At 41.0% G+C, this 72089-nt stretch overlaps 1 protein-coding gene and 1 pseudogene across 15 annotated transcripts; one reads left to right on the forward strand and one right to left on the reverse strand.

Moving 5' to 3' along the window:
* The first annotated feature begins 11326 nt into the window (after positions 1-11326).
* Znf235 (zinc finger protein 235) lies at positions 11327-41768 on the forward strand. Of its 15 annotated transcripts, none has more exons than XM_074057532.1 (5): positions 11327-11399; positions 12616-12678; positions 15232-15376; positions 16313-16408; positions 32580-41758. In XM_074057532.1, exons 2-5 carry the CDS (start codon positions 12664-12666, stop codon positions 34535-34537), a joined length of 2214 nt encoding a protein of 737 aa, XP_073913633.1. In that variant the 5' UTR covers positions 11327-11399; positions 12616-12663; the 3' UTR covers positions 34538-41758. The 15 variants fall into 15 exon arrangements, with proteins under 15 accessions (XP_073913633.1, XP_073913630.1, XP_073913639.1 ...); XM_074057529.1 differs by having other exon boundaries at positions 11337-11446; positions 32580-41740; XM_074057530.1 differs by having other exon boundaries at positions 11360-11446; positions 12407-12678; positions 32580-41742.
* A 28855-nt stretch (positions 41769-70623) lies between these two features.
* LOC109692368 (vomeronasal type-2 receptor 116-like) lies at positions 70624-71603 on the reverse strand (annotated as a pseudogene).
* Positions 71604-72089: the final 486 nt, after the last annotated feature.

The raw sequence follows: 72089 nt of genomic DNA on the forward strand, positions 1-72089 counted from the left end.
TGTCCATGGTCTGTCGCTGTTTTTCTTCTCTCAGGGACACCCTCCTTCAGGCTCCAGCCTTGGCCCTCCCAAACCCTTCCAAACCATACCACCTATTTACAGATGAAACTTCTGGAATAGCCAAAAGGGTCCTTACCCAACTATCAGGCCCTATTCACTGACCAATCGCTTACCTCTCCAGGCAGCTGGATCCCACTGTCAGGGGCTGGCAGCCATGCCTCTGAGCTCTTGCAGCGGCAGCCACCCTCACCAGGGAGGCTCTTAAGCTATCCCAACTACAGCCAATAACTGTATATTCCCCACACAGACTCACTGACCTCCTCACCCATTCCTCTCTCTCTCTCATTGGAGCTTCCCACCTACAGACATTTCACCTCCTATTCATTGACAATCCTGATATAACTCTCATTACTTGCTCCCCACTCAACACCACTACACTGCTTCCCACCTCCCCACCAATAGCCTCTAACCCAACCCATTCCTGTCCTGAAACAGTGGAGAGTCTCATGACCCCCAGGCAAGATCTTACCAACTCTCCCTTACCTTCTCCTGACCTCACTATGTTTGTTGACGGGAGCTCCATCCTAGATGATCAGGGAGGCTGCCGAGCCGCCTATTCCATAGTCACCATCGACCCTCCTTGGTACTGACAGTAACTTTCCTCCCTCTGGGAACAACATCTCAAAAGGCTGAACTCACGGCTTTAACCCAGGCACTCACCATTGCCAAAGATAAAACTGCTAATATATATACTGACTCTAAATATGCCTTCCTTATAGCACACTCTCATGCAGCCATCTGGAAGGAGAGGGGCTTCTTGACCACACGGGGAACCCCAGTGGTCAATGGACCTCTCATTGCCAAACTATTACAAGCTCTACAGCTCCCAAAGGGGGTCGCCATCATCCATTGCAGGGGACACCAGACCTCCAATGACCCAGTGGCACGAGGAAACGCCTTTGCGGACCTAACGGCCCAAAAGACAGCTGAACAGTCAATTCCCCCACCTATCCTTTTCCTCTCTTCTAGCTTTACTCCAAACTATGAGCCAGAATAACAAACTGCTCTCCTCAAAGAAGGGGGAATTATGTTCCCCAATGGGTGGATCTTCAAAGACAACCGTCTGATCCTCCCCTTGGGCCAGACAACAGAGGTCATCACTGCCATCCACAACTCACTACACATAGGCCCCAAGGCCCTTCTCTCCTTCCTGGAACCCTTGTTTCACCCCAGGGGCCTCCAATCCACCATCCGTCGGGTCCAGGAGGCCTGCTCCATTTGCTCTCAAGCAAACGCCCACGGCGGATTCCATCTCCACCAATCTCTCCACCAACTCTGTGGTAGCCAGCCCAGTGAAGATTGGCAGATCGATTTCACTCATATGCCTAAACACAAAAAACTCTGATACCTTCTTACTTTTATTGATACTTTCACAGGGTGGATCGAAGCTATTCCTATGGCCACAGAAGGGGCTACAATCATAGCAGACACTCTCATCCATCACATCATTCCCCATTTTGGTCTTCCACAAAGTCTCCAGTCAGACAACGGCCCTGCCTTCATCTCCAAGGTCACTCAAATAGTCTGTAAACACCTGGCCATCACATGGAGACTCCACACCCCATACCACCCCCAATCCTCAAGTAAGGTTGAGCGGGCCAAAGGCCTGATCAAACAACAGCTCACCAAGTTGTACCTGGAGCTCCGGCTCTCCTAGGTTGACCTGCTGCCCCTGGCCCTCACTTGCCTCCGAGCGGCCTCTAGGCAGCCAACTGGCCTAAGCCCCTTTGAGCTGTTGTACGGCCGCCCCTTTCTCCTTTCCCACACTTTCCATCAAGCACACCTCCCTTAATAAGATACCTACCTTACCTCACTCTCCTCTGCTCCTTGCTCTGAGCCCACGCAGATCGCTATCTACCCCAATCAGATACTGTTCTGCCAGACTATGGCCCCCTGTCTCCAGGTGACAGCGTTCTTCTCAAGCAGCTACATCCAAAGCCCCTCCAACCCAGATGGACTGGGCCATACACTGTCATCCTCACCACTCCCTCAGCGGCAAAACTTCTGGGACACCCTACCTGGTACCACCTCACCTGCCTTAAGAAGCTTCCACCCAACACGCCTACCAAAACTTGGTAAGTTACACCAATGGGGCCCACCTCCCTCCAGATCTCCTGGGTGGGGGACACTCTTAATGATGATCCTAACCCTTCCCCCAACCCTATCTGAACCATCTTCTTCTTATCGTTAGAGATTCAGGATCCAAGAAACATATACAAAAGACAATAGGGTGTCACCTGCCTCACCGATGCTGGGGATTGCCCCTCCGGGGGGTGTAGCAGACCACTCACCCTCCAGTTTCAGCACTCCTTTAGCAGCACATATGGAACAAGAACTATAAATCTTGGTTATTTCTGTTTTACATTCAATCAAACCAAACCATACTGTCAGGAGGGGGCCAAATGGGTTGAAGAATATGGAGGATGTCCATATTGGTCCTGCAAAATTCATTACATTAAGTTCAACACTGGATCTCACTCAGGCAACTCGTTGGAAGCTTCCTATGATGGCTCCCAGGTACACCTTTACATTCCTGACCCCTGAGATAATACATGGGCAACTGGGGTGACAGCCAAGGGATATCAACCTGGGTACGACACACATCCCTCAACAACCTTCAAAATCTGGAGGCTATATGAACGAGTAGTCCCCCAGATTCTCAATGTACTAAAGGACCAAGCAAAAGCCATTAGGGAGGCAGAAAACAGCCTTCAAAACAAAACCCGGACAGACCCTATTTCCTGGCTGTCCCTGGCACAAGAAGGTGCCCACTTGTTAAATAGGTCAGGCCTGGCCAATGTAACTAAATGTTTCCTTTGTGCCACATTGTCCAGGCCTCCACTCATAGCTGTTCCTTTACCTGGGCCATTCCCATCAAACGGGTCAGCCTCCACACCTCCGCCTGCCCCCATCGTGGGAGCCCTCCTATATAGAGATCCTCTATCCCTACAATTTCCCTTCTGCTACTCTGATCCTGGCCAAGTATGTAACACCACTAACTCTACCATATCAGATTCCCTCTGGGCCCCTCCAGGAGGCTTCTTTTGGTGTAACAGCACACTTTCAAAAAATCTTACCCAACAGGCCCTAACTTCCCAGCTCTGCTTACCTGTCTCTATGGTTCCCCAGCTTACTATGTATGGAAAAGGAGAATTCTTCCAACTCATAGGCCTTACATCAGGGACCCAGCCCTCACCTCCACATAGGACCAGGAGGGCTGTCTTCCTGCCTGTCCTTGTGGGCATATCTTTGGCAGCCTCAGTGGCGGCTACATGTTTCAGCTCTGGTGCTCTGGCTCACTCAATGATCCAGACCCAAAGGCTCTCTCAACATGTTCTGACTGGCTTTGAGGACTCAGCAACATCCCTTGCCTCTCTTCAAAGACAGATAACCTCCCTAGCTCAGGTAACCATACAGAACTACGCGCTTTGGACCTTCTCATGGCAGATAAAGGGGGAACTTGCTTCTTTCTTCAGAAAGAGTGCTGCTACTATATTAATGAGTCAGGCCTGGTGGAAACTCGTGTCCAGTCTCTTCACAAGCTCAGTGACGAGATATGCCACTACAATATTGCCTCGACTGACACCCCTGGCTGGTGGAATTCACCCGTGTTTAACATTCTCACCCCACTGATTGGAGCCCTAGTAATTATTTGCCTCTTTCTGCTTCTGGCACCCTTTCTCTTTCGATTTTTCCAGAACCGCCTACGCCAATTAACTCGGGTAACCTTCAACCAGATGATGCTCCAGATTCATGACTACCAGCTCCTCCCCATGAGGTCCAGCTGCACCAGTCAAGTGGCCCAAGACATCTCTAGCCCCTAACTTCATCCCCTTTCAGCAGGAAGTAACCAGAACCGATTCTGTGCCCCTATACCAGAGAGTCTGGGATGTTTGGCTGGTGGGCAGCCACCCCATGGCGATCAGGGACTCTCCGCTTGACTTTCCACTCCACCCCCTCCTTCCTTTCATGGTTACCATGGCAACTCCCACACACGGCAATTAGAGGCTTCAAGGTTACCATGGCAACTCTGGTGCATAGTGATTAGAGACTTCCCGTTTCACCCTCCTCCTTCCTCTTCCCCTCTAATTACCATGGCAACACCCGCTGGCAGGCAATGGGTCCTGACCTATCCTACAGATCCATATTACCCTGAGCTCCTCCCCACCAAACCTCGACCTATCCTGACACCCCATAATACCTTAAGCTCTTGACTTCACCCAGGCTATAAAAACTGGGCTGCCATTTCTCGGGTGTGACTTCTCCGGCCCTGTTCTTTGGGGACGGTGAACCTCGCCCGAGAGCGCACTCTCAATAAAGCTTGCTTTAAGCCTATTTGCTTTATTATTTGGCTCCAAGTTGGCCTTCCCATCCGCGTTGACCTAACAGATATGAGTCTGTAATTTTCTCTTTGCTATGTTTTTCATATGTGGTTTTTATATCAGAGTAGTGTTGGCCTTGCACAATGAATTTGGAAGAATTCCTTTTCTTTAGGTTTTTGGCATTAGCTTCAGAAGAACTTTGTTAGTTCTTTAAAAGTTTGGTAAAATTCAGGAGTCCATCCACCTGGATTTGAGTTTTTCTTTCTTGGGAAACTGACTGATTTAATATCATTAATGATCTTGATCTAGTCTGATTTTCTGTGTCTTCATGATTCAATTTTGGTAGATTTTGTGTATTGTGAAATTTATCAGTTTTTTTCTAGGTTTTCCAATTTGCTGGTGTGTAGTTCAAAATATTCCCTTACAACCCTTTGTATTTCTGCCCTATCTATTGTAATGTCTACTTGTTAATCTCTAAACTTTTAAATTTGGCTAATCTAGCTAAATGTTTATCAGTTTTATCATTTGAAATAGCCTCTCTTCTCATGTCATTGATATTTTGTGTTGTTCTTAAAGTCTGTATTTCATTTATTTTTGCTGTTGCTTTCCTTTTACTAATTTTGGGTTTGGTTTGTTCTTGCTTTCCTAGCTCATTGAGTTGCATTGTTAGCTTGCTCATTTGATGTCTTTCTTTTGTAGATGTAGGTGCTTATGCCATAAATTTTCCTCAGTGTACTTATTTGCTGTATTCCATAGCTATTGTCCTGGCTCTGTTTTCATTTTCACTTGTTCAAGAAATTTTTAGTGATAGAACACTTGCCTAGCAAGCACAAGGCCCTGAGTTCAAACCTCAGTAGCATGAAAAAAGCAAGGAAAAAAGAAAGAAATTAAAAATTTTTCCTTTTGATTTGTTCATTGACATTCAAGAGCATGTTGTTTAATTTTGTGTATTTGGGCAGCTTTTACAGTTCTTCTTAATGATTTTCTCAGTTTTAATTCACTGTGTTTAGAGATGCTACAGGATGTGTTTTTTTAATTTGTTGATACTTATTATGTGTTGATGAGATGATAAGAATGTACATTCTGTAGTCATTGAACGAAATTTTCTATAAATATCTGTAATGTCCATTTGGACTACAATATAGTTTAACTCTGATGTTTCTTTGTTGATTCTCTGGACTATCTGTCCAATGAAGAAAGTGGGTTGTTTTTGTTTCTATGTGGATATAATGTTTTTTCTGTACAATTGGGTTGGCCACTGTTGAGTGCAGATATATGCGTAAGCCTTGTTGAATTGGTCCTCTTATCATTATTGAATGACCTTCTTTGTCTGTTTTTACAGTTTTGACTTAAAGTCTGTTTTATTTGACATGAGTATAGCTACTCTTGCCCACTTATGATTTCTATTTGCATGAAGTAACTTGTTCCATCTGTTCACTTTCATTCTATATGTATCTTTAGTGGGAAGTGAATTTCTTTTGGGCTGCTTCTATTTAGGTTTTTAAAAAAATCTTCAACAACTGTGTATCTTTTAATTAGGAATTTAATCCACTTACATTCAAAGTTTTGATAGGTAACAACTTACTCCTGACATCTCTGTTTTGTATATCCTTTATTCCCTTTTTATTCTTGTAATCTTTTGTGATTTGCTGGATTTTTGCAGTGATAAATTTTAATTCCTTTCTGTCTCATTTATGTTCTGCTCTACCAGTGAGTGTTGTTGTTCATTGCTTGTAGATGTAGGACTCCCTTCAGCGTTTCTTTCAAGGGCCTGTGTAGTGGTGAGGAGTTACCTCAGTTTGTGCTTGAATGAGAAAGACATTATTTCTATTTCATTGCTGAAGGGCAGCTTTACTAGAACAGTACTTTGGCTGGCAGGATTTTTTTTATCTTGACACTTTGAATGTATTACCCATTCTCTCCTGGCATGCCAGATTTCTGCTGAGAAATGCATTGTCTGTCTAATGGGGATTCCATTATATAGGTTTTAACATTTCTCCTTTACATTTTTTAGAGTTCTCTTTGTCTTTGATTTTTGTCAGTTATCCTTGGTTACTTTCCTTGTTTTAAAATCTGCTCTGTCTGGAATTAATACAGTTATGCAACATTTGTTTTGATTAGTGCTAGCATGGCACACTCCCCATGCATTTATTTAGTTTTAATGTTTAAATGTCTTTGTAGTTAAAGTGGGTTTCTTGCAACAACTCTTGATTGTTGGAAAATCAAAATGTCTTGTTTTTTTTTCCCCTGCTGTCACATCAAAATCAACACCGACTTCTGACACCTGATGTGTGAAGATATTTCTCTACCAGCAAATGAGCAATCAACTAATTCTTCAAAACACACTATCTGGGTGTCCTCGAATCCAGTTCAGTTTTTGGTTTACTAACATGAGTTTTTAGTTCTATGATATAATTTTTTATCTTTAATTTTTGGCAAGTCTTTGGTATCTTCAAACATGCCATGTGTGAACAAAGGATATTTTCTTTCTTTCTTGGGTCTAATGAGTATCCCAAAACTTTGCCCACCTCAAATGCCTGTCACAAGCCCCTGGTTGTTTTACCTATGCTTCTTATGCACCAGCTATAAACCAGAGTTCTCAAAACTCTCTTCTGGGTTCAGTTGATTTGCTTCAGAAGCTCAGAACTCAGGGAAACACTTACTTGCACCTATTAAATTATTGTAAAGGATATAATAAATTATAAAGGATGCACATATAATCTCAGCACCCAGGAGACTAAAACAGGAGGATCATGAGTTTGAGGTCAACCTGGGTTACCTAGCAAGATCCTGTTTCAAATAATGAAACAAACAAATAAGACACACAGAGCAAAGTATGTGAGTAAAGGCATGGAGCTTTCATGTTATCTCTGGATACACCATCCTTCATGACCCTTTATGTGTCCAAATATCCAGATGCTCCCTAAACCTTGACCTTTCAGGTTTTATGGAGACTTCATGGCATTGGCATAATTGCTGATAGACTGGGTGGGAAAACCAGCATGGCCTGTCCAAGTTTTGTGCAGCATTCCTTCTTTCAGGGTATGGGGATGGACTCCTCAGGAAAGATAAGGTTTTTGTGACCTGTTATCAAGGGTAGGTCAGAGAATTTATGGCCACTTCAAGACAGGTGGAGAAAATTTAAAGCTCTATGAACCACCTTGGGGAAAAAAATTCTAATTTCTATGGCCTGCCTTGGGGAAGGAGTTAAAGCCAGGGAGAATGTTCAAAAACAAAATAATATATCTCATATCATGACAATGTATAATGGGTCTTGATTTTTGACCTACTGACAATCTCTGTCTTTAAATTGGTAATTCAACTATTGACAAAGTAATTATTGATACAGTTGTATTAATGTCTACCATATTTGTTAATGTTTTGTATTTGTTGCCTGTTACAGTTTAAGTATGAAATGTCCCAAACAGGCTCATGTGTTGAACACTTGGTCCTCAGCTGGTGGGACTATTTTGGAATTCTGGAAACTGTAGGAGATGGAGACTAATTGGAGGCATGCCTTGGAATGTTATACCTGGTCCCCTGTCCCTTTCTCACCCTCGGCTTCCTGTCCATAATCAGGTGAATAGCTTCATCCTCCGTACACTTACACCACCGAGTGCATGGGACTGATCAACCCCCTGAAACTGAAAGCCAAAATAAATCTTTCCTCTTTTCAAGTTTTTGACTCAGATCTTTTCTCTCAGTGACACAAAAGTAACTAACACATTGCCCTCACTGTATTTTTTAATACTTTTTATCTTCTACTCTGTGTATGCTTTTTTGTCTTAATTGAATGTTTTTATCTGATTCCATTTTCTCTCCTTTCTTAGTATTGTAAGGGTAGCAATGACAGAGGATGAGAGAGGCACTCTAGAAACAGACATGTAAAAGGGGCATGAGAAACAGCAGGTTTCTCACAAAAATAACAAGCCCCTAACCAAAATATCAAAATGCAGCTGCAAGATGTGGGCCCAAGGCCAGGAGAAGCTCACCAGACCTTCTTGGAATGCTCATTTCTATAAGGAGTCTGAGTTCAGCTGACTCAGCACCAACCAATCACAAATATAGTTTCTAGGTAGAATAGTTGGACCTAAGTTAGTTAGCACCCTATAGCATCTCCTGGAATTCAGCCATTGTTTGGCTTGGCTCTTTCATCAAGTCCCACGTGCAGGGTGCTTTTCTATTCTTTTAATAAACTTTGTACTTGCTTTACTCTTACCTCCTGGTCCAGCATCATGAGTCATGGACTACACAAGGACACGAATTTGGGATCAACAATCCAGTATCAGTAAATCAGTTATTCTTCTTACTTTTTTCAGTGATTGTCCTACATTTGATGACATGCCTCTATAACTAATCAAAGCCCACTTTCAAATAATACTGTATCATTCAATGAGTAGTGTGAATGTCTTGTAATAACAAAAAAATCCTAAGATTTTCCTCTTGCTCCTTGTATATTTGCTCATTCATTTCACTTATGTATTAGCATACATACACAATACATATATACTTATATGTAAGCATAATCAAATGCAACCTTGCTATTATTTTGAACAAACTGCTATGTATTAGATTACAAAACATAACATTTTTGTTTTACTTTCACTATTCCTTCCATGATAGTCTCCTTTTTTCATTTTTTGGTCTCCTTTTCTTTATGTAGATATCACTTTCTGGTATCATTTTCTTTTCTAATGAACTTATTTTAACATTTCTTTCAAAGTACATCTACTGACAAATTCAACTTTTATTTTATAGTCTTTATTTCTCCTTAACTTTTGAAAGATAAAATTTCAGGACACAGAATTCCAAGTTACTTATTTTTTTTTCAACACTGTCAATATTTCATTCCACTCACTTAGTATTTATGTGGTGTCCAAGAAGAAGTTGGATGTAATTCTTATCTTTGGTACCCTACAGTTAAGACTCTTTCTCTGGCTTCTTTCAGGAGTTTTATTTCCTTTTTCTTTCTTTCTTTTTTTTTTTTTTTTTCAGTACTTGGGCTTGAACTCAGGGCCTACACCTTGAACCACTCCACCAGCCCTTTTTGGTATTTTTGAGATAGGGTCTTGCAAACTTGTTAGCCTGGGCTGGCTTCAAGCCATGATCCTCCTGATCTCTGCCTCCTGAGTAGTTAGGATTACAGGCGTGAGCCACCAGCACCTGGCTCAGGATTTTTCTTAAATCTTTTATGTTATATACTTGGAAAACAATACATAAGTATAGCTTTTGTTTGTTCTTGGTCTTGTGTGTTCACTGTTTTCTTCAGTGCCTTCTTTCAGGAGTTTTTCTTAATCTTATTTTTTATAGTTGGAAAAGGATGTGTATAGGTATCACTTTTGTTTGTTCTTGCTCTTATGTGTTTGTTGTTTTGGTATTTACCCTGCGTGGTATTTGCTGGCCTTCCTGGATCTGTGATAGTGTCTGACATGAACTCAGTAACATTCTTAGTTATTATTATTTCAGATACTTCTTGTGTTTCTATGTTTCTTGTTTTTATGGTGTTTTCATTAAATGTACTTACATCTTTTATATTTGTCCCACAGATCTTCAATATTCTGCTTTATGTAGTCTTGTTCTCTGCTGTTTTCTTTTGGGGGTTTCAAGCTTAGAGCTTCTTTTTTCAGCTAAAACACCACGGAAGGCATTATTCATTTCTGTTCCAATTCTTTTTATCTCTAGCAAATGTAGTCCTTCTGTAGGATTTCCATCTTTTGCTTATGTTGCCCATAAGCTTTTGCATGTTGTTCATCCATTAGAGCTCCTAACATATTAATAGTTGTTTCAAGTCCCCAATTATCCTAGTGTCCCTGCCTTGTCTCCTTTTGATAGTTGCTCTGTTTCTTCAAACTCTTTTTGCCTTTCAGTATGCTTTGTAATTTTTTTGCTACCCAGGAATCGTGTACTAGGTAAAATGGCTGCTATACATACTCCTTAAGGAATGGAGGTAAAGTGTGGGAGGCGAGGCATTCTGTACTTCTGTGGCAAAGTCTCAGTCTGATAATGATCCTGCGCCTCGGGACTGAGAGTGTCACAAGTGCTTGTCAGTTTTTGTCTTCCTTGGGTAGGTCAGGGTAACTAGAATGGGCTGGAGTTTGTTCCGCTTTCTCAATGTTAGGATGGAGAGGCAACAGTTAAGCCTCTAACACGTGGAACTGGAAAGCGGAAGTACCTAACTTCCTGTTTAACATGGATTTTTATACTGATTGCTTTTGATCACAACAACCACAGAAAAGATGCTAAAATGACGTAACGAAGATATGACATAACTTCAACCTAACGTTGAAACTGAGCTACTCAGCCTTGCATTGCTTCGATGCCAGCTGAGGGCCACTCTTGCCATATCGTTACCATAAATCCCTCCATCTTCAAGCCACCAAGGGCCAAGCCTTCGCGTCCTTGAATGCAGACTCCCCGGCCCCTCTCCAGCCGACACCAAAGACTCACTCACCTAACCAACTTGCAGCTCTCAAATGCTGACCTTGCCTTGCTGGCTCCCACACTGGGCCCTGTCAAGGTGCCAACGGTCTGTCCTGGTGTTCTCCATTACCGCGAGAAGCAACAAACTGCCTTATCAACAGATTGCACTGCCGATGGATATTTGGGGGGTTGTCATTGGACACAAACTTGACATCCAGTGTTTCTTAAGTTCGGTGTCCAGCTCAGCTCAACCTGCCACTGTTACGGTTCCCAGTTTTAGCCTTCCTTTCACTCCCCCTAAACAATTTGTTTAAACTTGCTTTATCGCAAGCTTCACTTTTATAGCTTCATTTTTATAACCTCACTACTGTTTTCTCATGAGCCAGATGTGACAGCAACAGCTGCAGAGAAGTAACTCCAAAGGAGGTGAAAGCAGAAGGCCGCGGGGTCCCGGCGCATTCTGGGAAATGTAGTTCCGGAAGTGGGCGAGCGCCGAAGCACTGCCCTTGAGGGATTCTGGGAAGTGGAGTCCAGGGGCGGTCGGAGGCCCTTCTGCTCCGGAAAGGCGAGGCCAGTTCCGAGATTGCCCCGGGGGAGGTGAGCCAGCGATCTCTTCGAGCCCCGGGCCCGGCCCGCGGTGGGCGGTGAGTCGTCTGTGGCCTGAGGAAGAGAAGCCAGGGACGCAGGACTCGGGTGGGAGGTGACGGCGGCTGGCGAGCCCGCGGCGGAGCCTCCCGCGTTGCGGGCGGGCGTTGAGTTTGGGGTCCCGCGCTACCCGTTGTCGCCAGCCCGCTCCCCCCGCAGCAGCCACGCTGCCCTTTCTCGCGGTGACGGACCGGGCGAGTGCCCGCATCTCTTGCCTCAGTTTCCTCGTGGAGTTGCCGCGTGATGTTTAATGTGAGGCTTTGCGTGTGTCAAACGCTGGGGACGCGGGCGCCCGCACACGGCCGGGCTCGGCCGCAATGGCGCTGTGGTCGGAGCCCCGGGAGCCACGTGGGTGGAGCCCGCGTCGCACCGGGTCCCCTCGGATGCGGGCCTGGGCGCTGCCGGGGGTCGCGGACTGGCTTTATTTAGGAGGGAGGGAGACCGCTTCCCGCCGGAGCCGGGTGAGGCCTCCGTGCATCCAGCCAGGTCCGCAGGGGCCCGGGCCTTGCGTGTCTCTCTGACACCATTTCTTGCAGAGTCCTCGGTTTTTGTTGGGCATTAACTTCATGCACCTGGGAAAACAGACTTGGTTGAGGCTTTTCCAGCTTCATGACATCTACAAGCAGTTATACTTACTGGAAAATCAATGGTGATTATGATGGAGGGGACAAGGTACCTGTGAGACAAGTCACAGTCACAGACAGACTTTTCTGAGGAGATGATTATATGAAGAGCAATCACATCTGAGGTCGGAGTTTCTTAGGAGGTTCAGGAAGCACAGTAGCAACTACATAAATAGAGAATGGGGGCTGCCTGTCCCCACTTACAGGTGACTGAGGCATGCACGAGAGGTTGATACCTTGCTCGAGGTTTATATTGGTCAATAGAAAATAAACAGAAGGGTGAGAATTAGCGTTAGGCCATTTGGCCCCATTACATCTCGTCTCCTCTGTCCCCAGGTTCAGAAGGTGGACAGGAAGCATTTGGGTTAGGACTCTTGTGTGGTCGGTTGATGAGCAAAGGCTGCAAGCTGAGGGGTCCAGGGGCAGCTGGAATTCAGCTCCCCCTCCTCACTAAGCCATGTGCAAAACTCCAGCGAGAGTCATGTGCTGCTCATCTGGACCAGCTGCATCCCCAGCGTCTCCCATGATGTCTTTTCCCTCCCCAGTGTCGCCTCCCCAGAACGCTGCCCTTTTCCAGAAGCAAGAGGAGAACAATGACCAAGGTCCAGGTAAGTTGGGTTTGCCTTTCTGGTTTTTATTGATTTGTTTTTGCAGCAGTGGGGTTTGAACTCAGGGCCTCGCATTTGCTAGGCAAGCACTCTACCACTTGACCCACTCCACTAGCCCTTTCGTGTTGGTTATTTTTGAGAGAGGGTCTCCCTTTTTATGCCGGGGTTTGCCTGGATCACTATCCTCCTGTTTGTGCTTCCTCAGGCAGCTGGAATAACAGGTACTTGTCACACACCCACCCCTTGATTTTGCCATTTTAAAGATACTTGCCCTGATGCTTTTCCTACATAACTTTTCCCAATTAGGAATTCTGAGGATTCTACTTGTTGTTCTTAACTTCTAGAGAGTCCTAGCTTTCACATGTGTGCTGCTTCACTTTGTGGAAGGAACTAGGTGATACTGAACTCAAAAGTAATTTCAGTTGTTTCAAACGAGAGTTTTTTTCCTTTAGTACTAGGATCAATTCATGTGTTATAGTATTTTGTTTAATTTATTAACGTATCAGTTATTTTAAGTTAATACATGCTTAGATGTTTGTTTTTGTTGTTGGTGGTGGTGGTTTTTTGGAGACGGGGTCTTACTATGTAGTCCAGGCTGGCCTCCGTCTCACAGTCCTCCAGCCTCAGCCTCTCAGGTGCTAAGACATAATTAATTTTAAACATCTAATAGCTCCAAGGGGATTTGCTAGGCATTTACTCCAGGGAGCCGCGGGTTGAGGGTCAAGGTGGTTCTACCAGCATTTTAAACATGGGGGACATGTTCGGAAACCTCCAGACAGTACTGAGGCTCACTCAGTGCCAGCGGACACTGAAGTTTCCAGTGCCTACAGCAGGTGTTGCAGATGTTCCATTCGGGTGACAAAACCCAGAAGAAAACACAGTCCTCAGTTCAGGGCCTGGAGCCAGGTTGCCTGTGTCCTGGCATGTCCTGGTGGGCAAAGGCTCCAAAATGACATTGCCCCTCACCTGGCTCCCTTTCTAGTGCCTGGCTCTTCACCAGATGTGTCAGCTGGTCTTGTACACGGCTGGCTACCCAGAACTCCAACCAAAACAGACGCAGAAGTAAGAAGTCTTTAGATGAAAACCAGTTTCTATGCAGAAGAGCACTGTGCACAGTGTTAGACGCAAATAATAGGGGTGGGTGCGGGAGTGAGGAATTGTACATTCTTGAAAGAGGGCTAATCTGCTGGATAGAAATCTTCCTGATTTGTGTGATACTCCCAGTAGGACAGAGGAAGTAAATGAATAGGCAAAATGTGAAATAATCTTTTCTTAAAATAAAATAGATTGGAGCTGGAGGTGTGGTTCAAATTGTAGAGCACCTGCCTCACAAGCACAGAGCCCTCCGTTCAAAACACAGTACTGCCAAAAATAAATGAAATGCAAGTTTTGAAGAAGAATTGTTTTTATCACTGACCAAATTACCCAAGGCTTATAAAATAAATAAATTTCCACTTTTGGCCAGAGCTGGAGAATCAGGAATAATTATAGCCTTTTTGAGGACAAATTAATTAGGAAAATTGCCATTATGTTAATAAATAAAGGTGCATATTTTTATGACAGTACAGTTTCCATTGGAATTTATGCTAAAGAAATAAGCAGTCAAGTTTGCTGAGAACTATGTAAAATTTTAAAGTTTAAACTTATTGACCTATGCAATGCTTTTATGGACTACTGTGCAGCCATGAGTGGGCGAAGCAAATGGTGACAGTGTTGATAGCTGGGAGTTACTGTGTATCACACACCATCCTGAGTCCTGTGTGGTTTTACTCATCCAGTCCTGACATAGGAGATGTTATACAGATGAGGGAGATGAGGTAAGGAGAAGTGAGATGACTTGTCCGAGGTCCCAAAGCAAGTAGGGGACAGAGCCTGGGAGTGTGAACGGAAGCAGTCAGGTTCCAGAGCCTGTGCTCTTAACCTTGCCCCTGAGTGCTGCTGCAGTTGAGAGACGGGGAGTGTTTCTGAACACGCACAGTGAACGGCACACCTGCCCCAAGGGTTACTGAAGGCCTGTTAGATTGGCAAGCACTGACAAAATGGGGGTACAAGTTCAGCATCCCTTATCCAAATGTGGGGCCCTGAAGCATTTCAGATTTCAGAGAATTTTGGAATATTTGTACGGGCTTTATTGGATCAAGCACCTGGAATCTGAAAAACAAAATGCTCCAAAATTGAATACTTCTGAAATTGTCAGATTTTGGAGTATTTTGGATTTTTGATAAGGTACACCCAATCTGTACTGCACAGTGGGAGAACATAGACGTTACCAGAAACTATCAGTATAAAATTAGCAAAGAATTTCTGACAAGATTTGACACTCTCAAAATGTAAACTTGTCAACATCATGCGTTAACAATGATAGTTCTAAGTGCACCTATGTTAAGGCCACCATGTTACATGTATCAGTATTTTTCTTTTTTCACTCACCTCCTCCAAACACCATTTTTGCTATCATTGTGGAAAGGGAGGAATAGGAACTCTACTGAAATAGTTGCTGGATTCCCAGCGGCCATTACGCGTAGGATTGAGATTTTATGTGCCATGTTGTAGGAGGTGGTGACATTCAAGGAGGTGGTGACATTCAAAGATGTGGCTGTGGTCTTCACCAAGGAGGAGCTGGGGCTGCTGGACGCTGCCCAGAGAAGGCTGTACCGTGACGTGATGCTGGAGAACTTGAGGAACCTGCTCTCAGTGGGTGAGGACGGGCATCCTGTGTCACACAGCATCACCCCTTGAACAGGATTTCTCAACCATGGCGGTATTGACATTTGGGCTGAGTGATGCTTGTCGTGGGGCCCAGCCAGTGCATTTTGGGGCAGTTCATTCAGTAGCATCCCTGGTCTCTGCCCACTATCTCAAGTCAGTGGAACTGTCCAGAGACCAGAGTTTTCCAGTTCCTTTGGGGCACGGAGACATTGCTGATCTTAGTTCCAAGGCAAACTCATCTTTTGCAAATGAATTATAACGGTTGAGTTTAGCGTTCCTTGGTCCTTATTTCTTACACCTTTTTAAACTTGTAAGTCATGATCCAGTGGTAGGTCCTGGAGTTTAGTAAATTGCATCAGCATTTGTATAATTAAGTAGAGTGACAGTGTCTGAGCTCCTCAGCAGCTCTTTGTGTTTTTGTGGTCCTGGGGATTGGACCAGTGGCCTCCTGCATGCTAGGCCTGTGCTCTACCACTTGAGCCTCGCCCTTGGTCTTTTTATTACTACTTTGATTTTGAGACAGAATCTTAATAACTGGGATGGCCTTGAACTTGGGATGCTCCTGTCTCTGCCTCACAAGTAGATGGGATTACAGGTGTGCACTACCTTGCCCAGCTCTTAGCAGTTGCTTTATGTTGTAGCTATTATTATAACTGCTTGCAGTAAGGAATATGAGACAGAACAATGAGATGAAACAGAGATTGGTCAGAAGCAGATAGTTGCACCTCGGATTTTCAGTAGACCGCATGTGATAATAATGTATTTCTAATGTTCCTAAATGTATTCCTGACATGGTGTCATGATAAAAATGTTTGATAAATGCTGCTTGAGGAGTGCAGGGTGGAGCCTTGTGCTGAGGGATCAGAGCCAAACCTTTGCAGTACTCTGTCTTTAGCATTCTCACTTAAACCCTATCTTTCCACAGGACATCAGTCCTTCAAACCAGACATGATATCCCAGTTGGAGAGGGAGGAAAAGCTTTGGATGAAGGAGATCCAAACCCAGGCAGGTAGGTGCTCAGGTGAGACTGCAGCTGGAGTCAGAGGTAGCAGTCCAGTCACTCTGCTGGGTAATCTCCTCTCACGGCAACCCAAGGGACCTTCTGAACGCCAGTCTTTCCCTTCCCTTTCACTCAGTAAAATGCAACCTTCTGATGGGGTTTTTAAGGCTGTACAAGACCTGCTCCTTCCCCTGGCTTTACCATCCTATGTTTTTCTCCTGTCACTTCCCTTTTCCTCTGTCTCTGCCAGATGACTGCTTCCTCCAAATGACAATTATGCCTCTGTTCCAGAGTCTTTTGCTTTCTTTCCTCTGACTAGAATGCCCTTGTCCAGTAAACCTCCACACACTCCTACTTCATTTATCTCTCTACCCACCCCCTTCCACTGGTGTCCACCACTGGAGAAGTCCTGGTGTGCCTTCCTGTCCTTGATTTTGTAAAAGAGTGTACTGATGGTCCAAGGGGGTTTCACCTTGGCGTTTCAGACTTGTATACATTGTACTTCAATCAGATTAGCCCCTCCCTTGTTACTTACTCTCTGTCACCTGCCCCTCTAATATTCAGCAGCTTACGGTGCAGTAAGTTATGTTATATTCTCATATAGATTGGATGGTTCAGTATTTTTTATGTTCTGTTCAGTTCATTTGCCCATTTTCTGAGAGGGTTGTTAACTCTTTGAAAGGTTAGTTTTTTGAGCTTCCTGTGTATTCTAGTTATTAATCCCTTGTCAGATGTATAGCTGGCAAAGATTTTCTCCCATTCTGTGGGCTGTTTCTCCAGTCTGATGACTGTTTCTTTTGCTGTACAGAATAGAAGCTTTTTAGTTTCTGTCCCATTTGTCAATTCTTTCTCTTAATTGCTGAGCTATTAGAATTCCAATCATGAAGTTATTACCTATGCCTGTATGGTCCAGTGTGTTCCTTATTTTTTTTTTCCTTTATTGTTGTACTGGGTGGGGTTACATTGTGGCATTACAAGGGTTCTTACAATATATCAAATATATCATACTTGAATTCACCCCTTCCACTGCTCTCCTTCATCCCCCTTTCCCCGATTTCTGGAACAGTTTCAACAGGTATCAGTTTTGCATCTACATGCATGCGTACACATTTTTTGCACTGTATTCACCCTTATATCCCCTTTCCCCACCACCTCCCCTTCCCACTGGTGCCCCTCCCACCACCTCCTTGGGCAGGACATGTTCTGCCTCCTGTTCTCTGGTTTTGTAGAAGAAAAAGAAAAGATGAAAAGAAAAACATGGTAGTTTTGGTTGTTTGAGATAAGATAACTAAATAGGGAGTTTCCTTGGGTTGTTCTCATACATATATGTATTACAACCCCAATTGGTTCATCTCCTGTATTCCTCTTCACTGCTCCCTAGTCTCCTTCCCATGGTGGCCCCAACCAGATTAAGATTTCTGTATTCATTCCTGTACAGAGAGCTCATCTACCACATTCAAGTTTTTGTTTCCTTCCCTTGCCCTATCCTTCCCATGCATAACCTCCCCTTAGTGTGACCAGTGTTCCATAGTATTGCACAGTTATTTTAGGTCTGTTTTCCACATATGAGAGAGAACTTGCGACTTTTGGCCTTCTGAGCCTGGCTAACTTCATGTAAGATGATGTTCTCCAGTTCTATCCATTTATCAGCGAATGGCAAAACTTCATTCTTTGTGGCTGAGTAAAATACCACATTTTCTTAATCCATTAGTCAGTAGTGAGGCATCTTAACTGTTTCCATAGCTTAGCTATTGTGAATAGTGCTGCAGTAAACATGAGTGTGCAGATACCTTTGTTGTAACCTGACTCACATTCCTTCAGGTATATCCCTAGGAGTGAGATTGCTGGATCATTTGGCAGTTCTATTTTTAGTCTTTGTAAGGAGTCTCCATACTGTTTTCTATAGTGGTTGTACTAGCTTACATTCCCACCAGCAGTGTATGAGTGTTCCTCGCCAGCATTTGTTTTTGTTTGTGTTCTTGATGGTAGCCGTTCTAACATGAGTGAGGTAGAATCTTAACATGGTTTTGATTTGCACATCCTTTATGGCCTGGGTTGGTAAGCATTTTTTATGTGTTGTTTAGCCACTTGGACTTCATCCTTTGAAAAAGCCCTATTCAGTTCATTTGCCCATTTCTTTATTAGGTCATTGATTTTTGGAAATTTAGCATTTTTGAGTTCCCTGTATATTCTGGTTATCAGTCCTTTGTGTGATGTATAGCTAGCAAAGATTTTCTCCCATTCTGTTGGTAGTCTTTTCAATTTAGAAGCCATTTTTTTGGTTGTGCAGAAACTTAAAATTTCAAGTAGTCCTATTTGTGGATCCTTTCTATTGGTTGCTGAGCCAATTAAAGTTCTACTGAGGAAGTCCTTGCCTATGCCTATTGCTTCCAGAGTATTCTCTGTGGTTTTCTTTACTACCTTCAAGGTTTCAGGTCTTATATTAAGGTCTTTAATCCACTTTGAGTTGATTCTTATACAGGGCGACAAACGTGGGTGACGGGGTGACACCCTTGTCTCATTCTTTACTAAAAGAAATAGTTTCAGTTTTTCCTTGTTTAGTATGATGTTGGCTATAGGTTTGTCATATAAGGCCTTTATAAAATTGAGCAGCATGTCTTCTGTTCCTAGTTCCTTCAGAGCTTTTACATGAAAGGATGTTGAATTTTGTCAGACTTTTGTGTGTGTGTGTTGATAATGATGATACAGTTCTTGTCTTTGATTCTGTTTGTGTGTTGTATTACCTGTTGATGTGTGCATGTTGTACCATCCTTGCATCCCTGGAATGAAATCTACTTCATCATGGTGTGTGATCTTTTAATGTGTTGTTGGATTCTTTATTGAGGATGTTTTCTATGTTTATCAGGGATATTGGCCTGTAACTTTCTTTTTTTTGATGCGTCTTTACCTGGCTTTGGTATTATGGTAATACTAGTTTTGTAGAATGAGTTTGGTAGTATTCCTTCCTTTTGTACATTATGCCATAATTCGAGAAGCATTGGTGTTAATTCTTCTTTAAAGGTCTGGTAGAATTCAGCTGTGAATCCATCAGGACCCGGGCTTTTCTTGGTTGGGAGGTTCTTTATAACTGTCTCAATCTCATTTCTTGATATATATCCGTTCAGATTTTTCATGATTTCTTGGTTCAATTTTGGTGAATCATGTGTGTCAGGAAGCTTATCTCTTTCTTTCCTCATGTGAGCATACCATTTTTGTCCATTCACATTTGAAGGACCTTTTAGTTATTTCCAATGTTTGGCTGCTATGAAAACTCACATACAGGTTATTTTCCTCTTGGGGAGTGGGATGGAGGAGTGGAGTTGGCTGTATTACGTGCTGGGTGTATGGCTAACCTAATAAGAAACTGCTGGCTTCATCACAGTGGCTACACCAGTTTGCCCCCAATCATGTATGAGAGCTCCAGTTCTGTGCTTTGTTTTAGTGATTCTGGTGGATGTGTAATGGTATTTTCCTGTGGCTTTAACAATTATTAGTAGTTTTAAATATCTTTCAAGCTTGTCTTCACCACTTGTGTATTTTCTTTTGTGAAGTATCTGTGCTCTAAACCTTTGCCCATTTAAAAAAAAAAAAAGGTCTTACTGAGTTGTAAGCAATTCTTTTGTGGATCATGTCTGTGTTGTATCTAAAAACTCATTGCCAAACCACATTTGCATAGATTTCCTCATTATATCCTGGGAGTTTTATAGTTTCGTGTTTTATGCTTAGGTTTATGATCCATGTTTTCTTTGTTTTCGAGACAAGATCTCACAATGTAGCCAGGCTGGCTGGCCTGGAATTTACTATGAAGCCCAGGCTGGCCTTGAACTCATGATCCTCCTGCCTCAACCTCCTGAGTACTGGGATTATAGACATGGGTTACCACACCTGGCTATGATCCATTTTAAGTTAAATTTTTTGGAGGTACTGGGGTTTGAATCAGGGCTTTCTGCTTAATAGGCCTCCAGCCATTTTCTCTTTGGTTTTTCTTTGTTTGTTTGTTTTTGAGATAGGGTCTTGTGTTTTGCACAGGCTGTCCTGGACTTTGACCCTCCTATTTTAGGCTTCCCACTGTACCTTGGGTGACAAGAACGCACCATCGCATTCCACCCTTTTCTGTTCAGATGTGGTCTCACAAACTTTTTTTCCCGCCTCATTGGCCTGGAAACACAATCCTTCTGATCTCTGCCTCCCAAAGAGCTAGGATTATAGGCACCATTGGCGCCTGACCATTTTAAGTTCATGTTGTTTGTGACGGCACTGGAGTTTGAACTCAGGGTCTCCTGCTTGCTAGCAGGTCTTCTTACTACTTGAGCTACTGTGTCAGTCCTTAATTTCTTGAGAAAGGTTTAAGGTTTAGATCTAGATTCAGTTTGTTTGTTTTTTTTTTGCACATGAATGTACATTCACCTTATTCCAATACCATTTGTTGAAAAGATTGTGTGGTTGTGTCTTTGTTCTTTTTATTAAAGATTTGGTGACTACATTCATGTGGATCTTTCTTGGGACGATTCTGTCCCATTGGGCTACATGTTCTTTTGCTAGTGCCACATTGCACTGATTGCCTTGGCTTTATTTATAGTAAGTCTTGAAGGTGGTAATATCTGATGTAATTCTGATGTTGTTGCTTCTGTAAGTAAGTTGGCATTTTTCTCTTGCAGCTCTCAATATCCTTTCTCTGTTCTCTAGATTTGAAATTTTAAGTATAATGTTATGTGCAGTTTCTTTTCTGGTCCAGTCGTTTTTGGGTTCTGTATTTGGATGTTCATATCTTACCTAAGAGTTGGGAAATATTCTGCCATAATTTTATTGAATAGCTTTTTGCCTATAGTTTGTATCTCAGCTCCTTCCGTCCCATGGATTCTGAGGTTGGGTGTCTCCATCGTGTCCCAGAGTTGTCAAAAGTTGTGATCATGCTTGTTGAGTTTTTTTTCCATTGCTTTCTGAATGTAGAATTTCCTTGACCTTGTCTTCAATTTCTGATATTCTTTCTTCCACATGATCTAGTCTATTGGTGAAATTTTCCCTCTGTTTTCTGTTTGGTTTATTGAGGTTTTCCATCTCCAACATTTGTGTTTGCGTTTTTTTTCAGAATCTCAGTATCATTGTTGAACTTCTCATCATGTTACAGTCTTTTTCATCCCTGTATTGAATTGGCTTTCTTACTTCATTCAGCTGTTTGAATACTTTTTGAGGTCATTGATGATTTTAAAATATACTTTTGTATTTTGTCTTGCATTTCTGTATCTTTGATTCAGTTATGGCATTATGAGCTTTTGGAGAACTCTTATTGCCTTGATTTTTCATATTTCTTGTGTTTCTGCATTGTAATTTGTACACCAGTTAGGATGAATATCTTTTTCTTTTATTCATCTTTTTGTGGAATTTTGTCAGTAGAGAGCCTTCTCTTGTGGTCACATCCCTACTATTACTCAAAGGAGAGAAATCAGGCAGCACTAACAACCACGACACCTCACATATTTAAATGTATAAAATTATTGGAAACATGAATTAGGTTAGAAAGGAAAGGAGCTAGAATATTTACAGGATGCCCTAAAATTATTAGATCTAGACTGAGTGTGTGGCTTATGTCTGTAATCGTAGCCACTCAAGAGGTGGAGATAGGGGCGGATCATGGTTTGACAACAGCCTGGGCAATAGAGATATAGTCACAGGACTATATCTCAATAATAGCTGAGTATAGTGGTGCATGCTTGTAATCCCAGCTATTTGGGAGGCATAGGTAGGAGGCCAACTCAGGCTAAAAATGAGCCCCTATCTGAAAAGTAGCTAAAAGGCTGGGATATGGCTCATATTGTAGAGCACCTGCCTAGCAAACTCAAGGCCCTGAATTCAAACTCCAGTACCACTGGGAGGAGAAAACGGGGCGGGGGAGAGGTGGTCTCCTGCCTTGTGTCCGCATGTGGCACAGCATGTCGATCCTCCATCTTGGTTTTTAATGTTGTAGAGTGCCTGCTGGTGTGTGTCTGTGAACTTTCAGGGGCTTGCTTTTGGGCTAGTCTTGGCTTGTAAGCAGGGAGTCTGACTTCCTTACTGTTCTGTTCAGTGCTTTGGGTTGGAGCTCGTTGTTTCTTTTATCAATCCAAAGTTCAGTATTTCTGGACTTCACCTGTATCCGTCTGTTGTTTACTGCTGCCTTCCCTTGCTTTTCTTGGCCACGGATGTCCCTAAGCCATAAACCTGGTGATTTTCTTCATGGAGGTGCAGGAAAGTGCTGTCTCTGTTCTGCCATCTTAAGTCACTTTCTTCTTTTTTATTATCAGCATTTACAGCTAAAAATTTCTCACTTAGCACTGCTTTCACTGTGTCTTGTATGTTTGAGTTCATTGTGGATTTTGTTTCCCTTGTGATTTCTTCTTTGACTCATTGTTTGTTTCGGAGCATGTTTTTTAATTTCCATATATTTGTGGGTTTTCCGTCTGCTACTGATTTTAGTTTCATTCCATTGTGACCAGAAAAGAAACTAAGATTTCCATCAAGTTAAATTAAAGCGTTGGCTTTTGGTTAAACATGTGGTCTGTTGTGGAGAGTGTTCCACCTGCACTTAAGAAAATGTGTCTGGCTGCTGTTGATGGGCATGGCCTATAGTGTTGTGCAAGCCCTCTATATCCTTATTGTTCTGGCTAGTTTTATCCATTACTGAAAGGGGGTATTGAAGTCTCCACTGTTATTTGCAGCATTGCCCATTTCTCCTTCCAATTCTGTGTTTGCTTCATGTATTTATGAGTTCTGATATTTGGTTTGTAATTGTTAAATCTTCTTGAGGAGTTGAGTCAGCATTAAATAATGTCATCCTCTGTAGAAGTGTTTTATTTCATGTCAGTGCTGGTGATCAAACCCAGGGCCTTTTGAGTACTAGGCAAGCATTTACCACTGAGCTACATCCCTAGCTTTGTGTCTATTTTGTGTGATATTAGTACAGCTACCTGTGTTAATCAGTTTTTCTGTCTCTGTGACCAAATACCTGAGTGAAACAGGAGGAAAGCTTTATTTTGGTTCACTGTTTTAGAGGGTTCAATTCATGATCACTCGGTCAGAACATCATGGTGGGGAAGCAGGTGGGGGAGAGGCTTCTTCACCTCATGGCAGACAGGAAACAGAAAGGAAGAACAGACCAGGGGCCAGGCATAACCTTCAGAGGCACACCTTCTAAGATCTCCTTCCTCCAGCTAGGCCCCACCTACTAAAGTTTCCAGAATCTCCCCAAATGGCACCACCAGCTGGGGACCAAGTGTTCAACACACGAACCTTGGGGGATATTTTATGTTCAAACCATAACACTACCACTGTTTGCTTTTAGTTACTGTTGCCATGGAATATCTTCTTCCATCTTTTTGTAAACTTGTGTGTGTCCTTAGATTTAAAGTCGTAGAAAGCATACGTTTTTGGATTATAGTTTGTTTGTTTGTTTGTTTTCATTTTTGTTAGTATATATTCATTGTTAGTGGGAGGATTCACTGTATCAATTCTGAATAATCTTACATTGTATATTAGTTGCATCACTTCCACCATTCCCTGCCCCCCAGTCCCGTTACTGTCCTACTTAAAGCAATTGCAAGAGGTTTCATCATTCTATTTCATACATGTATACGAAGCCCATCAACTGTTTTTTCTAATCTTCATCTCCATTCACCCTTCCACCTCCCACAAGTACCCTCCACCACTGTACCTCACAGTCCTGACTTTCATTTTTAATTCCAAAGTCAGTGTTCAAAGGGGTTTCTTGATGTACCCCAGTTGTGAATATGGTTTACTTTGGTCAGTTCAGCCCCCTCTGTTACTCTCCCTTACCCTTTCCCTCCTATCCCTTATTATTCAACACCTTTCAGTACATATCGCTATGCCCTCTACCTGTACAGATGTAATGTATTTTGATAATGTTGACTTTCTATCATTCTCTTCCTTTCCATCCTCCCCAGACTTCCATAGAGTAGTTCCACTATTACAAGCATATTTTGCCTATAAATATTTATATGGTCATGTTTAATTTTGTGCATATCTTTTTTAATCTATCTTTCACATATGAGAGAACACATGTAACCTTTGTTTTCTGAACCTGGCTTATGTCACTTAACACGATGTCCTCCAAGTCTGTCCATTTACCTGCAGAATCACATAGCTTCATTCTTCCTTATAGCATAAAACTCCATTTTGTGTGTGTGTATGTATGTATCACATTTTCTTAATCCATTCATCAGTTCATCAGTTGTAGGGCATCTTGGTTGTTTCCATAGCTTGCCTCTTGTGAACAGAGCTGCAATAAACATGGCTGTGTGTGTCTCTGTTGTACCCTGACTTATATTCCTTTGGGTGTATGTCCAGGAGGGGTATAATACTGCTTTCCATAATGGTTGTACTAATTTGCATTCCTACCAACAGTGTATATGGTTCCTGTTTCCCCCCATCCTATACATTTGTTTTTGTTCTTGAAGTTAGCCGTTCTAACTGGAGAGAAATCCAGTATAGTTTTGATTTGCATTTCTTTTATGGCCAGGGAAGTTGAATGCTTCATGTATTTACTGGCCACTTGTACCTCTTTTTTTGAAAATTCCCTATGCAATTCACATGCCCATTTCTTTATCGGGTTGTTGATTTTTGGGGAGTTGAGTTTTTTGAGCTCCCTGTAGATTCTGGTTATCAGTCCCTTACCAGATGAATAGCTGACAAAGATTGTCTCCTATTCTGTAGGCTGTCTCTTAAGTCTAGTGACTGTTTGTTTTATTGTGTAGAAGCTGTATAGTTTGATACATTACCATTTGTTCATCCTTTCTCTTAATAGCTGAGCCATTGGAGTTCTATTTAGGAAGTCATTGCCTATGCCTAAATATTTCAGTGTATTTCTTACTACTTCGTGTAGGTGTTTCAAAATTTTAGGCCTTATATTAAGGTCTTTGATCAACTTTGAGTTGACATTTGTACAGGGTGAGAGATAAGGATTTAGTTTCAGTCTTCTACATGTGGACATCCAGTTTTATCATTAAGCATGATTTGTTGAAGAGGCTATCTTTTCTCCACCATGTGTTTTGGGCTTTGTCAAAATTCAGTTGAATATAGCTGTGTGAATTTATGTGTATGTCTTATTTTCTGTTCATTAATCTTTATGTGTGTTTTTATGCCAATACTATGCTGTTTTTATAGCTATAGCTCTGTAGTCTAGTTTGAAATTGATACCTCCAGAATTGTAGTTTTTGCTCAGAATTGCTTTGGTTGTTCAAGTTCTTTTGTGTTTTCATATGAACTTTAGAATTTATTTTTCTATTTTGAAGAATTGAAGTTTTCTTTGGAATTTTGATAGAGATTGCATTGAACATGTCGATTGCTTTTGGTAGTATAACCATTTCACAATATTGACTGCTGATCTATGAGCATGGGAGAGCTTTCTATCTTCTATGTCTTTGATTTCTCTCTTAGTGATTTATGGTTTTTATTGAAATTGTTTTTAATTTTCTTCACTCAATTTACTCCTAGGGATTTTGGCAGCTGTTGTAAATGAGATTATTCCCTGATTTCATTCTCAGTCTGTTCACTGTCAATATATAGAAAAGCTACTGGTTTCTGCATATTAATTTTGTATTCTGCTACTTTGCCAAAAGTGTTTATGATTTCTAAGAGTGTTTTGGTGGAGATTTTAGGGTCTTTTAGGTATAAGATCACATCATGTGTAAATAAGAATAGTTTGACTTCCTCCTCCTATTTCAATCTCTTGTATTTCTTTCTCCTGTGTCATTGCTCTGGTTAGGAATTTCAAAACTATACTGAATAGGAACTAGGAAAGTGGGCATCCCCGTATCATTCCTGACTTTAGCAGAAATGGTTCATGTATATTCTCCATTTAGTATAATTTTGACTATAGGTTTGTCATATATAACCTTTGTTATGTTGAGGAAAATTCCTTCTATTCCTAATTTTTTTAGTGTTTTTACCATGAAAGTCTGCTGAATTTCATCAGAGGCTTTTTCTGCATCTATTCGATGATCATGTGATTTTTGTCTTTGCTTCTGTTTATGTTTTACTACATTTATAGATTTATGTATGTTGAGCCATCCTTACATCTCTGGATTGGAACTGACTTGCTCCTGGTGTATGATCTTTTTGATATGTTGTTGAATTCAGTTTGCCAGTACTGTGTTGAGATTTTTTGCATCTATATTCATTAAAGATATTGGCCTGTAACTCTCTTTTTTTGTTGCGTCTTTGTTGGGTTTTGGAATGAGTGTAATACTGGCTTCATAGTATGAATTTGCTAGTGCTAGTTTGAGGAGTATTGGTATTAGTTCTACCTTAAAGGTCTGGTAGAATTGATCCGAGAATCCATCAGGTCCTAGGGTCTTCTTTGTTAGGAGACTCTTTATTACTGCTTCAATTTCATTTCTTGTTATATATCTATTTACATGGTTAATATCTTCTTGGTTCAATTTTGATTGACTAATTGCATCGAGAATTTTATCCACTTCTAGATTTTCCAGTTTACTTGAATAGCAGTTTTCAAAGTATTCCCTAGTGATTCTCTGGATTTCATTAGTGTTTGTGGTTATGTCCCATTTTTCATCTTTAAATTTGTTAATTTGGGTCTTTTCCCTCCTCCGTCATGTCAGATTGGCTAAAGGCTTATCAATCTTATTAATCTTTCGATGAACCAACTTTTTGTTTTATTCATTTTTTTGTATAGTTTTTTTGGTCTTGATCTCATTGATTGCAGCCCTGTTCTTTATTCTGTCTGCTAGTTTTGGGTTTGGTTTGTTCTTGAAAGCTTAAGGTACATCATTATGTTGATTGTTTGAGATATCTCTATTTTTTTTTAATGTAGGCTCTAGTAACTGTAAACTTTTCCCTTAGCATGGCCTTTGCTATGTCTCACAGGTTCTGGTAAGCTGTGATTTCATTTTCATTAGATTCTAGGAACTTTTTCATTTCTTTCTTTGTTTCTTTGATGACCCATTGGTCATTCAGCAATGTGTTGTTCAATCTCCATGTGTTTGAATATATTCTGCAGTTTCTTTTGTTGAGTTCTAGTTTTATTCCATTGTGATCTGATATGACACAGGGGATTATTTTAATTTTCTTAAATTTCTCAAGATTTGCTTTGTGTCCTAAAATACCTATTTTGTAGAAAGTTCCATAAGCTGCTGAGAAGAATGTGTATTACATCATGCTTGGATGAAACACTGTAGATGTCTATTAGGTCCATTTGGTCTAAACTGTCTATTCTGACATTTCTTTGTTGATTTTTTTTTTTTTTTTTTTTTGGTCTGGATGAACTATCTGTTGGTGACCTTGGGGTATTGAGATCTCTCACTATCACTGGGTTGGGGTCTATCTGTGCTTAAGTCTGTTAGTGTTTTTTTCATATAGGTGGGTGCACTGATGTTTGGCTTATATATGTTAAGAATTGTTATTTCCTCCAGTTGCATCCATTTACCTTCAGACCACATTGGAGGACTCATATTAAGTGAAGTTGGCCAGGATCAGAAACAACAGTTGCATGTTTTCTCTTATACATGGAAAGTAAATCCAAAGATAAGCATACATACAAAAACAAGCATGTTCATATAAAAACTTAGAAGTAGAACATGTTTGTAACAGTGGAACTACTCTATGGAACTCAGGGAAAGAGAGGAAGGAAAAGAGAATGATAGAGCATCAGTAATACCACATACCATAAGATGTGAAGGTAGAGGATATAAGGATGTATACTGAAACCTGTTGAAAAACGGGGGATGGGAGGTGAAGGGGTAAGGGAGAGCAATCAAAGGGATTAAACAGCCCAAAGTAAAGTACAGTGGGCATACGTTGGTATACCTCTTTGAATGCCAACTTAAATATTAATAACAAAAAGCCAGGACTGTAATATAGGTACAGTTTGGGGGGGGCATACTAGTAGGAGGGGGAGGGTGGATGAAGGTGATTAAGGTGACAGTATATGGTTGGTGGACTTCATATGCCTATATGAAACAGAACTAAAAAACCTCTTGCAATTGCTTTGGGTGGGTTGGGGAGAATGCTGAGGAGGAGAGATGATGGGGGAAATGTAAATAATGTACAATATAAGTCTGATTGGAATTGTCACTTTAAATCCCCCTGTATAATGAATATATCCTAATAAAATTTTGTAACAAAAAAAGAATTATTTCCTCTTGATGAATTGTTTCTTTTATTAATATGAAGTGACCTTCATTGTCTCTTCTGGTTGATTTTAGTTTGAAGTTTAGTTTGTCAGATACAGAATAGCTACTCCTTTCTGAAGATTTGGGAATGTTTCAGTTATTATGTTATTGATTACGTGGTCTGTGCCTTTAATTTTCATCTCTCCTTCTAGATCCATGATTTCCTCTTTTATATCCTGCATGTTGTTCTTAATTTCATTCATCTGTTTGTTTGTATTCTCTTTGAGATCAGTTACCTCTTTGAGCTCACTGGTCATTCTGTTACTTTTTTGGAATTCAATATTTGACATTTTCCAGTCTTCAATGTTGTTTAGATCCTTAGTGGTGGAGTTGGCTTTAAGGGAGAGGTGTTGCCTTGCTGCTTCATGTGTCTGTGTTGAGATTTACACATCTGGGATTGTTTTTGTTTGAAGGTTTCAATTCCCTGTGTCCCTTTGGTTGGGGTTTTTTGAAAGATTAGAGGACTGGGTGGTGGTTGAGCTCTGGTGTGTTTTCTTGTCTCTAGATGGGGGTAGTTGCTCAATATTAAACCCTTTGCTTCATGTTCTCAAGATGCTGGATGCTACCCCTTGTTCCACATAGGGCAAGGGGACTTAGCTGTAGCCTTGAAATTACAGTAGTCCCTAATGACAATCAGTTACTGCTACTGTTCTGGTATCTTTAGTTGTCTATTGGAGCAGAGATGAATCTTAATGGTCCTGGAAAACTAAAAGTAGTAAGGATAGTGATGGGAGGGAGATGAGGAATAACTTTAGTAGATAACATGTGGTATGAAGTTAAGCAGAACGGGGTGGCAGCTGAGCTAATCAAAGGGGTTAATGAAGAAGCAGACTAGATAGGTAGAAGAAATCTAGTGGATACTAAGATGGAAGAGAACAATGGAGAAAGTTGAATAGAAAAACAAATATAAACACAAGCTACAAAAATAATCTGAGAATCTATCCACTAAAAGTATTATTAGTGAAGGAGGACTATGGGTGAGTAGACAGAGAAAGGGGAACTTAAGAGCTACAAAGTGGTTCTGATTGTTGACAGGTGGAAAGTATAAACTGGGGAAGAGAAGAGATGGTTTAAGGTTGGGAACTGAAAGGCCGGTTATGGGGCTCTCGTATGATGACTAAAGAGAAAATTGAGGGGGTGAGAATGTAAAATTGCTGTTGGAATGCAGAGAAAAAGATAAAGACAAATGAATAACAAATGTACATTATAGTCTTAACAGCAACAAATACAAATTTTCTTTCTTTGGTACTGGGGTTTGAACTCATGGCCTATACATTGAGCCACTCCACCAGCCATTTTTTGTGATGGACTTTTTTCAGATAGGGTCTCATGAACTATTTATCCGGGCTGGTTTCTCTGTAATTCTCCTGATCTCTGCCTCCTGAGTAGCTAGGATTATAGGCATGAGCCTCTGGTGCCCAGCTGTGAATATTCTAGTGTTCTTCTGAGCAGTTGGTCTCCCCTCTTCTTCATGTCTGAGTCTTTTCATTGCACTAGGTGACAGTCTAATTGGATACCTGCCTCTGGAATGGTGCCTGATGATGGTAGGGGGAGGGATGTTGCAGATCTAAGTTAGATCTCTGGAGTTTATACTGACAACTTGCCAGCCTCATGCCATCCCCTCTTACAACTTTCTCCTCTCTCATGCTCCCCAATACTTCAATCTATAGTTTTGCACAGACACAGGTTTTTGTCAAATATCATTGGCTGGAGGACCTGGAGTTGGTTGGAGGTGCACCTCTCTGTTTCCGTGGCTGCTGTGTGCTCAGCAACTTCTTAGGCCAGGCTGCGCCAAGTTCCCTGGAACTTCTGTGAACATCTGCTTGTACTCACCAGGTCCCAGTGTTCCCCTGGCAGGTTTGTGCTCCACAGCAACTTTGTCAACTGCTGCCACCATGCAGTATGCTGCTTCTGCTCCCCAGGCCCCTGCAGCTTTCCACAGCAGGTTGCACACTGGGTACCTTTCTTTGGGCACCAACCTTTTCCACAGGGTTCTTGTAGTGGAAGCTTTCCCTCCCCCACCTGAAGAACTGGCATTTGGCTCCAAGGCCATGGGGAGTGCAGACCTGTGAACCGTTTCTTCACATACTCTCTTGTTTTTTGTATTTCTGGGTCTGAACAGAGCTCTGCTATATGCTGACTGTAGGACCTCCTATATGTTCTTCAGGGCCCTCATTCTCCTCCTCCTTTGGGATTGTAGGGCCTCCGGGATGGGTGGGGGGAGGTGTCAGCAATCTGCCATCTTGCCCCAATCTTTTCTTCTTAGTCTTTAAATCCATCAATCCAATCTGTGTCCTTTTAATGGGGAGTTTAATCTATTGATATTTAAGGATTTACTGTTGTCACTTTGTTGTTTTCTGTGTGTCTTACAGCTTTTGGTCTTTCATTTCCTCTCTTGCTACTTTTTTATGCTTTATCTGAGGAGCAAGTAAAACATCATAAAATCAACTTCAGTCACATTCAAACACTACTCTTTTGCAGCTCTGTACCCCTCTAATGGTATTAATGTCAAATTGCATCTTTATATATTGTGTACCTGTTAACATAGGTTTAAAATTATTTTATGTACTTTGATCTTAAAAAGCCTGTAAAAGAATTAAAAGTGGAAACTATGAATCATAATTATAATGCAGGGTTTTGTGTTTGCCCATAGACTTAACCTTTAGTGGAGAGCCGTATCTTCACATGATTTTGACTTCCATTTAGTGTCCTTTCAACTTGAAGGACTCCATTAAGCTCTTCTTGTAGTATTTCTTATGATGAGGAACTCCTTGGATTTTGTTTGTCTGGGATTTCTCACTTTCACCCATATTTTTGAAAGACAGTGTTGTTGGATACAATATTAGCACACTCTTTTTATCAGCATGGTAAGTATATCATCTCTCTGCCTTTTGGCTTGCAAGGTTTCTGCTGAGAAATCTGCTCACAGTCTTGTTGAGGATCCTTTGTATGTGATGAATCTCCTTTCTCTTGCTGCTTTCATCATTCTCTCTGGGTTTATTTTTGGAGCTTAAGCTTCTTGTATTTGCATATTCACTTCATAAATTTTGGGAGTTACACCATTACACTATCTCATTAGCTCTTCCTTTCTTCTAGGATCCCATTATGCATACATTATCTGTTTGATGATGTCCCTTCAGCTCTATTCACTTTTCTTCATTCTTTTTTGTCCAAAATGACCTGTCTTTAGGTTCAGTGAATCTTCCGCTTCAAGTGTTCAGTTGTTTACATTTGAAAGAAAGCCATCTTTCTCAGTCTTTGCATTTTGCCCATTTTCCAGGGAAAACTTTCACTAATTATCAGGGCATGTTTTGAGCCATGGTGTCTGCCCAGGGTGACAGCTTAAGGTCTCGTTAGGTAGTACTGAACTTGTGTGCTTGTTTTGCCAGTTCTCTTCTTTGCACAAAGGCTTCTAAAGGTCTCAGCTTCCCAGAGTAAGATTCTGGATTCTCAGGGCCTTTGATGATGTTATATCCCACACCCATAAACTTTTCCTACAACTCTGAAATTCTGTAGTACCCTGCAGCTTCCCTGGTGACAACCACTGCCATTTTCTATGTATTTGCTCATCCTGGCTCTGAGTCAGGCAAAACAGATCAGTCTTTATGTAGCCCATGGACAGGACCAGGATGTTGCAAATACAGTCTCTGCTTCCTTCAGCCCACTCCATGAGTAAAAACACCAAGGCATTGAAAAGCAGTTGTGTAAACTGAAACATGGAAAAAAAACACACACTGGCCCAGCAAGACACATGCTCAGGGAAGACTGAAGACCTTGAAAAGAAATTAAACCTTCACGCTGGGCCGACCCCTGATTTCCTTCCACCCTATGTGTGGCTCTTTCTTGATTCAGCATTCCCTTTGTAGCTCTAGACCATTATTTCTCAGAGCTCCTGTAAGCTTATTTTTGTTGGTCTCTTCCCAAAGGGAAATGAGTACTTGGAGCTTCCTAGTTCACAGCCTTGCTGATGTCATTTTCTGTCCTTAATTCGTCATTCTTCGTTCTTTCAGGTGATGGGAGTCAGCGCAAGATGGAGTCTCTTTGCAAAGCAGGATTCAGGTGCCTTTCGCTGGGAGAGTTTTCATGCTGGCAGATGAAGAGGCATGTTGTAAACAAGCTCACCAGAAGTCGAGACTCCATAATGAATATCCAGGGAAAGAGTTCTCTGTTCCCCAAGCAGTGTGCGGGAGCAGAAGAATGTATTGCACTTGTAGATGACAGCAGCCTCGTGACTCTCAGAGGAGCACATTCCAATATTGAAGAAGATCAAGAACTTCTAACTGGAAGAGTTCAGAGTTCTTGGAGTAAAACTTGCCTCAGTGAGACTCAGAACCATCAGACAAATTGTAGGCAGACTCACATGAAGAACAAATTATGTCTCTTTGCTCCACGTGTTGATGTTTTAAGTTGCATTTCACACCCTGGTGATAAGACAACAAGAGGAAGAGACGCAGCTCACAGCAACAGAGATTGTGGTAAAGACACCTTCAAGGCTTCCCCTCCTACCCGGTGTCACATTTACACAGGACAGAAAGCCTCCCCATGTGGCGACTGTGAAGACGCCTTCAGCAATAGCCCCAGGCTTGAACTACATCAGGAGGCGCACACAGGGAAGAAGTCCCCCACACGCAGTACCCATGAGGAGGACCCCAATTACACCTCGGGGATTCCTGTGCAACAAAATGTTCGCCCAGGAAAAAAGCGCTATTGGTGCCATGAGTGTGGCAAGGGTTTCAGTCAGAGCTCAAACCTGCAGACTCATCAGAGAGTCCATACTGGGGAGAAGCCCTATACGTGCCCTGAGTGTGGGAAGAGCTTCAATCAGAGCTCACACCTATATGCTCACCTGCCTATTCACACAGGAGAGAAGCCCTATAGGTGTGAAAGCTGTGGGAAGGGCTTCAGCCGTAGCACGGATCTGAACATCCACTGCAGAGTGCACACTGGGGAGAAGCCTTACAAGTGCGAGGTGTGCGGGAAGGGCTTCACGCAGAGGTCACACCTTCAGGCCCATGAGAGAATCCACACAGGGGAGAAGCCATATAAATGTGGGGACTGTGGGAAGCGCTTCAGTTGTAGTTCGAACCTTCACACTCATCAGAGGGTGCACACTGAAGAAAGGCCCTACAAATGTGGGGAGTGTGGGAAATGCTTCAGCTTGAGCTTTAACCTTCACAGCCACCAGCGCGTCCACACAGGAGAGAAACCGTACAGATGCGAGGAGTGTGGGAAGGGCTTCAGTTCAGCCTCGAGTTTCCAGAGCCATCAGAGGGTCCACACAGGGGAAAAGCCGTTTCGATGCAGTGTGTGTGGGAAGGGCTTCAGTCAGAGCTCCTATTTTCAAGCCCATCAACGAGTTCACACCGGAGAAAAACCATACAAATGTGAAGTGTGTGGGAAGCGCTTCAACTGGAGCCTGAATCTCCACAACCACCAGAGAGTCCACACCGGGGAGAAGCCCTATAAGTGTGAGGCCTGCGGGAAGAGCTTCAGTCAGGCCTCCAATCTGCAAGCCCACCAGAGCGTCCACACGGGGGAAAAACCCTTCAAATGTGATGCCTGCCAGAAACGGTTCAGTCAGGCCTCCCACCTTCAGGCCCACCAGAGAGTCCATACTGGAGAGAAACCCTACAAATGTGATACATGTGGGAAAGCCTTCAGCCAGCGGTCGAATCTTCAGGTTCATCAGATCATCCACACTGGTGAAAAGCCGTTCAAGTGTGAGGAGTGTGGGAAGGAATTCAGCTGGAGCGCAGGTCTCAGTGCACATCAGCGGGTCCACACGGGAGAGAAACCCTACACATGTCAGCAGTGTGGGAAGGGCTTCAGTCAGGCCTCGCACTTCCACACCCATCAAAGGGTCCACACTGGAGAGAGGCCCTACATCTGCAACATCTGTTGTAAGGGCTTCAGTCAGAGGTCACATCTTGTCTACCATCAGAGGGTCCACGCAGGAGGGAATTTGTAGAGCGCGAGGTGTGAAGAATCCTCAGTGCCATCGAGAAGTCCATGCCCATGACTGTGGGCAGTTCCTTCACAACCAGAAGCCTCAGAGAATCTTCTGCAGGGAGGAAGTTCTCCACGTTGAGATGATGTCAGATCTCAGATGAGAGAAGTCAGTTCTATAAATGTGGTCAGTGTTTATACCATAGTTCCAAAGTGCCGCCATTCTGAAGATGTGCCATGCAGAGTCTGAACATTGATCAGCATCTACCAGGAGAAAGGTCCTATAAGGAAGGTTGTGGGCAGGACCTGGTGACTGACAAAACTGATGCCACCTAAAGTGTAACTTCATGTAGGGAGAGGTTCTACCCCACCACCTCTGCCTCATAGAGCTGTGCTTGGCTTGTGAAATGGTCAGCGCTCTGTAGAGAGTGACAAAGCCCCTATAATTAGGACCCATTTTTTAAAATGCTAGTCAATTCCCTGCCCTAAATTGTGTTCATCGGGAATCCTGCAATTAGCCTTAACATCAGTCAGAAAATATTAAAGTATAAAAATTAACACTGCCATCCACAAGAATACAAATTTGGACAAAGGACTTCTGAGTGACTTCCATCCATCATCCAGCCTCACTTCCCTGTACAATGCTCAATTGTGTACAGTGTAACTTTAGTGTCATTTGTATTTTAAAATCTGAAAAATGTTGGATTTTTTTATTAATCTAATAACATGACACTGCCATTTCCATGATTGTAATTTTGGGGCCTAATTCATGAAGATAGGGTTTTACTATACCTTACTGAAAATGTTAGAAGTACTTACCAATGACAAGAAGTTTCTTAGTAAACCTGAATTGTTAACAATTGATTTCTTATTACTTCCAGTCATGCCTTAGAGCAGGTGATGTCATGTCAGCCTCTCTGGAAGGGACTTTGGCTGTGTCTTGTTCTGTTTTGTGCTGCTATAACACAATCCCTGGGGCTAAGTAATTTACAAAGAGCAAAGAATTATTTCTTATAGTTCTTGAGTCTGGGAAGCTCAGGATCAAGGGGCTAAATCTGCTAAGGGCCTTCTTACCACCTCATGTTGTGGACTAAAGGAGGTGGCGAGGGTAAGGAGGAATCCCCAGTTAACACCCATGAACACCAACCTACTCTTGGCCAGGTGTAATGGCACGTGCCTGTGGTCCCAGCCACTGGGGAGATGGAGGCAGAAGGATTGTGGTCCAAAGCCAGCCCATGCAAAAAGCATGAGAGCCCCATCTGAAAAAACAAACTAAAAGCAAAAGGACTGGAGGCATGGCTCAAGTGGCAGAAGGCTTGCCTAGTGTGCATGAGGCAGTGAGTTTAAACCCCAGTACTGCAAAAAAACCCAAAACCTCTTTTCCCAATAACAGCACTGATCCATTCACAAGACAGAGCCCTCATGATTTAATGAAGTCTTAATCACCAATGCAAGTGTTGAGAGGTGAGACTTTAAGTTTTCAAAGGTAGACTTTGGGTAGTACATTGAAACCATAGCAGTCAGAGTCCAAAGGCGTTAATTTTGTCAAGTTCCTCACTTCTGTTGCTATTACTTTTCCTAAGATTGAGGGACATTCCAGGAAACCTGTTAGATTTTGATTGAAATTTCATTAAATGTAAATTATTTAGGTGGGTTTCCACTTACTGAACATCTTGTGTTCATCACCTTCTCTGGGATAAGTGAACAACATGAACTTTGGGGCGATCAGCTGGCCAATATGTATCAATTTGACTTTGCTCAGGAGTTATAACAAATGTGAGAATGATTGTTATACAAGGATATTATGAAAAAAGTTTTAAAAAGTGAAATGGACCACAGGTGGTGGTTCATATCTACAATCCCAGCTACTCTCTACAATCCAGCTACTCAGGAGGCAAAGATAGGAAGATCATGGTCCAAGGTCAGTCTGGGAAAAAGCATGAGACCCTGTCTGATAAACTAGAAGCAAAAGGACTGGTGAAGTGGCTCATTTGTTGTGTCCTGCCTGGCAAGAACTAGACCCCAGTGCTGCAAACTTACCTGCCCCCCCAAAAAAAGAGAACTAGTTAAATATTTTAATAAATTGTGGTTTGTTCGAATCATATACATTTATAGTGATAGGAAAAGTGCTCACATTATGAGACAGTTAGGTTAGTGCTTTCTGGTATGGCTCAGTGAATAGACGTCTGTATACCTAAAGTGTGGAAATAATCTACAAAAACTATCAATTAACAATGGTTTACAAAGGAGTTGTTTTGTTTTTTCAGTGTTGGTAATTGAACCCAGGGCCTTGTGCATGCTAGGCAAGTGCTCAACCACTTGAGCCATGCCCCAACCCTTTCATGTTTTATTAGTTAGCTTTGCACCAGCTCATCTGAAACTCAAGATCCTCCTCCCTCTTGAGTAGTTGGAATTACAGGCATGAACCACCTTGGCCTGCAAAACTTATTTTCAGTGATGATTAACAACATTACCAAAGCAGAAAAACTGAAACAAAATTATGAATAAAAGAAATCTCTTAGCTAAAATCTTACTCGATTGCTCTATCTCCTATAGCACATAAATCTGTTACAGGAATAGAAAAGATGCTTCATAAATGCAAGCTTTGCATTTATTAGTCAGATTGTCAACGTATTTTGTGGCTTCTCCATGCCATGGAACACTATGTAGAAATGGGAGAATGTAAGCTTATGATTACTGACATTGGTGCATACTCAGAACTTGTTGAGGAAGGTGGGCAGAGGGTGGGGATGTAGCTCAGTGGTAGAGTGCCTCCTGACGTATGCAAGATCCTGGGTTCCATTCCTAGCACTGCCAAAAGAACAAAATGAAGGGAGGGAGAGAAATGAGAGATCTCCAAGGAGACACTTATTTTGGCTGTACTGGAGCTTGAGCTCAGGGCCTCATGTTAGCTAGGCAGGTGCTCTGCCAGTTGAGCTGCACCTCCAGCCCCTTTTTCTTTAGTTACTTGGGTCTTATTATTTTGCCTGGGACCAACCTCAGATCACCATCCTTCTACCTAGAAGATCCTCCTACCTGCTGTCACCCTGCATAGCTGGGATTGCAGCTCATCATGTCATCACTTCTGGCTTGTTTGTTGAGTTGGGGTCTTGCTCACATTTTGCCAGGGCTGGCCTAGAGCCACAATCCTCCTGACCTTTACCTCCCAATTTCCTGTAATTCTGTAATCTCACCTTGCTTGGTGTATTAGTATTATATGAAAAATCTTTGAGACTTTGTAAATACCTCAGTCCTTTTTTGAGGGAAGGGGTGTGAGACAGGGTCTCCCTATGCAGTTCAGGCTGGCTGTGCTCTTGATCCTCCTGTCTCCACCTCCCAAGTGCTGAGATTACAGGTGTGAACCACCATGCACAACTCCTCATGAGTCTTTACCCATTAGCTTTAGTATTCATTGTTGATTCTTGTCTGAATCAGTTATTACCATGATGATTGCAAAATAACTTTTTTGACTCCATTGCTTTTTCTGTTTAGCATTGGGTATCTTACTGTTAGAAGAGCTTTCTTTCCTTCCCCCACCCAACTACTGAAAGCAAAGAAAAACCCAATCTGTGTTTGGCATAGTCTAGAAAACTAGTCTTTGCATCACAGGTAGTGAGTGAGAGATGCCACATGTGGGTGTATTTTCTGCTCCATGGAGGCAGACTTGGCAATCGTGGACTTTTCTTGAGCATAATTTGTATCAGGGAGACATTCCAGAGAACTTTCTGTGTGGTCAGTAGAACAGGCACAAGGAGTCTGTATACCTAACCAGCACGAATGGTTTTTTTTTTTTTTTTTAAGTTTATAAGTAAAAAAAAAAATAGCTTAAGCTTGGAGGGCAATGAGAAAGACAATTTTCCCCTGAGACAGGGTCTGGCTATGTAGCTCAGGCTGGATTTTTTTTAAAGCCAGGTATGGTGGTGCACAGCTATAGTCCCAGCATTAGGGAGACAAAGGCAGGAGAATTGAGAGTTTGATGCTAGCTTTGGCTACATAGTGAGACCTTGTTTCAAAAGAAAACTACAGTGTGGATGAGAATAAGGCTATTATAGTAAAAGATTTTGAAAAGCTAATTTGAGACTTTGGACTGATCAACAGCTGTAACAAGTTATGTGTGGAACATTTCATGAAGTGTTGAGAGAGTGGAGATTCACTGGTTACTGTGATAGACATGTGAACAAGTAACTGAAGAAGTGTGTGAGAAGAAGTATTTGAACTGTGCTTTGACACAGGGTTTTCTATTTCAATATGAACAAATAGTTTCTGTTACACAAAAAGCCCAATGGATAGAAACTATAAAGTCTAAACCAAATATTAGAAACTATTTTATATATTTACATTTATATATTTTATATAAATATATTTTAATATATGCATGCAGATGTGTATTTGTGTCCATGTGCACTACAGACTTAACAAAAGCAGGTGAATTCCAGAAATGGTTTCAACACTTGGACTGAGAGCAAGTACTAGTTTGCAGAATTTAGGACAACTAAAACTCTGAAGGAACAATCTGTAGTTTGCTTGCTGACAAAGACAGGAAATAAGGTCAAGACCAACAGTGAGATCTTGTCTTGAAAAATACCATCATAAAAAAAGCCTGGTGGAGTGGCTCAAGTAGTAAGAGCACCTGCCAAGCAAGCATGAGGCCTGAGTTCAACACCAGTGCCACAATACAGACAAACAAAAAACCAAAACAACAAAAAAACACCTTTCTAGATGAAGGTTGACCTATTTGGTCTGAGTTCTAAAGGAAGGTTGGAATTTGTTTAGTTGGTTGGTTCACCCTGGCCTTACCTCTGGGTAATGCTTAAGTTAGTAGGGAAAATCACTTTTTCTTTTCTCCCAAGGCCCCTGATGCCTGACTGTGAGTGATCTGCCCAGATTGGAAGGATCAGACACCAGGGATGATGAGTGGAGATGATTTTTAAACTCTTAAGCCAGGTCTAGAAAACCTTTGGTACCCTGTGTCTACTTTCTTTCAGTCACTGGGACACTTAAGCTTTTATTGATTACAACTTTACCAACAAAGTCTGTGAACACAACTATTTGCATTTCTGTACAGCCTCTTTTGATCTCTATATGTGTGTTTTAAAACCTATCATCATAGCAACTCATCTTTTAGGATTTTTATCTGAAAGCACAATGCACAGAGTCTCTTGAAAATTACCTTTTGAGATCTTTTTACAGAATGAACCTTGTACTGCAATTGTAGTGTTCTTAAGATATATATGTAAACATGAATGTATGTCTGAAGTTGGGTTTTGCAGAAAAAATACTCTGCTTCTAAAAGTTTTTATGTCTAGTCTTTCATTGAAAATCCGTATTTCACCATTTGGGAAGTATAAGTCATTTAGTGGGTATGTCTGTATATTGTGTAATGACTAAAAAGATCACATAACTGTAATCTACTTTGAACTTTGGTTTTTAAAAAAACAACTTGTTTGGGAGAGTCTCCCTCCTTTTTTCTATCTGTTTCTAAGTCTTCTGTGTGTGCACACATGTGCATTTACACATTGTAAAGAACAGAACTTTTACTTTAAAAAAGTAAAAATGGAGACCTAAAAAAAAACCAAATACAGTTGTAAAACTGAAAATGCATTATCTCAGATGATGCAATATAAAACTGTAAAGAAAAATGGGAAAATGTCAGTGAGCTTGAAGGGAAAATCTCTTTTAAGACACATTCTACTAAAATTCACACAGAGAATTAGAGAATCCAGCTACATCTACATGTGTTAAAGAAATGAAAAATTCAAGAAGTGCACCAACCCCAGATAATTTCACTGATCAAGTCTACTAAATACTAAAGGAGGAAATTAAACTAATTCTCTACAACACCTTCCAGAAAATGGGAGCAAATGGAACATTCAGTGAGGCCAATAACAAATCAAAGATATCACAAGAAAAAAAACTACAGTGTAAAAAATTTCAACAAAATGTTGGCATATCTAATCCAATAACATATAAAGAGAAATATACTCCACAACCAAGTGGGATTTATCTGAGGTACGCAGGGCTCATTCAGTGTGTGAATACTAATTAATCTATCACATCAACAGGTGAAAGAAGAAAAATCACACAACCATACCAATAGATACAGAAAAAAAGACATTGAACAAAAATAACACCATGGTTTTTAAAATGTTCTCAGCAGAGATTCCAAGATGGCAGCTAGAGGGAGGAAGCAGAAAGTGTGCCTCCTAAAGTAAAATCTTGGAGAGACACTAGAGATACACCTTACAGGAAAAATCACCAAGAAGAGGCAAAACTTTGACTCCTCCACACCTCCAGCCTGTGCATAGCATCTCCACTTCACATTAAACGGAGAAACCAGGAGGGCTCCTATGCTGCTGCCAGATGGCAGCACCCAGATGGCTTGGGAAGACACAGACCACAAGGTGAGCTAAGCGGTACATGGTACTCCCACAGACGACCCTGGGCCAGATCAGCATAGCCCCCTGGACAGACCAACCCCCCACCCAGGGGAAAAAAGGAAAAAAACTGAGTAATAATAACAACAAAAAAGACTATCAAAGAGGGTGGGGTGTCCTGAGTGCAGAAGAGTGGGAGAAGGGAAATCCCTCACAACAAGCCGGCTGGAGAAGGCAGGAGTGGCGGCACATGCCCAGTAACCAGGAGCGGGAAAGCTTGTAAAAGTGGCGGTGGGAGGAAAACTACACAGGAGAGGGGGGAAGGCACAATTCCCATGTGAACTGTAAATAAACACACAGGCCTAAGAAAGCGGGTGCAGTGTCACCTCCCCCAGTGTGCTTGGAAAGGGGAAAGCTTGGAAAGGGGAAAGCTGCTAGTGGATTTCACACCAAGGAGAACTCTAAGTAAACAAAGCCCGAGGGACTGAGTGTTAAGCTCACTCCTGAGATCTGCATAAATAAAGCCTCCAGCAACAACAGGCTGATAGCAACTGGCAGGTAAGCCACAAACTCAGATAGCCATTCACAGAACTGTTTCCAGACTCTTTTTTTTTCTTTCTTCCTTTGATGAGTCAACAACTGAACTACACCTGCATGCTGAAAAACTTATTGAAACTACATTGCATTTGAACTTGGGACACTTTGTGTTGTTTTTTGTGTATGTGTGTTTTTTGTGTTCTTTGGTTTGGTTTGGTTTGGTTTTTTTCCCCTTCGGTGAGACAATGACAGAACTACTGAGACACCATCTCCAGGATTGGAGGCTGAGGGACAAACACCAAAATTATTAAGACTGAAATTTTATTGCATCTGAACTTGGAGATCTTTTTATTTTTTTATTATTTTATTTTTATTTATTTATTTATTTTTCAATCCTCTATCTCTTTAATGCCTGTTCAGCTTACCATTGATTAGTACACTATCTATCCCTGTTTATATCTTTGAAATGTTTTCTTGTTTGTTTCTTTGTTTTGTTTTTTCCTACTTGTTTGTTTTTCCCTTTTTCTTTAACTTCTTTGCTTTCCATCTCCTCTCACCCTTCCATTCTAAACATTACCATTGTTATTCTTACAAGCTAGAAAATACTTAATTGGACACAGTACAGGGACAATAACAACACCAAGGTCAATGACAGGAAGACAGAAAAAATACAGAAACCAGTCTCCCCACAGCAAAAAATTAGTACAGGAACCAGAGGGGAATGAAGAAAACAGATACTCAGGTCCAGACTCCAACAAAATGAAGATAAACTATGCCAAAGAACCCAATGAAACCCACAAGAATAATCTAAAAGAAGAAATACTACAGGTACTCAATGAGAATTTTATAGACATGATACTGGATATGGTCAACCAAAATGTACAGGAGACACTCAAGAAATTCCAAGACAACAAAAATAGGGAATTTGAAAAAGCACAAGAAGAAATAAAAGAAACCATAGAAGCACTATATAAACACCAAAGTGAAACAAAGAACACGATTAATAAAGAGATAAATGAACTAAGGACAAAAATAGACAACATTAAAGAGGAAGAAACTCAGAATATGGAAAACCTCAGAAAAAAGAATGAAAGAGAAAAGACAGACTCTTCAACAAAAACTGCTGGGAAAACTGGTTAGCAGTCTGCAAAAAACAAACTAGATCCATGTATATCACCCTATAACAATATTAACTCAAAATGGATCAAGGATCTTAATATCAGACCCCAAACTCTAAAGTTGGTATGGGAAAGAATAGTAAATACTCTGAAATTAATAGGTATTGTGAAGAACTTTCTCAATGGAACCCCAGCAGCACAGCAACTAAAAGATAGCATAGATAAATGGGACTTCATAAAACTAAAAAGCTTCTGCTCAACAAAAGAAATGTTCTCTAAACTGAAGAAAACACCCACAGAGTGGGAGAAAATATTTGCCAGCTACACATCAGACAAAGGACTGATAGCCAGAATATATAGGGAACTTAAAAAACTAAATTCTCCCAAAACTAATGAACCAATAAAGAAATGGGCAAGTGAACTAAACAGAACTTTCCCAAAAGAAGAAATTCAAATGGCCAAAAAACATATGAAAAAATGCTCACCATCTCTAGCAATAAAGGAAATACAAATTAAAACCACACTAAGATTCCACCTCACCCCTGTTAGAATAACCATCATTAGCAACACCACTAACAACAGGTGTTGGCGAGGATGCAGGGAAAAAGGAACCCTCTTACACTGTTGGTGGGAATGTAAACTAGTACAACCACTCGAAAAAAATTTGGAGGCCACTTAAAAATCTAAGCATTGATCTACCATATGACCCAGCAATACCACTATTGGGGATATACCCAAAAGACTGTGACACAGGTTACTCCAGAGGCACCTGCACACCCATGTTTATTGCAGCACTATTCACAATAGCCAAGTTATGGAAGCAGCCAAGATGTCCCACCACTGACAAATGGATCAAGAAAATGTGGTATTTATACACAATGGAATTTTATGCAGCCATGAAGAAGAATGAAATGTTATCATTCACTGGTAAATGGATGGAATTGGAGAACATCATTCTGAGTGAGATTAGCCTGGCCCAAAAGACCAAAAATCATATGTTCTCCCTCATACGCGGACATTAGATCAAGGGCAAACACAACAAGGGGATTGGACTTTGAGCACATGATAAAGTGAGAGCACACAAGGGAGGGGTGAGGATAGGTAAGACACCTAAAAAAGTAGATAGCATTTGTTGCCCTCAACACAGAGAAACTAAGCAGATACTTTAAAGGAACTGAGGCCAATAGGAGAAGGGGACCAGGAACTAGAGAAAAGGTTAGATCAAAAAGAGTTAACCTAGAAGGTAACACACATGCACAGGAAATCATTGTGAGTCAACTCCCTGTATAGCTGTCCATATCTCAACTAGCAAAAACCCTTGGTCCTTCCTATTATTGCTTATACTCTCTCTTCAACAAAATTAGAGATAAGGGCAAAATAGTTTCTGCTGGGTGGTGAAGGGGTGGGGGGAGAGGGAGGGGTGGGGGGAGGGGGGAGAAATGACCATATGCACATATGAATAAAAAATAAAAATGAAATAACAAACATAATTAAAGAAAAAAATTATAAATAAATAAATAAATATGTTCTCAGCAAACTAAGAATAGAGCAGAACTTGCTCAACTTCATAAGGAACAGCTACCAAAAATACCCAACTATGGTTGATATAATACTTAATGGTGAGAAGCTGGATGCTTCTCCCCAAAAAATGAGAAATTAGGCCAGGATGTCTGTTACATCATTTCTACTCAACATTATACCAAATTTCTAGCTAATTCAGAGAAAAGGAAGGAAGGAAGAAGAAAATAAAATGAATACTGATTGGTGAGGAAAAAATAAAACTGTTTGGTTCTCAGATGACATCATTTTCAATATAGAAAATCCTAAAGAATCAACAGCAACAACAAAAGCCACAAAAAAAATCTGGGAACTAAAAGAAGTTAGAGCAAGGTGCAGAGCACAAGGTTAATATACAAAACTCAATCTAGCAGCAATTGGAATTTGAAATAAAGAGTAATATAAAAATAGACATAATAGTATTTAACTTCAAAAACAAAAAAGACCTAGTGTAGTTATAAATCTAATGAAATATTTATAATAACCATATGAATAAACTACAAAACTGATGAAAGAAACCAAAGATCTAAATAAGTGGAAGGATAATCTACGTTCATAGATAGGAAGACTCAATACTGTGTAGATGTCAGTTCTTCCCATTTGATCTGCAGGTTCAATGCGATCCCAGAAAAAACCCTGCCACTTACTTTGTGAATACTGCCAAGATGTCTCTCCAGTTTATGTGGAAAAACAAAAAATTCATTATAGCCAATGCCATATCAGAAGAACAAAGTCAAAGGAGCAGCATTCTATCACCATCATAAAGTTACAGCAATCAAGGCAAAGTGGTATTGCAAAGGAATAGATGCATAGATCAACAGGACAGGATGCAAGGAGCAGAAACAGACCCCCAAATACAGTCAAGTGATCTTCGACCTAGGAGCAAAGGTAATACAATATAGCAACAGATGTTGAAGTCACAACTGGACATTCATATGTGAAAAAATCTAGGCACAGCCCTTACACCCTCACAATCAGCAACTCAAAAATGGTCATAAGCTACGTGCTGATGGCTCATGCCTGTAATCCTAGCTACTCAGGAGGCAGAGATCAGGAGGACCATGGTTCAAAGCCAACCAGGTGAATAGTTTGCAAGACCCATTCTCCAAAAAACCTATCATAAAAAAAGGGCTGGTGGAGTGGCTCAAGTGGTATAGCCTAGCAAGTGTGAAGCCCTGAGTTGAAACCCCAGTACCACCAAGAAATGGACCATAAAACTACATGTAAAATACAAAACAATAACACTTCTACATAACGGGAGAAAAGCTTGATGACCTGGGTGGCAATGAGTTTTCAGATTCATCACTGAAAGAAAAATCCACAGAAGAATAATGTTAGACTTGATTAAATTTAAGAACTTCAGCTTTGAAGATGACACCACCAAGAGAATAAAACAAGCCACAGGCCAAGAGAAAATATTTGCAAAATACATATCTGATAAAGGACTTCTATCCAACATACACATAGATGGGATTGAGGTGTGGCTTAACTAGTAAAGTGCTTGCCAAGCAAGTGAGGGGCCCTGATTTCAAACCCCAACACCACATATGGGGAGCAGATTAAAGCCTATGAGAACTGGAAACAAGCAAGGCGAGATGCAGTTAATTGCTGTTACCTCTAGGCCAAGATAGGTACAGCCCCCAGCCACAAAACAAGGAAAGGCAGAACAGGTCTCCTAAGTTGTGTTCAGAGAAGCAGGAACTCAGGTTTCTCCTGTTGCAATGCCACACCCCTCCTTGTGGCCCCACCCTGTTTGCTGCTATAAAAGACCTCTGAAGGAGGAAGAGTGGTTCTTGCTTTTTGGGGCTTTACTTTGGGCTTTTGGTTGGCTTTTTGTTTTGGGGGGCTTTTTGCCTTTGAATATTGGGAAGAAGCTTTTACTTTGGTCCTTTTGGTGTGGGAAACTTTTGGAAGGGAAAAGAATTGCTGAAGGGAAAATGCTAAAGAGGGGTTGATAGAAAGTCTCCACTGAGAACTTTAACATGAGCAAAGCTGAGAAAGAACTTCATACATAGAACATAGGACAGTGCACAGTGAAAGTCCAAGGACCAAGACCTTAAGAAGTATGCATGTGCAGTTTTTAGGCACAGCTGTTTGCAAGTTTGAGCACCGAGGCTTTAAGAGAGCTAAAGAGAGATGGGACAGTGCAAGCCTGGGGGGCAAAAGACTTTAAAAGCAATTAAGCTAAAGATAAGCTAAGAGCAAACATGGGACAGTGCGAGCCTAAGGAAAGAGGTTTTAAGCAAGATTTTAAAGAAGACTTTAGAAGCAAGGTTTTAAAGAGCTGTGAGGAGTAAGGCTTTAGAGAATCAAGATAGAGAAAAGAAGCAATTAGGGTTGGGCATCTCCACCCCAACACAACTGACCCCGACTTTCTGTCTATCTATCCTGTGTCTTTTCTAAAATCTCCAGTCACTGCCAGTTAAGCCCACTTAGGTCCAGTAATAACCAAGTAGCAAGAGAGAAAACCTCGCTCCAGCAAGGGAGGGAACTCAAGAAACAGCACCCCCTTCAACCACACACACACACATACACACACACACACACACACACACACACACACACACACAATACATGGAAAACTATTGAAAGTTAGAAAGAAGAAAACAACTTACCTGAAAATGAGGGAAAGATCTGGACATCTCAGCAAAGAAGACAGATATGACAAGTAACAAAATGTTAACTTTAAGACTACTGAAAAGTTAACATTATAATTGCTCAAACTATTGGTTAAATAAAGCAAAGAGGTACAGCAATAAAGCCAAAGATAATTACAATGCAATGCTTCAAAATACTCAGTAAATCCAAAGGAAAGCAGAAAAGGAGGCACAGAGGACACAAAAACAGAAGAGGAAAAAAATTGTAAAAAAATAGCCCTAAGTATCATTATATAATATAATTATATTCAATGTTAATTAATTATACAAGGGCAATGATATAAAAGTAACCATATGCTGTCTCCAATGGATATCTTAAAATAAAGCATAGATAAGTCAAAGGTTCATAGATGGAAAATTCCATGTGAGTAGTAAGCACAAAAAAGATGAGGCAGTTACATTAATGTTAGATAAAATAAACTTCTACATAAAGATTTTAATATAGATAAAGTAGAACTATTACAAAGATGAAGGATGGATACATCAGTGACATTTTTGTGAGGCTGGCCTCAAACTCCTGGGCTCAACTGATCATCTACCTCAGCCTCCTGAGTAGCTGGGACTGCAGATGTGTACTATCACACATGGCCTTATCAGTAGCAGTTATTAAAATGTGTGTGTGCCAGATCACAGTGTTAAATACATGAAGCAATACATTTTGGAGGAAAATCCATAACCAGAATCTGTTAGAACAACTAGCAAAATAATCAGTAAAGATAAATACAAAGACTTGATATTTACAGTGCCAGACATTATGGTTCATGCCCATAATCCCAGCTACTCAGGTGGTGTAGGTAGGAGGATCAAGGCTCACCCAGGCAAAATCATGAGAATAAAGTAAAGCAAAAAGAGTTGTAGGCACAGCTTAAGAGGCAGAGCACCTACCTAGCAAACTCAAGGCCCTGAGTTCAAACCTCAGAACCACCCCATCAAAAAATACCCCAGTAATGTTTTGTTCTTGTGTGTAATGTTCTGTAAATATCAAATCTTATTTATTTTTGTGGTACTGGGGATTGAATTCAGAACTTCATCCTTGCTAGGCAGGTGATCTACTACTTAAGCCACACTCCATCCCTTTATTTTTCAAGTAGGGTCTCACATTTTTGCCTGGAGCTAGCAAATTAAGAAATTTGATTTAAATTAATAGAAATTAAGTCAAGGGAAAGGCTTTCAGGTGACTAAAACCCCCAAACAAGTAATAAACACTAGATGAGCAAATCTCAGAAGCATTGGAAATAGGAAAAGGCAGGGGGATATGACACCTCAAAAGGTCAAAGGGTCTGATGGATAGTGAAGGGGATCAAACCCCAGTTTCTGAGCTCAAAAGAATGATAATACAAGGGGTTAAGGAGGTTAAAGAGAACACACAAAAACAAGTCAGCAAAACCCAAGAAATATGAATAACAGCTTGAGAAGCCACAGAAACAATTGAACTCAAATGGAATACAAAAAAAAAAACATTCAAATGAAACCAAAGAAGTAAAAAGAGACAAAAGAAATAAGGATGACAATTCAGAATATGAAAGGGGATTTAATAAAGATATAGACCATCTCAAAAGACCACATAGAAAACTTGGAAATCAAAATTCCTTAAGTCAAATAAAAAATGCAGTTGAAAGGGACTCAAGCAGACTGGAACAAGTGGAAGACACAATTTCAGAGCTTGAAGACAAATAGATATAATGGAAAAAACAGATGAATACATAAAGAAGAGAATGAAGAACAATGACAGGAAACTGCAGGAATTCTGTGACTCCATTAAATGACCATGGGCATTGAAGAAGAGGTGTAAGCCAAGGGCATGGGAAATACATTCAACAAAATGAAAGCAGAAAGCTTCCCAAATCTCAAGAAATAGATGCCCATCCAGGTACAGGAGGTCTCTAGGACACCAAACAGATATGACCAAAATAGAAGCTCTCCATGGCAGTTATAATTAAAACATCAAGTACAGAGAACAAAGGAAATACTGACATCTTCAATGGAGGAATGTCAAATCACTTATAAAGCTAAAGCCATCAGAATAAGACCAGATTTCTCAACAGCAAACTTAAAGGCAAGAAGGGCATGGAATGAGGTATTTCAAGCATTGAAAGAAAATAATTTCAAACCTATATTCTCTACCCAAAACTATCTTACATAATTGAAGAAGAAATAACAATCTTCCATGTTAAATGGAAACTAAAAGAATATGTGCACACTAAGCCAGCACCCCACATTTACTCAAAGGAATTTTACACACAGAAGATGAAAACAAACATAACCATTGAAGCCATGGAAGGATAGGAATAATTAAATCTCAGGAGATGAACAGATAAGCAATTGCAGAGCAGTAAAGACTCGATTGCATAGCATATACACACACACACACACGCAAATGGCAGGAATTACCACACACTTCTCAATATTAACACTGAATGTTAATTATGTCAACTCCCCCATCAAAAGATGTAGATTTGTGAGTAAGCTGGATTAAAAAGGAAGATCCGACAATTTGTTGTCTATGAGAAACCCATCTCATAAAACAAACACTGGCTTAGAGTGAAAGGGTGAAAAAAAGAATTTCCAAGTAAATGAACCCCCAAAACAGGCAGGAGTGTCTACACATATATCTGATAAAACAGACTTCAAACTTAAATTAGTCAGAAGAGCCAAAGAAGGTAACTTCATACTAACAAAAGGAAGAATATATTACAAGGAAATAACAATTATTAACTTAAATGCACCCAATGGTGGTGCACCCAACTTCATCAAACATACCCTACTGGACTTAAGAGCACAGATAGATCCCAACACAATGATAGTAGGTGATCTCAATACACAATTGTCAAAAATAGATGGGTCATCCAGACAAGAAAAATAAAGAAACTTCAGAATTCCATGTAACCATAGACCAAAAGGACTTAAATTATCTGCAGATAATTTAATCCAGCAGCAGCACAATACACATTCTTCTCAAAAGCCCATAGAACTTTCTCCAAAACTGATATTTTAGGACACAAAATAGTCTTAATAAACATAAGAAAATAGAAATAACTACCTGTAACCTGTCTGAAAACAATGGAATAAAACTAGAACTCAATAGCAAAAGAAACTGCAGGAAATATTCAAATGCAGGGAGTTTGAATAACATGTTACAACACAACCAGTGGGTCATTGAAGAAATAAGGGAGGAAGTCAAACAGTTCCTGTAATCTAATGAAAAAACAACCTATGGAACCTACAGAATACAGTAAAGACAGAGATAAGGAAGAAATTGACACTTATGAGTGCCTATATTAAAAACACAGAGAAACAATAAATAAATGATGTAATGCTGGAACTCAAACTCCTTAGAAAACATGAAAAAACTAAAAACCTAAAACCAACAGGAAAGAGATAATAAAATAAGGGCTGAAATCAATGAAATAGAGACCAAAAGTAAACCTATACAAAGAATTACGGAATAAAAACTGGTTCTTCAAAAAGATAAATAAAGTTTTATAAGCCATTAGCCAATCTGACTAAAAGGAGGAGGAAAAGACCAAAATTAATGCAATTAGATATGAAAAGGACAAATATTAATGAAAATCAAAGGATCATTAGGGAATAGTTTGAAAACTTACACTCAAATTGGAAATTTTAGAATTAATGGATAAATTTCCAGATGTACTTGACTGGCCAAAACTAGGATATAAACCTCCTAAATAGATCTATAGCAAGCAATGAAATTGAAGCAACAATAGCCTCTAAAAAAGAAAACTCCAGGACTCAATGGATTTACTGCTGAATTCTACCAAATCTTCAAAGAAGAACTAAAACCAACACTCCTCAAACTTTCCCATGAAATAGAAAGAGAAGGAGCACCACCATACTTACTCAGTGAAGCAAGTATTATACTCATCCCAAAACTGAATAAGGATGCAACAAAAAAAAGAGAATTACAAACCAATCTCTTTAGTGAATATAGATGCAAAATCTCAATAAAATATCAACAATCTGAATTCAACAAGATATCAAAAAGATGATACACCATGATCAAGCTAGTTTCACTCCAGGACTGCAGGATGGTTCAATATACACAAATCCATAAATAGAATACAGAATATAGACAAAATCAAAGAAAAGAACTATGTGGTCATCTCAATACACACAGGAAAACTTTCACCTGTAATCCCAGCTACTTGGGAGGCAGAGATCAGGAGTACTGTGGTACAAATCCAGCCCTGGGCAAATAGTTCATGAGACCCTATCACAAAGATACTCATCACAACCAAGGGCTGGCAGAGTGGTTTATGTGGCAAAACTCCACTGAACAGTGAGAGACACTTGAACACTTAAGGGCAGGAATGTGATGCAGGTCATGTTAAGGGGAGGGTAAGTATGGGAGGTGGAGGGTAGATGAGGAGAGCGAAGGAGGGTGAATATGGATGAGGTGCTTTCTGTACATGTATGACTATGAAACCTTTCACAAAGGGGAGTGGGAGAAGAGGGAGAATAATGGAGGGTTGAACCAAACTGAGGCACAATTTTTGTATATATGGAAATGTCACAACAATCCCCCTGTAGAACTTATAAAAACAATCAAAAAAAGGAAATATGTTATGTACTAATAAAATATAAAATAATATAATATACTATGTACTAATAAAAACAATCAAAAAAAGGAAATATGTTCTGAGAAGTTACAGGAAAAAAGACAGAAAATTAAAAATATGTGAAATAGTTATGTAGCATAGATAAGACCATTGGTGTATAATTGAAGAGGAAGATAGACTTGAAACAGTTGTAAAACATGGTAAACTGTCAATTAAAAGCTGTAAACTCAGACAGAGCTGTAAAGCATGAGGAATTGCCCATTAGAGCCATGCAAAAGTTCAGTACCGAGATGAAAGGCACCATGCAGAGATAAGCACCCATTCCCGCCTTTCTTTGTCTCTACTTGTAAATAAACTTTCCAAAGCAGGCCTCCCCTGCTGACCTTATCTAAACAACATTAGGTCCCTAGCTCACTACCAGCCCAATTAGCCTAAGCAATCTTAGGTCTCAAACTCACTGGTTAGGACACTATAACCTGGGCACATTTTTGTAACCTGATGCCCTGCACTGCCTTTTAAATATCTTGTGAATCCTTTGTTCAGGGTTCAGACACAGGCACACATCTGAGCCTGCTGGCGTAAAAATAAAATCTGAGTTCTCTACTCCTCTGAGTGTCACTTGGTTTCTTGTCTGACCATACTTCCTCAATATAATAATGATAGAAGGAACAATAGTGAGCGTGAACATGAGAAAATTTATAAGGTTTATGTCATGAGAGGTTATTTCATTAAATTATCAATTCTATTTGTGCAGCAGAAATTGAATGGCAATATGAAAACATAAGAAATTCAATATCCATGGAAGCAGCTTTGGGTTCCTCATGGAGCATAGAACAATGGTGTAATTCACGTATGTCAATATTTCGTATGTATTTAAAAAATCTTTTACTGAATGGTGGATCTAATTCAACCAGGATCAATAACATAGTCATGGAATCTTACTTTCTGGCAGATGAAGCCATGGAGTAAGTATACATTTGAGGTCACTAGGTATGTATGTTTGTATTGTATTTAGCAGTTCTCAGGATTTAGTCCCAAGGCCTGAGCTTGTTTAACAAGTGCTTTGCTCTTAAGATACATAGCCCGCCTGGCCTGATTGATTTCATGTTCTTTTTGAGATAATGTTACCCAGGCTGCCCTCTAACTACAGTCTGCTTCTACCTCTGAGCAGCTGAAATTACAGGTGGGAAGGACCACTCTTGGACATGAAACCACGTGGTCTTGCTAAGTTTATGGTCAAATGAGGAAGTGGATTGAATTAGGAAATACAATGAGGAGTGGCAGGGGCACCTGGGGATGTGGCTCCTATGCAGAGGAGGGTTGATCTGTGGCAAGGCTCATGAGTCCCGTGCAGTGATGTGGTAACAAGGTAAAATTCCAGGTGAAGCCTAGGTCACAGTGTTTTCCTTAGATTGAACATGTTCGAGTGTCTGAGCAACAGCTCATGCAGACCTAGGTTCAAATTCTACCCATGCCATATGAGGATATTGTACTTTATTATTATGTTTTGGGAACTGAAGCTGTCCTCATTTAGATTTGGTAACTAATTCCAAAATAGCAACTTGTCTGAAAGCTAAATAACCCAACATTATAAACCTCACAAACATGCTTGCAACAAAATGATGTCAGTTTGTTCATTCTGGCACTTTAGGACCCTAGAGTAGGGCCAACATCACTCCTTCAAGCAACACACACTACCCTTGCAGTGAATGAAGAACTGACAGTGTGCCACACAGAAGTGTGGTTTACTTAGTAGGACCCCAGCAGCCCAGCAACTAAGAGAAAGGATGGACAAATGGGACTACATGAAATTAAAAAGCTTCTGCACAACAAAAGAAATTGTCTCTAAACTGAAGAGACCACCCATAGGGTGGGAAAAAATATTTCCCAGCCTTACATCAGACAAAGGACTGATAACCAGAATATACATGGAACTCAAGAAACTAAACTCTCCCAAAATCAATGAACCAATAAAGAAATGGGCAACTGAACTAAACAGAACTTTTTCAAAAGAAGAAATTCAAATGGCCAAAACACACATGAAGAAATGCTCACCATCTCTGGTCATAAAGGAAGTGCAAATCAAAACCACACTCAGATTCCACCTCACCCCCGTTAGAATAGCCATCATCAAAAACACCAACAATAGGTGTCGGCAAGGATGTGGGAGAAAAGGAACCATCGTACACTGCTGGTGGGAATGCAAGCTAGTGCAACCATTCTGGAAAACAATATGGAAGCTTCTTTAAAAACTAAACATAGATCTGCCATATGAACCAGCAATCCCACTCCTAGGATTATAACCAAAGGAATGCGACTCAGGTTATTAAAAAGCACCTGCACACCCATGTTTATTGCAGCACTATTCACAATAGCCAAGTTATGGAAACAGCCAAGATGCCCCACTACTGATGAGTGGTTTAAGAAAATGTAGTATTTATATACAGTGGAATTTTACTCAGCCATGAAGAATGAAATCTTGTCATTTGCAAGTAAATGGATGGAACTGGAGAACATCATCTTAAGCAAAGTTGGCCAAGCTCAGAAGGCCAAAAATCATTATATTCTCCCTCATATGCAGATTATAGACCTAAAACAAATGCAGCAATATTACTGGACATGGGTCACACGCTAAGGGGAGAACATGTACAGGAGGAATAGGGAAAGGTAAGAAACCCAAAATTTGAAAGTGTTTGATGTGTCCACTGCACAGGAGCTAATACAGTAACCTTAAAATGACAGAGGTCACTATGGGAAGGTGACTGGGAAGTAGTGAAGAGGTCAGGTAGAGATGAATAAATTTGGGTTGTAATACGCTTGTGCATGGAAGCAATGCTAGGAATCTCTGTATAGCTATCTTTATCTCAAGCTATGTCTTTCTTATTATCTCTATGTCTTCTTTTCAACAAAATTGGAGAAGAGGACAGAACAGGTTCTGCCTGGAAGAGAGGGGAGTGGGAAAGAGAGGGAGGAACCAGGGGAGAGGGCAGGAGGCAGGGGGTGACATGACCCAAACAAGCTATGCACATTTGAATAAATTTTAAATTTTTTGAAAAAAACAGAAGCGTGGTTTACAAATTCCTCACATGCACTGATATTAGATGAGGCTGTTGCCACTCACATGGAGGATTAACACAGGACAGGATTTTAGTTAGGACTTCACTAGAATATCAGATGAAGAAAAGAAAATTGCTTAGAATCCTTCATTCTAAAATAAATGGACCTGGCTCCTTTCAGAGGTCAGCAAACATGCCATTGCCATTGTGACCTGGGTACATAGCAACATCTTTTACAAAGTAAAAAAGTCAGAGCTAGACATGGCTTGTGGGTATTGTGAATACCCCAACGTGCTTCCACGAAGCTCAAATCATTCTAGAAGACCTAGGAAGAAACTTACATGTAGAGAGGCAAGGGACAAAGCAGTGGTCAGATGGAGGAACCACCATTGTCTGAGGTCATTGTCCTTAGAGGGTCAGGAAGCTACAAAGGGCAGAGTGTGTAAAGCTACAAACTGCTAGTGTGGCTTAGTGAGAAAGAAATGCTGAGGAACCAAAATAAGAATAATGAGATCTAAAAAAATATGGAGAATGACTTCTTCAATTTGAAGATAAGGTTAGTTCATCCTAAGACTTGGGGTCAGGGGATATATTAAATAATTCATATGAATAAAACTGTGATTTCTGTGTCCTACTATTAACATGTGGATATGGATATGGAAACATTCTGTATGAGTAGCACTAGCCAAACCCTAAATTTGACCTTGGGATGGGTGAAAGCGCCTCAGGTCCTTAGACTACACTGGTTGTGCATATGGTTTGAGTTTGAGGGGTCACGCTCAGTGAACGTCTCCGTGATTCATCCCGGTATGTCTGGGAATGGTGGTGAAGAGTGGGTGTGGGGAATTCTCCTCCTTATTCAGCAATGCCTGCCTACTGCTCACAGAACCTCTGAGTGAGATCACAGAAGATAGAAGTGGAGGAGGAGTTACTGACAATGAACCCCTAGAAGGGAAGGGGCCAGCTCTGCCTCCTAAAATAGCATCTGTTGCTGGAAGTTGGGTAATTTTCTCCTCTTGGACTGAATCTTTTAGTGCACCTGTGAGGTTTCTATGGACCTGAGCTCCTGGGAATTTCCCCTGGTGCTTGGTGTGTCACAGAATGTTCCAGAAACATTCAACTCCCCAGTGTTATTCCAATCTGTTTCATGCTCCATTGAAGCTGTCTTTAGCAGAAGGATGGATAGCTTTTATGTTTTTCTCCATTAGGAGATGATTTGTATGGAAAAGTCAATGAACTGTTCAATTTTGACTGAAATAGGATTACATGTGTGACACAGAAAATGGAGATGAGTAAGAGAGGAAATTCAAGTCCTAGGTGAGGAAGAATCTAGTTCAGCAGATCAGTCATTGGGATCTGGTGCTGGATGGGGGCTCTGCTGATGAGAGAAACACAAGGAGGGCTCTTGGATTTCAGTACATTTGGGCCAGACATAGAAAAAATAAATATTTTTCCAACTCTAAGCTTATTACTGTGCTTAGATTTATTAATTTTTATTAGCTTATATTAATTGTATGAAGCATTTTATTGTGATGTTTGTATGCATGCATATAATACACTTTGGTTCATTTTCCCCACTCTATTACTCTTTCTTATCCCTCCTCTCTCATTTAAAACAGTTTGTATTATACTATTTTCATACATAGATATGAAGTACTTAATGTTTTGAAAGAACATACTTGAAAGTTTTGTAAACAACACAAAGAATGACATTTACAAACTCCCCATTGTATTTCTTTTTTGCTCCCTTGCATTCCTTTCCTCTGCTCCTCCATCCTTTTTTCATGAGCCTCTCCTGTCTTTTGTGTCATTACCCCCATTTTCCTCCCCTTTGTGCATTCTTTCTTCCACCCACCACCCATCCATCCATTCCTACATTCTCTTCATTCCTTCATTTTACAATAAAATTATTGAGTAAGCACACTTAAAAATTCAGCTAAGATGAAACTGCAAAGGAATTCTAATTTTTAAAAATACATGCAAAAGGACTGAATTCAAATACTCTCCCAAGAGTCTCAAAAAGAGCATGACCAAATGAGCAATCAGTATTTAACTCAGTAATAAGAATTCAACACTATTGACAAAATTCCTCAATGTAAGGAAGAAAGCACAACAATCCAATAGGAAACAAGAAATGTTATAAGTGTATGAATAGGTTTTCAGCCAGTGGTTGTGCCTCACACCTGTAATCCTGGGTACTTGGGAGAAGAAATCTTGAGCATCATGGTTGCAGTCCAGCCTAGGGAAAAAGTTTGGAAAACCCCCATTTCTTCCAATAAAAACTGAGCATGGTGGTGTACAAGTATCATCCCAGCTACATGGGAAGCTCACTCAGTGGAATTTCAGTCCTGGGCCAACCTTTGCATAAATGTGAGACCCTATTCCCAAAACAACTAAAGCAAAAAGGGTTGGGGACATGGTTAAAGTGGTAGAGCACTTGCACAGCAAACACAGGCCTGAAATTAATTACCAGTACTACCAAAAAAGACAACATTTTTATTGGTACATGCTGTGGCCTCAAAAAGTAGAATATATGCAATATTTTGTGACTAATACATTATTATATTCCACACTGAAAATAAAGGTAATAGAATCTCATGGTCAGATATGTAACTAGCATCATTTTTAACAATCTAAATTTAAAATATGAGAGAAATGAACAATAAGAAAGACAGGAAAGGGCTGATATAATGAGATAAAATGCTTTAAAATTCAAGTGTTCAGTCAACATAAATGTAGGAATCAGGAAATTAGTTTGATACTAGAAATAATATTTTCAATTTAAAACAAAGTAAATATGCTATGTGCTGGTTTGAAGTGTTGTGGGCCGGTGTCGAGGGTCCTTGCCTTCACAAGCCAGAGAACTGGCTCGTGAGGCAGCTGATTAATTGAGAGCCAAAGCCGGTACACAAAGTGGGATTTATTAGAGAGAAAGGAAAGGCTACAGCTGGAGCAGTGCTGTGGAGCCTGGAAACCAGTAGCTCGCTGCTCAGGTGAAGGCTGGGCTTTTATGGACGTTTTAACTCTGGGTTTGGGTAAGCATTAGGTGGGCTGTTTTCATTGGCCATGGATTTGTATGGATGAACTGGTCTGTTTGCCCTTTATGGGGAGGGGGAATCAATCTTGAGAGCATTTTGCTCATCAGTCGGGTGGCAGATCTATCAGACCCTGTATCTCCTCTTCAGGGTGCAGAAATGCAGACTTACAACTCCTTCTCAGGATGGAGCAATCACAGTGCTCTCCATGGGGGGATGGAGAGCACTCATCCCCCCATCTGCCTTAGGTCTCCAGACCCAAAAAAGTCTCCCCTCTGAGACAAGTACCCACCTGCTGTTGGGGAAAGGGGCTATGACTCACCTAGCTTCTTCATGCTGACAATGGGGTGACAGGGGAATGGGGTGGTGGTACTTGTCTGAGGCATTGATCCATGTAGTCTCCAGGTGCCCCTGATAGAATGGGATGGAGTGCTTGGATGTAGGCAGAGGTGAGTATTCCTTGACTAAGAGCTGGAGTTTGATCCATTGGACCTGTTGAGATATGAATCTGGAGACAGCATTTATTATGCAAGACCCAAATAGGAATATTAGTAGGAGCATAAAAAGGGATCTGGCAAAATCCTGTAACTCCCAAGAAAGCTCTAAGCTACATTATGGTCTGGGGGAGTGGGAAATGGAGGATTTTGTTGATTCACTCCTGACTAAGGAAGTGAGTCTGTCCCTTTAAGACCACACCTAGGTAGGTGACCTGAGGGAGGCATAATTGAGCCTTTTCCTTAGGGACATTGTATCCAGAAAGTTTAAAAGGACTCAGTTGCCCTGCAGATGAGGGCCTCTGTGAAGTCAGACTCTGTGAAGATGACTGTGAAGAAGTCAGTCATCACCATATTGAAGAAGGGTGGCCTCTGGGTAGTGCCAACCTAACAAGTCGCTGGTTAGGGCCTGTCCAAAAAGATGAGGGCTGTCTCTAAACCCTTGTGGCAAAACTGTCCAAGTCAGTTGCTGTGAATAATTTGTGGGGTCTTCAAAGGCAAACAGGGGCTGACTGTCAGGATGCAGAGGAATGCAAAAGAAAGCGTCCTTTAAATCTAGTACAGAGTAATATTGGGCTTTTGAGGGTGTTTGAGCCAATAGAGTAGAGGGATTGGGAACAGTCAGGTGGAGGGGAACACTGCTTCATTAATGAGCTGGAAGTCTTGAACCAACCTCCATTTGTATGACCCCTTATGGACATCAAGAATAGGAGTATTGTAAGAGCTGGAGCAACTAATTAGCAGCCCTTGTTTTTATAAGGAATTTATGATAGGTAAGAGGCCTTGTCATTCCTCAGGCTTGAGGGGATACTGTTTTTGATGTGATCTTTGAGTTTTATTTGAATTAGGGGTGCTGCTCTGGCTCACCTTACAGTCATCTCATCAGTCCACACTGTGGGATCTACTTATTCCTGAAGGAGGGGGCCACAGAGCTAGTCACCTGGGGGGAGGAGAATTTGAGCCTTTAGTTAAGATAGTAAATCATGTTCCAGCAGGGGCACTGGAGTCTCAGGAACTATGAGGAAAGAGTGACAAGAGCAGGCCATAGGCCAGGTAAAGTAATGCCCTAAGTGCTGGCCAGATCTGCCCCAAACAATAAACTTGTCATTGTACCAGGGACTGGGAGAGAATGGTAAGACAGAGAAACAGGCTCCACTGTCTAGGAGGAAAATGACCTTTCACTTCTCTACCATTATGGTTACCTGAGGCTCCTTAACATTGATGTTAAGAAGTGGAGCCTGGAAAAGGAGGCCCCAGGACCCATCAATCCAAAGAAGGTGGCACCCTGCCTTTCATCTGAAGACAGGGGCACTTAGACCTCCAGTGGTTACCTTTGCAGAGAGGGCAGGGTCCCAGTGGGGGCTGGGGCTGTCTCCTGAATCCCCTTTTGGGCATTCTCTGCACAAGTGCCCCTCTTGTCCACAATAGTAGCAGGCTTGGGATGTAGGCCTCCATCAAGTGGGACACTCCCTAAGAGCTGCGATGAGGTCATGGTGTCTTCTATCCTTTTCCTTCTTGTCCCAGTTATAGTATACAGACATGGCTAGTTGCATTAGTTGTCCAATGATTTTCCCCTTCAGCCACAGACTTTTGAAGTTTTCTATGGATATCTGGGGCTGACTGAGTTAGAATTTATCTTTGAGGAGAACCTCTCCCACCTGTGACTCTGGGCCCGCTGTGGTATGCTTTCTGATAGCATCCTTAAGATGCTATAGAAAGGTAAGGGGGTTTTCCTCAGAGCCTTGTTTTACTACAGTCATCTGTGAATAGTTTAGAGGTTTGACTTTGGCCCTTTTTAGCCCTTCCACTGTAAGATGGATGAAGTGATGTCAACACCATTTATCCTCCCCACCATTTTTATTCCAATATGTATCTGCCAAGGGGATTGCCTGTGCTCCTGTGGGTATAGGCACATTTATTCCCTCACTTTCAGGTGCCATAGGTATTGGGGCTCATTGTAGATGGTAATCATTTACAACCTGAGTGGCCTGGGCCAGAACCTATTGCTTTTCGATGAGGAAAGTCTGGTCTAGTAGAAGCATAATATCCTTTCATGCCAATGCAAAGGTTTGGATCACAGAGATAAAGACTTGGATGTATTGGTCTGGGGCATCAATATAGCTACCCAGATCTTTTTAAATCTTCCTTAGATCTGATAATCAGAAGGGAACATAGACTCGCCCTGTTCTTACCATTGCCTGTTGAAGAGGGGAACATCCATTAGGAGGTTCTGAATATTGGGGTGACTTAGAAGATAGGGCACAGGGTGGGGCAGTATGGATGGGGGCCTTGTCACTGGTAAGGGGTTTTTCTTGTCCTCCTTCCCCATGTTTATCCTGTGGCTTACAAAAAATGTCCAGTGTTTTAGTATCTAGATAGCAATTATGGAGCCATTCTGAGTGGTCTCGGAGATAAAAGAAAAGCTGTATATAGGGGACCTCAGTCCACTTTTTCTCCTTTTTACAGAAAAGTCTGATTGGAGCATTGTATTATAACTTAAGGAACCCTGTGAAGGCCACTTCTCTTGGTCACTGAAGAGATACTGAAGTCAGGCCTCAGTACAAAGGAAGATGAGGGTTTTTTTTTCTTGAGATTCAATGTCCTTCCAACATTTCAATAGACAGGCCAGAAGAGACCACTTGGGTACTGAGGCCAGAAGACTGGAAGGGGCAGGTCCCATTTACATAAACTTGTCAGACTCCCCTTTTATCAGTGTTCTTACTGGTGATCAGACCTAATTAATGAGAGCAGGCATAAAGGAAGTCTCATGACTTCCTTCTCGCCATCCATGACCAGGACCGAAGGGAGTGACTGGTCAGATTAGGTCACCTGACTGGTGCAGTGAGAGGAAAAAAAAACTCTAGGATCCTGCCTTTTAGCTAACAGCAGGCAGCCTCTTTAACAAAGAGCCTCACCTGTAAGGTTAGAAAAGGGCATTCAGAGGGAGTCCCAGGGCAATCATAGTGCCACAAGGGATGACTAGTGTTAATATTTGGAGAAAACAATTTTTTATGCTGAGACCAAAAGTATAGGAAATTTTAAACTAGAAGTTTAAAGACCAATGTCCATTTTGCTGTTTCTGCAAAGTTACATTAGTGCTTTTGGGGATCATAACCTTGAGATAAGAATTGACTTCCAAGGACTGAGTCAATCAGGCCCCAGGCCTGAGGTGGAGCTGAGAACAGGTCTTTGCAAAGCTCAGCTGTCCTCCCCCATGCCCAGGATGAGTGATCCCATCTGCCCAGACCCGACCCACTGCCCCTACCCCTTCCCTATGTACACACACCTGTACACATTTATTTTTCCTCTCATCCCTTTTAGGGGGAGTGCCAGCGGGTTGCAGCCGCTGCCATGTATGTCTGGTGGCTTTGGATGCGTGCTGGGCCCTTTCTATGGATTACTTTAGCTTATACTGCTGCATCCAGGGGCTGGCAACCCTGTGCATGAGCATGCCTGTTTGTTTTCCCTCCTCCCCCCCTCCCCATGGAGGTGGAGTTAGGGCGTGAGTGTGTGGCATGGCCTCAGTTTTTCTGAAGGTGGCTTTGCCTCCACTGGCACCTAGCAGCTGATTTAAAGGTGCTTTGGACGTGGGCATGACAAATTAGGTGTGGGAATAACTTAAGAAAGTTATAAGATGCCATGGCATGAGTTTTTCATGGGAGGCCAGGGTCCCAGTAAGCCCAGGAAGGGGAAGGCAGACAGAGATGATGGACAAGGTGGCGGGAAAAGACAAAAAGTCATTAGGTGCCACAACCAATCAGGTTTTCTCCAACGTAGCATAAGGTGTACCTGAATAAACCCTGGGCTCAGGCTCAGCCACAGGGAGGGAGCAAAATCACCCCCAGAGCTAGAATTGCCATGAGACCAAAGTTGGCTAGGAGCTGTTGGTTTGATACCATAACCGGAAAGTCCCTTAGGAAGACAGGAACAGAAAGAGAGACAGGGCCAGCAGTGCAAGGAAGTGTTTTTGGCTAGTCCTCAGCAGGGGGTTTCCTCCAGCAGGAGCATCCTGCAGGGCACTGGATACTCACAGTCACACCTTAGGCATGCCCCTGTTGGTTTAGCACTCAAGTCATACCAACCTTGGTCCGGAAGAAAAGTCTGTTCGTGTGTCGCCAAAATGTTATGTGCCAGTTTGAAGTGTCGCGGGCTGGTGTCAATGGTCCTTGCCTTCACAGGCCAAGGAATTGACTCATGAGGCAGCTGACTGATGGAACCAAAGCCTGTATATAAAGTGGGATTTATTAGAGAGAAAGGAAAGGCTATAGCTAGAGCATGCAGTGGATCCTGGAAACCAGTAGTTCACTGCTCAGGTTAGGGCTGTGATTTTTATGGACATTTTAACTCTGGGTTTGGGTAAGGGTTAGGTGGGCTCTTTTCATTGGCCATGGATTTGCAGGCTTTCTTAGATGAACTGGTTTGGTTTGCCCCTTATTGGGAAAGGGGAAATAATCTTGAGAGCATTTTGCTCATCAGCCCTTTGCAAGATCTATCAGACCCTGTATCTCTTCTTCAGGGTGCAGAAATGCAGATTTATAACTCCTTCCCAGGATGCAGGAATCTTAATGCTGTCCTTGGGGGGATGGGATACTCACTCATCTGCCTTAGGTCTCCAGACCAAACAAGTATATGACAAGTTCATTTATCAATAATTCTTAGAAGTCCAGGGATAAATATGACAAGAAAATGAATTGTGTATGCATTATATTTATATGTATAATGTAACAAAATTTATACTAATAAAAGGTAATTAAACAAGTCACGGGTGAGAAAACTATTCTTCACCTACCAAAATTTCTCAAAAATTAGTCCATAAATTTGACACATTGCCATATGAAATGGGAAAGTATTTTTGGAGCATATAACCAACTATTTCTCTGCATTTTTCCTTTATTCTTGTGCTTGGTGGAGTACATTGTGTCATTTCCAAAGGTTCTTATGTTGTATCAAATATATCATATTTGAATTCACCTCCTCCACCAGTCTCCTTTATTCCCCCTCCCCCAATTCTTGGAATGGTTTCAACAGGTGTCATTTTTGCATTTACATACAAGTGTACACATTTTCACACCATGATCATGCTCCTACCCTTTTCCCTGCCACCCCACACACACACACTGGGCAGGACCTGTTCTGCCCTCCTGTTCTCCAATTTTGTAGAAGAAACAAGATAAAAGATAAAAAGAAAAACTTTTGCTTATTTCAGATAAAGGTAGCTACACAGGGAGTTTCCTTGTGATATATCCATGTGTACTATAACCCCAACTGGTTTATCTCATCTAATTTTCTTCCCTCTACCTTAGTCCCACTTTTATGGTTGTTTCAGCTGGTTTAAGATTTCTATATTAGTTCTTGTAAAGAGAGTACATTACTATATTTAAGATCTTTGTTTCCTTCTTTTACCCTACCCCTCCCGTGTATGACCAGCCCTTTGTGCAACCAGTGTTTCAGAATATTGCTGCATTTGTTTTAGAACTATATTCCATATGAGAGAGAACATGTGGCTTTTGGCCTTCTGAGTTTGGCTAACTCCACTAAATATGATGCTCTGCAGTTCTATGCATTTACCTGCAAAATGACAAAATTTCATTCTTCTTTGTGGCTGAGTAAAATTCCATTTTATAAAACCACATTTTCTTAATCCATTCATCAGTAAGTGGGGCATCTTGGCTCTTTCCATAGCTTAGGTGTTGTCAATACTGCTGAAATAAACATGAGTGTGCAGGTGCCTTTGTTGTAACTGGACTCACATTCCTATGGGTATATCTCTAGGAGTGGTATTGCTGGATCCTATGTCAGATCTATTTTTAGCTTTTTGGGGAACCTCCATACTGTTTTCCATAGTGGTTGTACCAGTCACAGCTCCCACCATTAGGGTATGAGAATTCCTTTTTCCCCCACTTCCTTGCCAACAGTTGTTTTTGTTTGTGTTCTTGATGGTAGCAATTCTAATGGAAATGAGGTGGAATGTTAATGTGGTTTTAATTTGCAATTCCTTTATGGCCAGGGATGGTAAGCATTTTTTATGTGTTTTTTAGCCATTTGGATTTCTTCCTTTGAAAGGCTCTGTTCAGTTTATTTGCCCATTTCTTCATTTGGTCATTGATTTTTTTTTCAGGAGTTTAGGTTTTTGAGCTCTCTGTATATTCTGGTTATCATTCTCATGTCTGATGTATAGCTGGCAAAGATTTTCTCACATTCTGTGTGTGGCCTCTTCAATTTAGAAATAATTTCTTTTCTTGTGCAGAAGCGTTTTAATTTCATGTAGGCCCATTTGTCAATCCTTTCTCTTAGTTGCTGAGCCAGTTCAGTTCTACTGAGGAAGTCCTTGCCTATGCCTATTGCTTCCAGTGTATTCCTTGCTCTTTCCTGCACTAGTTTCAAGGTTTCAGGCCTTATATTAAGGTTCTTAATCCACTTTGAGTTGATACTTGTACAGAGTGGAAGGCATTGGTCTAATTTCCATTTTTTTGAGGGCAAATATCCAGTTTTCCCAGCAACATTTGTTGAAGATGCTTTCTTTTCTCCATTGTATGTTTTTGGTGCCTTTGTCAAGAATTAGGTGGGCGTAGGTCATGGATTCATATCCAGGTCTTCTTTTCTGTTCCACTGGTCTTCATATCTACTTTTTTACCAGTACCATGCTGTTTTTACTGCTATGGCTCTGGAGTATAGTTTGAAGTCAGGTATTGTGATTCCTCCAGCATTGCTCTTTTTGCTCAATATTGCCTTGGCTATTCACGGTCTTCTGTGTTTCCAAACTAACTTTAGTTAATTTTTTTCAATCTCTGTAATGAATGTCATTGGAATTATGAAGAGAATGGTGTTGGACATGTAGATTGCTTCTGGTAGCACAGTCATTTTTATAATGTTTTTTCTACCTATCCATGAGCAAAGGAGCTCTTCACATGTTCTATAGTCTTCTTTGGTTTCTTTCATCAATGGTTTGTGCTTTTCCTTGTAGAGGCCATTCACATCCTTTGTTAAGTTTATTACTAGGTATTGATTTTTTTATGCTATTGGAACTGGAATTATTTTCCTATATTCTCTCTCAGTCTGTTCATTGTTGGTATATAGAAATGCTGTGTATAGAAAGGCTACTGATTTTTGTAAGTTGATTTTGTATCCTGATACTTTGCTGAAGCTGTTTTTTGATGCCTAGAAGTTTTTTGGTGGAGTTTTTTTTTTTTTTTTGGGTCTTTTAGGTAAAAGATCATGCCATCTATACATAGGAATAGTTTGACTTTTTCCTTACATATTTGTATTTTTTTTAATTTCTTGTTTCTGACTTTGTGCTCTGGCTAGGAATTCCAAGACTATGTTGAATTAGAGTGGAAAAGGGGTCTTCCTTGTCTCATTCCTAATTTAGAGACAATAGTTTCCATTTTTCCCCATTAATATGATGTTTACTAAAGGTTTGTCATATACAGCCTTTGTTATGTTGAGGTACATTCCTTCTATTGCTGCTTTTATCATGAAAGGATGTTGAATTATCACAGGGTTTTTTGCATCTATTGGGATGATCATGTAGTTTTTGTCTTTGCTTCTGTAAACATGCTATATTACATTTAATGATTTTCATATTTTGAACCATCCCTGCATCCCTGGGATGAAGCCAACTTGGTCATGGTGTATCATTTTGTTGATACGCTGTTGAATTTGATTTGCCATTATTTTATTGATGATTTTTGCATCTATGTTTATTAAAGTGATTGGCCTGTAATTCTGTTCTTTTGTTCTGTGCTTGTTTGGTTTTGGGATGAGTGTAATTCCAGCTTCATAGAATGAGTTTGCCAGTGTTCCTTCCCATTCTAGTTTGTGGAAACATTAAAGGAGTGTTTGTATTAGTTCTAATTTAAAGGTCTGGTAGAACTCAGTGGAGAATCCACCAGGTCCTCTACTTTTCTTTGTTGGGAGACTCTGTCTTGCTGCTTCAATATGATTTCATGTTATAAATCTGTTTAGGTGATCAATATCCCCTTGGCTCAATTTCAGCTGTTTATATGTATCTAAAAATTTGTCCATTTCTTCTAGAATTTCCAATTTATTTAAATATATATTTTCAAAGTAGTCCCCGATGGTTCTCTGGATTTCCTTGGCATTTTTTTGTTATCTCCCCTGTTTTGTTTCTGATTTCATTAATTTGGGTCTTTACCCTCCTTGTTTTATTCAGATTTGCCAAGGATTTATCAATGTTTATGTTTATTTTTTGAAAGACCCAGCTTTTTGTTTCATTGATTCTTTTTTTTTGGGGGGGGTCTCTTTTTTGTTGATTTCGGTCATTATTTTTATTATTTCTTGCCTTCTGGTTGTTTTGGGTTTAGCTTGTTCTTATTTTTCTAGGAGTTTGAGATGTAGCATTAAGTCATTTATTTAAGGTCTTTCAGAGTTTTAACACACTCATGGCTATAAACTTTCCTCTTAGGTCTGTCTTTGCTGTGTTCCACAGATGTGATAGGTTGTGTTTGATTTTCATTAAATTTCAAGAACTTTTTGATTTTCTCCCTTATTTCTTCTTTGATCCACTGATCATTGACCAATATTCATCAGGCTCTGGTTGTTTGAGTATTTTCTGCTGCTTCTTTTGTTGTTGTGTTCTAGTTTTATTGCATTGTGGTCAGACAGTATTCAAGGGGTTATTTCAATTTTATCATTTATGAGACTTGCTTTGTGTCCTAGGATATGGTTTATTTTGGAGAAAGTGCAATGGGCTGCTGAGAAGAATGTATATTATACTATTGTAGAATGGAATACTCTGTAGACATCTGTCAGGTCCTATAGCTCTATAGTGTCATTCCATTCTAGAATTTGTTAATTTTTTTGTTTGGATGACATATCTACTAGTGATAGAGTAGTATTAAAGTCTCCCACTACCACTGTGTTTGGATCTATCTGTGTTTTTAAGTCCATTGTTGTATGTTTAATGATGTTGGGTTCATCAACATTACATGTATATAAGTTGATAATTGTTTTTCCTCTTGACTTATTGCTCCTTTTATTAGTATGAAGTGTCCTTCTTTGCCTCTTGTGACTAATTTATGTTTGAAATCCACTTTATCTGATGCAAGTATTGCTACTCTACTGTTTTCAGGGGCCATTTCCTTGGTAAATCTTCTTACACCCTTTCACCCTAACACAGTGTTTGTTTCTGTCAATAAGGTGGATTTCTTTTAAACAACAGATTTTTTTGGCCTTTCTTTTTAATCCAGTTTGCCAATCAGTGGCTTTTGATTGGGGAGTTGAAACCATTAACATTCAGTGTTAATATTGAGAGGTTTGTGGTGATTCCTGCCATTTAGTTGTTTTTTCTGTTTAGGGTTTTATGTGCGTGTAGCTAATTCTATGCTACTCTCTGATTACTTGTCTGTTCTTCTCTTAAAGTTTAATATTTCCCATCCTGTCATGATTATGTTTGTTTTGTCTTCTTTGTGAAGGATTCCTTTCAGAATCTGTAGTAGGAGTTTGGTGGGAGTATATTGTTTTAGTGTCTGTTTATCATGGAAGACTTTTATTCCTGCATCAATTTTGTATGATAACTTTGCTGGATAGAATATCCTAGGAAGGAAATTGTTTTCTTTCAGTGATCAAAATGCCTCACTCCATGCCCTTATTGCTTTTAAGGTTTATGTTGAGAAATCTGCTGTTATTTTTATGGGCTTACCTTTATATGTTATTTGATTTTCCTCTCTTATAGCATTCAATATTCTTTCTTTGTTCTCTGTGCTAGTTGTTTTGATGATGATATGTGATGGAGAGGTCCTATTTTAGTCGTGTATTTTTGGTGTCCAGGAGGCTTCCTGTACCTCAATGGGCATTTCTTTGTTGAGATTTGGGGAATTTTCAGCTATTATTTTGTTGACTATATTACTTATACCTTTGGACCACATCTCTGCTCCTTTTTAATGACCATGGTTTGCATGTTTGGTCTTTTACTTGAATCATGAGTTCTTATGTATTACTTTTCCAGTTCTTGAGTCTTTTGTCTACTGTTTCATGAGCCCTGAAATTCTGTCTTCCACTTGGTCAACTGTGCAAGGGTGGCTTTCAAGTGTATTATTTATTTGACTTAAGGAAGTTTATATTTCCAGAATTTCTGTGTGATTCTTTTTTCTGAAGTTTTCCATATGTCTGTTAAATGCCTCTTTCTTATCTTCTTTATTTCGTATAACCTTTTCATAATCTTCTTACTTTTACTTTGAAGTTTGAAGTCCTCTCTGAGTTTGTTTGTTTCTTCTCAAGTTTTTATTTGTGTTGTCTTGATATTCTTTTATTGTTTGTATGTTCTCTTTAAGCTTCTCTTGAAGCTCCTCCATGAGTATTTCTATGAGGTCCTTCTTGAGCTCCTCATTGAGCTCCTCTTTACAGACACCATGAGATCATTTGACATACTTATCGTCATTCTGCTGGGGGCAGCAACTGGCTATTCATTTCTTTCATTTTACACTATTGAATTGTTTGTCTTTTGAGGGATTGAATCCCCCTGCCTTCTTCTCTCGATGTTTCTATTTTCTGCCATGCTTTGTAACTGATTGGCTACTTGGGGATGTTATTCACTTGTTATCTTTCTCTTGACTTAATTATCCTGCTGTGACTGGCTTAGTCCTTAGCTAGGTTAATGTGTTATATCTGAATCCTGACCTAGATGAATAAATTAGCAATAAGGAATTCACTGATTCAATGCCAGACCAGTTGCTTACATAATATATAGAGAACCCATTGATGATATTTTCTAGAAGCATTGGAAAATGAGGGGGATAACAGTTGTTTGGAGAGGAATAAATACTTAGTAAAAAGATAGTGCTAAAGGAGGGGGCAGAGGGGGTGATGGGGGAAGGAGGTCAGGGTTATGAGGTGTGGGGACTATAAGATAATAAGTCCCTAATGTGCATTCAGTCATTGTGGGGGAAGGTGCTATTGTCAGGGATTCCTGAGGGATTGAAAGGATGGGGGAACATGCAAAGTTGGTATAATAGACTATTCAGTAGGTAATGAGTGTTGAGGAGGTTGGGATAGTGGGGGGGGGAAGAGGAGGAGGAGAGGAATGTGAGGAGAAGAAAAGAAGGGAGAGAAGAAGAAAACAAAAGAGAAAAACTTGGGGGAGAGAGGAAAGTGAAGCAATAGGGGGCTGAGCAAATTGGTGTTCGGACAGACTACCTCCCTCTTCCATTCTGTCCAAACAAAATAAAATGGAAGAAAAATTTAAAAATATATAAATTGTAGATAGATAATATCAGTTCAATGAATGCTCTGGATTCTTTCCCTTGATTTCAAATTCAGGTGCTTACACATTTTATGGGGGCTTTGACCATGACACTGTCCCTTCTTGAGGATGGTATGCTTGACTTTGTGACAATGGGTGTTGCCCTCCCTATCTGACAGCTTTGGAGTGCATAGATGCATGATGTTTGAGCCCAGGATTTCCTTGGTGGAATGGGTTGTCTGGTGTGGATTCTCAGAAGTGATCCCTCAAGGACCTGGTATATTGGCAGTCACCAGACCCTTCCACACGCAGGGCAGGCCTGTGAGCAAGAATTGAGCTTTTCTCTTGGAAGACTGTCAATTTCAGCTTGCTCTCAGTTTCTCCAAGGTACTGCAATGTGTAGTTTTCACAAGAATGCTGCTGACTGGCCCCATCCCAACATGAGCTAGTTCAGCTGAGCATTCTGAGCATTCTGCCCCATCACCTTAGTGCAGAGGGAAATGTTCCCTCCATTTATTTGGACTCCACTTTATTGGGTAGGGATTGCAATCAGCCCCCCAATTGCACTAGATTAAGTCATTCCCTTTAAAGATGATGTGTCACATTCGCCTGGCAGGGTTGCCCACTCACCCAGGAGGAAACAGGTCAGTACCAGGGAAAAACAGGCAGACAGTAGTCCGAGGTTCTATGCCCACATGTATTTTGATTGGGCCAGTTCATCCCAGGTGCTGGCAGATCCCTTTATTCAGTTGTCCGCATTGAGTTTTGCCTGTCGGGGTTGCAGACTTACTCAAGTGGAAATGGGTCACCTTCAGGGCAGTGCAGGCAGAGAGCATTCAGAGGTTCTGTGTCTGCTCATATTATGGCAGGACCAGGTTATCCCAGATCTCTGTCAGAAGTTCTCTGATTTGCGTTTTTGCTGGTCCTTGCTATCCAGAAAATGTGGAGTATTTGTCTGATGTCATGCAGGTCCCAGGGTCCATCAGCTATCCATGATCTTAGTCTCTAACCAGCTACTTTTAGAATACTTCAATCCTTATGAGAAAGGGATTCTGCAGAAATAACCTCATAAATGTTGAAAAGGAAAATGTGGGAAAAGAGCATATGAGACCAGCATAGTAAAAGCAAGGGACTTTCTCAAGAGAAAAAATGTTAATGATGTAATTACAGAACTCAACACCATAGTGATGTACAGGCAAAATTTTATACATTTAAACATTAAGAAAAAGTAATTGAAAAAGCAGAAAAGAAGAAAGGAATACGGTGAGTAATAGACCCAAAAGTGGGGGTGATAGGATTAAGTGCAGGTTAAATGAGAGGAATCGAAAATATCCAGAATAAAATTCAGATTTAGAAGATGAAGTTTACAAGGTGTAGTGCTTATACTAGAGAAAAGAGTAAGATGCACTTATTCACCGAAGAAATTCCAATGATATAAACTATTATCTAACTGGGAAAAATAGTACGGTGTGTTTCAGACTCTGCATTTTAGGAACTCCGTGTTTAATCCGAGGAAGGTTTATTTCTCCCAGAGTGCGTTCTGTCCCTGACCACATGCACAGAATTCCTGTCTGGCCTGAACAGGATGATGTAGCACTTAGGGGCAAAGATGCAGCCTAGCAGCCCTGCACTGGAGGCCAGGGTGGAGAAGACCTCCACAGTCACCGTGACCTTCCCCTTGGGGCTGTGGTAGACATGGAGGAAGGTGACCCGCACACTGCAGAACACCAGCATGCTGAACGTCAGGAACTTGGCCTCATTGAATGCGTCAGGCAGGTTCCTGGCCAGGGAAGCCACAGCGAAGCTGGCCAGGGCCAGGGAGCCCAGGGAGCCCAGGACACAGCAGAAGGCCGTGAGGGAGCCCTTGCTGCACAGGATGATGACGTGGCCATGTTCAGAGTGTGCATCTGTGTCGATAAAGGGGGGAGAGGTTCCCAGCCAGATTCCACAGAGACTCAGTTGGATCAGGGTGCAGATGGGGACGATGAAGTTTGGTGTCCGTGACACCAGCAAACCATCTCACCCTTCTCCCTGGGAAGTGACTGTGAAGGCCAGAACCACAGTGATGGTTTTGCCAAGGCAGAAGAAACAGCCACAGTGCACACAACCCCAAACGTGGTCTCCTGGAGCATGCAGGTGGCCTTGTTGGGGCAGCCAATGAAGAGCAAGGAGCAGAGAAAACAGCAGGTGAGGGAGGTGAGCAGGATGTAGCTGAGAGTCTGGTTATTGGCCTTGACAATGGGAGTTTCTCTGTGTTTCACAAAAACCTGAAGCACAGCAGCTGTGAGTGCAGAGAAGCCCAGGGCCGTGCAGGCCAGGGCCATCTCCAAGGGGTCTCCATAGGCCAGAAAGCTTGCAGCTTTCAGCCGGCGGTGGCTTCGCTCTGTGTTGGCAAACTCATGATCCTGACATGGCACACGCTGGTCCATACTGGTGAGGAGTGTGGATCACCATTAGTCTGTATTTCCTTCCTCCACAAACCACCAGCCCCCAAAAGCAGCTCCTGTTGCTAAGTTAACCTAACTCTGCTGGTTTGTTTTTTAGACAACAAATAAATAATTGGACACAGCAAATAATCCTAAAATGATTACTGCCCATGTTCCTTACTGTGACATATCATTTCTTCTTCTCATTTATCTATCCCATCATTGGCACCATTCTCAAAATGCTAAAAGCCGCACTTACTTCACTCAATTAAACATCTATATGCTTTAATATGTTTATGAGATTAAGGCAAATTACATCTACTTCTAATTTAATATGACATGCATTTCTTCCTATTCGTTTGTATATTTGAATGCATATTAAATTTAATCATACAGTTTTGTGAAGTTAGTAATATTATTTTTCATTTTGCAAAATAGTATGTTATGTTGCATACACTACATGTGATCACATTATAGCCTCTTAAAATATATAAATTTTGAATCGGAAATGTGGATTGAGTTCAAGAAGGAAAGTGACCAATC

Source organism: Castor canadensis, chromosome 16 (assembly GCF_047511655.1).
Source record: "Castor canadensis chromosome 16, mCasCan1.hap1v2, whole genome shotgun sequence".
In the NCBI taxonomy this organism is placed as follows: Eukaryota; Metazoa; Chordata; class Mammalia; order Rodentia; family Castoridae; genus Castor; species Castor canadensis.

What these genes read in the sequence shown, in the direction of transcription:
- Znf235 (XM_074057526.1), top strand. An exon ending in GAACAATGACCAAGGTCCAG is followed by an intron (nt 12,679 to 15,231) that starts GTAAGTTGGGTT and finishes GCCATGTTGTAG; the next exon opens with GAGGTGGTGACATTCAAGGA. An exon ending in CCAGGCAGGTAGGTGCTCAG is followed by an intron (nt 16,409 to 32,579) that starts GTGAGACTGCAG and finishes TCGTTCTTTCAG; the next exon opens with GTGATGGGAGTCAGCGCAAG.